General features: G+C 36.8%; 2 protein-coding genes across 3 annotated transcripts; one reads left to right on the forward strand and one right to left on the reverse strand.

The window, feature by feature from the left end:
- The first annotated feature begins 25,577 nt into the window (after positions 1-25,577).
- LOC132044469 (uncharacterized) lies at positions 25,578-26,891 on the forward strand. Its single transcript, XM_059434962.1, has 2 exons — positions 25,578-25,914; positions 26,443-26,891. The coding sequence occupies exons 1-2, from the start codon at positions 25,578-25,580 to the stop codon at positions 26,889-26,891; spliced, it is 786 nt and encodes a 261-aa protein (XP_059290945.1).
- Positions 26,892-40,809: 13,918 nt separating this feature from the next.
- Positions 40,810-42,960, reverse strand: LOC132044468 (homeobox protein knotted-1-like 3). 2 transcript variants are annotated; one of them, XR_009412193.1, is made up of 3 exons: positions 41,882-42,960; positions 41,063-41,745; positions 40,810-40,976 (listed from the first exon to the last, which is right to left on the reverse strand). XR_009412193.1 is itself a non-coding variant. In XM_059434961.1 (3 exons), exons 1-3 carry the CDS (start codon positions 41,986-41,988, stop codon positions 41,154-41,156), a joined length of 333 nt encoding a protein of 110 aa, XP_059290944.1. In that variant the 5' UTR covers positions 41,989-42,960; the 3' UTR covers positions 40,989-41,153. The 2 variants fall into 2 exon arrangements, 1 of the variants encoding a protein (XP_059290944.1); XM_059434961.1 differs by lacking the exon at positions 40,810-40,976 and having other exon boundaries at positions 40,989-41,198; positions 41,614-41,745; positions 41,833-42,960.
- Positions 42,961-53,820: the final 10,860 nt, after the last annotated feature.

Genomic DNA, 53,820 nt, shown 5'->3' on the forward strand with positions numbered 1-53,820 from the left:
TGAATATATATTGTATAGTTATTAATTAGAACCCAAATAATTAAATAGAGGAGAAAGGATCAACAATTTTCACCTCATATAAAAATTTGCTCAAGTATATCAATATTGGACTCATTTTGAAGCTCGTATTTTAAAACAACGTATTATAATTTTTATTTCATCAAAATATCATTTTACAAGGGGTAAATTCTTGATAATAGCTATCTACCCCAAAAAGAAAAAAAAAAAAAAAAAAAAAAGGGGAAAGAAAGAAAACTTTGCATTTGCATTCCTCTTTCCACGCCACACATCTCCCCTGATTTCTTTTTCCCTTTTTCTTTAATAGGCTCCACATGCTTCTTCCTTTTTTGACTGCATTTCACTCAGGCTCCCTTCCATTTCTTCTTGTCCCCCCACGCCTCACGCTCCTCTCCACTCATCTTTGTCTCCCACGCTCCCTTCCTCCTTTCATAAACCCGAATCGAAACCCTATAAAAAAGGCTGGTCTTGAATCGTTTTGGGGGGGGGGGGGGGGGGGATTTTGGAGAAGTGAGGAGGATTTTTTTTCAGTATTTTTTGAGGGACACAACTAGCTTCCACACTTGATTTTTCCTTTTTCCGGTGAACTTTAGCCGCGACCAACAGTTACTCTATTTTCATTTTTTTTCGTTTTGAAACTTTAGTTACTTTAATCGGGTTCGAGTTCGTTCGAGTTTGAGTATATATTCGAGACCCCGACGTCCCAGTTCATTGTACCCACAAAAGGTCAGTGTCGATATCCCTTTTGGATGCCATCGATATGCGATTTAATGCTTGTTTTTGTCAACATGTGAAAATATCAGCTTACTAATCATGTTTCGGCTTTAAGAGGTTATGTTTTAAAAGCTTTATTTTATTAGTGAATTTAGGTTTATTAAATGATTGATTATTTGATCCTCTTTGTTTTGAATGCTGTGCAAATCTCATTGATGCTTTTATACGTTTAAAAAAAAAATAGTACGTAAAATCTGATCCTTTCCATTTCTCCTTTATGTTGAGATCATATTGCTTGTGTTTAAAATAATCGTGTTTTAAGTTGTTGTTGCCTTCAGTCATGTCATAATATATTAATATGCTTTGGTTCACTATCCTAACATGATAAATTAAGTTGTTGAGGTTGTATTTAAAATGGTCTCTGAGAGATTTTATGGCCAAACCATGATGCCAGATTTTTTTTACTATGTTTTACTTCCATTTTAATGTCTATATCAATAGGTCCTGTTTTGATTTCTTGCATATCATCATATCGCACTCTTGGGCTGTATATCTTTTTTCATCGATGAAAAGCATGGTTGTGCATTTTATTTTGCTATTTAAAAAATGATTGAGCTTATACATTGTCTTTTAACAAAACTGGTAGTGAAACATGCGTAATTTTAGCAGTAGTGTTATTTATTTTCTCGAAGACTGTCTACAATAAATTTGGCATACCAGTGTTTGACCTTTAATTTGGTGATGAATCCTCGTGTTTGCCTTGAGGTGAATTGCTTCTAATTTTCTTTATTTCCCCTTTCTTGGCATGTACACATCGGAGTAAGTGGAGTTCCAATTCGGGACTCACTCACCGAAAAGTCTCAACATGAGATTCGGCACCATCACTACACCCGGGCATGGAGTCAACATATTCCATTTTCTTGGATCACATTCGGACTAGCAAAAGCCCATTTTACTCCCCTATTTTATTTCGTGCATTTAATTTGTAATTGCCCGACTAACACTTTACTTGTTTATTTGCTTAGATTAGATTGAACCTTAGCAAATTGGTGGAGTTTAGTTTGATAATGAACAGTTAATTTAAGGAAGACTAATAATTAATTGCGTAAAGTTTCCGTTTTCTTCCTTTTCATATTAAAGATTATTTACAGTATCTATAATATTTATCTATTTAGAATAATGGAACTTCAAAATAGCATGACTATATGTTTTAAGTTAAAAGAATCAAGATTTGCTCTTACTATCTTAAAACACTTGAAATACACCTTTTGTTAAAACATTAACTCGCAATAACTTTACAAAATACAAATTTTAGCTGGCTAGTTGGCATAACCCATTTTTTCTAAATACATAAATATTACACAGCCCGTTTATTTTAGTTTATTTATAACCAAACTCTTTATGCAATTATTACTTTCCTACAAGCTTTACTTTAAATAACATTCTACTTTATTTATAACTTTTAGCAATACTTTCAAGATATTTTTTTAAATATTTAAAATACTATATTTACACTTAGCCTAACTAATATTAAATCTGTCAAGTTAACCATTATTAATGGAACTTAGAGGATGCCTAATACCTTCCCTCTAGGTTAATTGAACCCTTTACCTAGAATTTTAAGTCTCGCAGACCTTTAAACACAATTAACTTTAAACATGACTTTAATAAACTTTAGGTGTCCTAATTCACCCTAAATAATTAGGTGGCGACTCCTTAACATAAACAAAAAATAGGAATCACCAATATGTCGTACCTACTTTAGGGTCAAAGCAGGTGTGACAAAGGATCGAATAATAAGTATCCGCTTCCGAGGATTGACGATTTATTTGATCAGCTGCGAGGCGCCAAATATTTCTCGAAAATAGACTTGAGATCGGGGTATCATCAGGTTAGGGTGAAAGAGGAAGACATTCCGAAGACGGCATTCCGGACTAGATATCGGCGCTATAAGTTCCGTGTTATGTCGTTCAGGCTAACTAATGCTCCAGCTGTGTTCATGGACTTGATGAATCGCGTATTCAGGACCTTCCTAGATCTGTTCGTGATTGTTTTTATAGATGATATTCTGGTTTATTCGCCGTCAGAGGCGAAACATGCCGAACATTTACGAGCAGTGCTTAGAGTCCTTCGAGACAGAGAGTTGTATGCCAAATTCTCCAAGTGTGAGTTCTAGTTGAACTCTATGGCTTTTCTTGGCCACATTATTTCAGATGAAGGCATTAGAGTGGATACTCAAAAGATTGAAGTTGTGAAGAATTGGCCAAGGCCCACGACACCAACGGAGATACGTAGTTTCGGGTCCGCCGGTTATTATAGTGGTTCGTGCAGGGGTTTTCTTCTTTCGCCCCATTGACCAAGTTGACTCGTAAATCATTCAAGTTCCAAATGACGATGTACGTGAGCGGAGTTTTCAGATATCAAGGACAAGTTGACCTCAAACACTTTGACTCTTCCATGAATAGATGGCTATGTGATATATTGTGATGCTTTGGGTATTGGTTTGGGATGTGTATTGATGCAAAGACGATAAGGTTGTTGCTTATGCGTCTAGGCAGTTGAAGAAGCACGAAAAGAATTATCCAACCCATGATCTTGAGTTAGCCGCGGTGATCCATGCTTTGAAATTGTGGAGACATTATTTATACGGTGTCCATGTTGATATCTCTACTGATCACAAGAGCCTCCAGTATGCCTTCAAGTAGAAGGATTTGAATTTACGTCAGAGGCGGTGGCTAGAGTTGTTGAAGATTATGATGTTGATATTCTGTAGCATCCTGGAAAAGCTAATGTAGTAGCCGATGCTCTTAGTCATAAATCCATGCGCCTGAATGTATGCACTCAAGAAAAGAGATATAGTACGTGAAGTTCGCCGATTAGCTAATTAGAGTTCGGTTGATAGACTCAGGTGATACAAGAGGGAGTCACAATTCAGGATACAGCGATGTCATCCTTGGTAGCCGAGATAAAGGAACGTCAGTATGAAGATCCTATTCTACCCCATTATCGGGATACAGTTCCTCAAAAAGAAAAGACACCTTTCATGATTACAGGAGATGGAGTGCTCAGGTTCGAGGTAGATTATGCGTTCCTAACGTTGCAAGCCTTCGTCAGCAAGTTATGGGGGAAGCCCATTATTCTCGCTATTTTATCCATCCGGGCACAACAAAGATGTATCATGATCTCAAAGAAGTTTATTGGTGGGATGGTATGAAAAGAGATGTAACGGAGTTTGTCGCTCAGTGTTCGAATTGTCAGCAAGTTAAAATAGAGCATCAAAAGCCTGGAGGTTTATTACAGGCTATAGAGATCCCGACATGGAAATGGAGGTAATTAATATGGATTTCATTATAGGATTACCCCGTACTCAGCGGAAGTATGATTCAATATGGGTCATAGTTTTCAATATGGGTCATAGTTGATAGGCTTACAAAGTCGCCTCATTTCCTACCCGTCGTAACTACTTATTCAAATTTCGAAGATTATACGAAGCTCTATCTTAGAGAGATTGTACGACGTCATGGGGTCCCTACAGCCATTATCTCAGATAGAGGGGGCACAGTTCACAGCTAATTTCTAGAATTCTTTTCAAGATGGATTGGGGACTCAAGTGAGTCTTAGTACTGCTTTTCATCCGCAGATAGATGGGCAAGCGGAGCGTACTATAAAGACCCTTGAAGATATGCTGAGAGCTTGTGTACTTGATTTTCAAGGTAGCTAGGATGACCATTTGCCCCTTATTGAATTTGCTAACAATAACAGTTACCATTCCAAAGATTCAAATGGCTCCTTATGAGGCTTTGTATGGATGAAGATGTAGATCCCCTATAGGGTGGTTTGATGTTGGAGAAAATCGCTTAGTTGGCTCCGTATGTGCTACAAAAGACGCTGACAAAGTGAAAGTACTTCAGGAAAGATTGCTAGCGGCTCAGAGTCAACAGAAATCCTATGCAGACAATCGACGACGCAAGTTGGAATTTGAAGTAGGCGATTGGGTTTTCCTGAAAATTTCACCTATGAAGGGAGTGATGAGATTTGGCAAGAAAGGTAAGTCACTACTACAAAAAGGTCTTTTAGCGGCAATTAAAATGCTCTTTAGCAGCAATAATAATTGCCGCAAAAACCTTTACCGGCAATTACTTATTGGCCGGCGTTGCTGGCGTCGCTAAAGGTTTTAGCGACCATTACACCGAATGCCGGTAAAGACCTCGCTATTGCCGCTTAAAAGTACATAAGCTTTAGCGTATTTATTTATCGGGCAATTAAAATGGCTACTAAAGCTCCCCCATAATATCCTAGGTAAGATATTTCATCGTTTTATAATTGCCGGTAAAACCTATTCAATTGCCATTAAAGAAAGTGTTTTTAACAAATTGATGTAATGACCGTTAAATTTATCTATGATTTTGCCTTTATCCATGCATTAGTAGCTTTCCTTATGGTCGGTAAAGATCTTATTGTTAGTGGAAGGACACTTTTAAATGATTTTTCTTATTGCCGCTAGAAATTAAGAAGATTCTTCCAACAATATCTAATGCCGTCAACATTAAAATTAATAATAAGATTCATCTTCAATAAATTAATACACTTCATTGAATCCTCAACAAACAAAAATAACTATTAATACAAAATTTCAAAGTGCCAACAATGTAACAAACAAACAATTTCAATCTAATAACTATTGTCATTGGGCGTTATACAATAAACAATGCATTAAAGTTTCTCCAAATTTTGATTATATTGAAGTCTTTCATATGCCAAATTGCTCAACATCGTAGTATATGACCTGAAATTATAAAATAAAAATAAATATCAACATCAAGGATATAATCTTATTAAGTTATAACATACCATCCGTACAAATCCAAAGATATAAAAATAGAAAGAAAATTGCATCGGTCAAGATGAAACCATCTCGGTTATATGATCAAGATAAACAAGATTATCCCCATTCAATCACCAAAACAATTATGCAATTGCACAACCGATAAGTAATCAACTTCAAATATTAGGAGACTTGAATCCTATAAATTATTTTCTACTACAACTTTTGCATGAAAAACAGGACAAAGTATCTTCGAAATCAATTAAACTCCACAAGAAAATATTACTAAAGATCAGTGATCATCAAATTTTAGTCTTTTTCATGACGCAGTCCAAAATTGAAGCATAACCATTGAAAAGTTATTAGGTGACTTGATGAAAGTCTAGAAAGTTATACTCTTCTGTGCAAGATCAATGGGAAAGTCATTACCGAAGAGCCAAAATTTCAAGAAAAAGTTAATAAAGCTAGCACCTTCAATTCTTCGAAGAAGTCTCTTTTATTTTCTTCTTTCACCCTCACAATGTGTGTTAACACTGAGAACACAAGTCTGCAACAAGGAGAAGGAAAAAAATATAACATATTTAGGAAAAAAAGGGGAAAGGAAAGCAAAATATTTATAAACAATATGATTAAGAAGAAAGGAGTACAATCCAACTCTATGACACACTAGTAGAACGATGGCTTCAAAGAGAGGAATACCTAGATCTGAGCAGCTTAAACTCTTCATCTTTAGTCATTTCTTCGGTGCAAATTCAAATGAATGATCTGCTACCGAACTAGTAAAATATGGAATGTCACTTTGTGTGATTATGTGTTTCGACACGTAAACAATGTAGGTGCTTTCTTTTACACTCTTCTCATTTTCTTGAGTTCCTCCCGTAAAAGACATAGGAAAAAGCACATGAGAAAGTGATTCGAAATGGGAGGGAAAAGGATTACAATACAATGTAAATGATATTATACTTTACGTAAAGGAGAAAAAATGCAGAGAAAGAAATGAAATGTCAAGTGTGGAATAAAAATAATGCATATTCAAACTAGAATAGTTACACAGGTACGACTCTTCAAATTTGAATAGATATACATATTCAAGAAGTCTTTTTAGTGCTTTGATATATGCTATTGTGAAATGAAACATTCAAACTAGAACAGTTATATCAACACTCTGATACATGACTCACTAATTCTTACTATTTGAAAAAAGATACTTGAGAAAACTGAAAATTCATAATATATTTCAAAGCTCCAATGATTTAGCCCGGTAGTCTAATATCAAACTATTGTCTTTAGAAGTTATTCGCAGCGCTCATTAACATATTACCTCCCCGAAAAGTAAGCCAATTGATCGATAGTCATTGTGGAGGATTTGTTGATAAATTTCAAGGTGATGCACATGAGATTTTTAATCCAAAACTGAATTGGAAAAAGAGGAGTTACTTAGATACAATTAGGTCGAACCAAGTCTTCTTAATAGTAGTTCGAGACAACCCGATAAAGTTTCAAAGTCCGGTTTGTATTGGCTAATGTCTCAAATGTGGTGTGAAAAAGGACGAGGTACAACTTCTAAAGTTGTTGATTTGGCAATTGTTTAGCACCCTGTTGGTACTCAGATTGCTAATTTCAGCAGTGAACAAGTTGTTTGAGAAAGTGAAAATGGTGGAAATTGTGAGCAAATTGGTGCAAAGAATAGTGTGCCTTCTAGTTCCTAGTCAGTCGGGTGTTATTTCACATAAAACTAAGTAGATTAAGGGTGCAAAACAGGAGAAGGAGATTGGACACGATATAGTGCAAAGAATTGGAGAATAGCAACACAAGTCTTTGCACAGCCTTTCACATAAAAATAATATTTTATCCTTAATAAACTGTTCATAGTCTATAAATTTTTTCCCTTAACAATGGTGTCATATCAGTTCCAAATGTAATTAAGACAAATGAAAATCTCTTTTGTTGTGTTGCTCCCTAACGCACACGCAAGTATACGCGGTCGTACAAGTAATATAGGATTTTTAAGTCCAGATATCGTACCCACAGGGACTTATGATTAACTGTTTACTAAATTAAACTAATGCTAATTATCTAAACAAGAAGTGAAATCTCAAGATTATATTTGTAAACTAATTAAAAATAAAAGAAAACAAAGAATGAACTTCAACTAAGAAAGAGCAAATTTTTATCGGAGAAGAGATAGATCTAGGGCTATGACCACTAACAATCCAGTTGAGTCTTCAAATCGTTCTACCTATGGGTTACTAGTTGACGGGTTAATTATAACTTTATGATATTCTCTCGAACTACTCACAAGCCTGTAGATGCTACTATAACGCCTATATCTCTATGGTCGTCAGAGATAACAAGAACGCATTTATTTCTCCGTATTCAACTAAGTAGGGCTAAAGGGTATATCTCTATCCTCAGTAGCGAAATGATTAAATCGAACAAACTCTATTTATTCTTATTACGTGCGTGAATTCCCTTTCTCAAGTCCAATTCCCCACTACGATAGTGTTCAATTCGTGATCAAGTAATCAAACAATTAAGACCAAGAATAAATAAATAACCCAAAGATAAAAATCAATAGATAGAAACGATAATCAAACGTCAACTTTCATGTTTATGTCAAAGCCCTAGAACTAAAGAGTTTAGCTCCACATAGACATGGAGGAAAAACAACAAATCATCCGAATAAAAATATCAAAATAAGTATTACAGAGAAGAGAAGATAAAACCCTGTAACTATGGCCTCCACGGCGGCTCCAAGCTCTCTCTAGGTCCAAAGTTATGAACTAAGGGTTTCAAGTATCCAAAATTGTTTTAAAACCCTGTCTTATGCATTATTTATAGGTGTAGGAAAAAGCCCAAATAAAATAACTGAGTCCAAAACGAATTGGGAGAATTTTAGTCCCAAAATATTTCAGTGTGTCGGAAGAAAATAAGCTACCAAATTGATCATGGTAACCCATGCGTCATCGAACATAGTTCTTTTCGTTAACATTTTATTCCAAAGGCAGCAATTGAAATTTACAATTCTTCCAAAGATTGAAGTAATGATGACGTCCGCCACTTGTCTCATCTTTACTTTTTTTTTTTCTTTCTTTTCTCTTTCATGTTTTATAGTACAATTTTTCTCCAAATCTCTTCATCTTCGCACTGTTTTATTTTTACAAAATAAAATATAATATTAAGCACAATTCAATATAATCAATACTCAAAAGACAATTAAAAGTACTAAAATGTGAGGCAACAATGGCTAAATATATGCAATTTATGGCCGAACATCACCACCCCACACTTAGACTCTTGCTCGGCCTCGAGTAAGCATTAAAACCACTCTCAATAAATCAAGCTTATGAATACCACCACTTTGGTTGATACTAATAATTAGGCCCTATAACAACTCAAACCATCAAATATACACTTCCTGATCATCATGCAAGATATACAAGTCAACAACAAACATCAAACTTCTAACCTCCTAACCTCATAGACGGACTCTAACTCATCAAACTTGAGCTCGCTCACCCACTCTGTCAAAGAAGCTAACAACATCACCTATCTATCATGAAACAAGTGCCCTCACAGGAAGAAATAGTCCGCGCACTCAAATCAAAGAATCGAATGTAATTTAAGAACTTAGCATCAACGCACAACTCTCGCACTCACAAAGAAATTCACATATATGCACAGAGAACCATAGGCTTGCCCATTATGTATATCTCTACTAATTTAGTGTGCTCGAATAGAATCAAATAGGACTTTAACATGTTGTAATGTTGGCTATGGGACGGGTAGGGAAACTATATAATAGTAACTTACACTTCCCTAAGCACTTTGCACTTTTAGACTTCATCACCCATTATTTCATCTTTTCACTTTATTTTTCAGCCCTCTCTTCATCAGTTATTTCACAAGTATTTCTCATCATATCAAGAATGTTTCAATCATTTTTCAGCAATTTTTTTGTCATTTGTTTTTTTTTCATGTCACATTCTTTCAAAGAGGGCCTTTTCATCACTTTGCATCTATCATTGGTCACCATTTTTTTTTTCACTTGACCATCCCTTTTCTTCAGATTTCATAATTATAACACAGTCTAAGCTACAGTGCTCAACGAAGCAAGGTGCAAAAACTAGGGATTCAAACAAATGGATCAAGGCAAAATACGGCTAACAAATGAAAGGCTACAGGCTCAAAGGGCTAACTAGTGACACAATTTCTGAAAAGGCTAAAATTCACAAGACATATCAAAGAAAGCCTATTATCATCTTCTAGACAGAGCAACACTTTTTATTTCGCTTCAATAACATGCAGGGCAAGTTCTAGACTAAGATGCAAAACATGGAATGTATACAAGAAATCCTCACCACACGCGGCACAAGTACCAATCAAGATGGATCAATTCTATTCTAAGACAGATAGGATCATGACGAACTACACAATAAGAATAAGCTATATACGAGTCGAACCATGAGTTAGGTGTCGAAAGTCTGCTATCTTTTTTTTTTTTTCCATTACTCAAGCACTTACAGGAAAGTATTACTCAAGCTCAGGCCTAAATATGCTAGTATCAAACAAGCCACAAGGTCTTTCTTCTCTCTCCTTTACTACTCCTAAAAAAAACTAATCCTAAAAATAAAAAAATTACCCGGTTCAAAGGCCCCCCTCGGGAAAGAACCGAGGCCATAAGAAAACCCAAGGGGTGGATGATGAATGCCACTAATGAGGGACTTAAGAAGTTACTAAAGAAAATCAAAGAAAATAAAAAATCTTTTTCGAATTTTTCCTTCTTTTTTTTTTCGACACTAAGACTCAAAACTAATAATAATAATAATAATAATAATAATAATAATAATAATAATAATAATAATAATAATAATAATAATAATAATAATAAATCCTAAGGCATATTAAATCATCATCCTCAGCCTTACTAGGGACGTATTTCCCACCCCACACTTAAAATCATGCAATGCCCTCAGTGCATATAGATGGAAAAATTAAAAACTAGTAAAGCAAGAAATACTCCCTGGGGCCCTCTAGGCCCTAGCTAGCAACATGCTCTCATCATTAAGGGTCGGCACGACCCTACACTTAAGCTTAAACATGCTCCTCGTTTTCAACTTTGGGTACTCGTTACTTCCCTAATACGCAAAACAAAAAACAAAACAAAACGTGACACTATAAAAATAAAAATCTATAATTATTACACATTGGGTTGCCTCCCAATAAGCGCCTTAGTTAACGTCGCGGCACGTCGTGAATCAACTTCACCACTTTTCCCTCCACTTCGAGGATATGAATTGCGCCCCTAATTTTGCATCAAATTTTCTGCTCCTCTCCTGGGGCGGCGGTGTGAAAATAAAAGAACCAAGCAATAGGTGTCGCATCTTGCCCTTCTTGGCCCTTAAGTGAGGAATGTCATTTTGTCTCTTTGGTGCGGCAAATTTCAAGATGTAAGGCTCTTGTTCCTCATCTATACACATCTTCACCGGCGTGGAGGGCTCGATTTTCATGTCGCCAAACAAACACAATGTAGAAAAATGTTTAGAATGAGGACCAACACGCCCCAACTCTAAAACTGCATTATTTCTGACATCCTCACTTTTGTACACTTCCTCAACATAGGCATCATCAACAAGGATCTGATCGAATGGTTGGAATTCCTCTATTTGCTCCCAAAGTTGGCCGATCCACAACAATTGGTGGTTGGCCATCGAAGACACCTCAACCTTTTTATATATTTGAGCACATAAGTCATAGATGTCGAGCCAAATTGGTCTATCTCTTGTCCGAGCTTTGTTCTTTCTTCCATGAAGTATGTTATGTCACTTGTAATTTCATCAAGATAATCCCCCATACATCTAATCGGTGAGCTCGAACCAATAGCCAAGTATCACTCACAACATCCACTTTGTGAAAATCACTTGAGAGACTAGAACAACACTTAGGACACTCTTTCCATCGACCACCACAACGGTTACAAAAGTTCAGATCATAGAATTTAGAAGGGTCACACATCACATCCCGTATACGCAAATTTTAGAACAATTTTCCCATAAGTGTCCTCCACAAAGTGCACAAAAATCATTAAAACATGAATACCCAACATTCGATAAATTTTCGTTCAAAGATGCCATGTCAAGAAGAATACTAGAATATTAAACAACAACAACAACAACAACAAAAAAAAAACTTGAATAGACAAAATGAAAAGTCTAATCTAGATAAACAATTAATTTCTAAGTCCCCGGCAACGGCGCCAAAAACTTGTTGATCCCTAACGCACACGCAAGTATACGCGATCGTACAAGTAATATAGAATTTTTAAGTCCAGATATCGTACCCACAGGGACTTATGATTAACTGTTTACTAAATTAAACTAATGCTAATTATCTAAACAAGAAGTGAAATCTCAAGATTATATTTGTAAATTAATTAAAAATAAAAGAAAACAAATAATGAACTTCAACTAAGAGAGAGCAAATTTTTATCGGAGAAGAGATAGATCTAGGGCTATGACCACTAACAATCCAGTTGAGTCTTCAAATCGTTCTACCTATGGGTTACTAGTTGACGGATTAATTATAACTTTATGATATTCTCTCGAACTACTCACAAGCCTGTAGATGCTACTATAACGCCTATATCTTTATGGTCGTCAGAGGTAACAAGAACGCATTTATTTCTCCGTATTCAACTAAGTAGGGCTAAAGGGTATATCTCTATCCTCAGTAGCGAAATGATTAAATCGAACAAACTTTATTTATTCTTATTACGTGCGTGAATTCCCTTTCTCAAGTCCAATTCCCGCACTACAGATAGTGTTCAATTAGTGATCAAGTAATCAAACAATTAAGACCAAGAATAAATAAATAACCCATATATATAAAATCAATAGATAGAAACGATAATCAAACGTCAACTTTCATGTTTATGTCAAAGCCCTAGAACTAAAGAGTTTAGCTCCACATAGACATGGAGGAAAAACAACAAATCATCCGAATAAAAATATCAAAATAAGTGTTACAGAGAAGAGAAGATAAAACCCTGTAACTATAGCCTCCACGGCGGCTCCAAGTTCTCTCTAGGTCCAAAGTTATGAACTAAGGGTTTCAAGTATCCAAAATTGTTTTAAAACCCTGTCTTATGCATTATTTATAGGTGTAGGAAAAAGCCCAAATAAAATAGTTAGTCCAAAACGAATTGGGAGAATTTTAGTCCCAAAATATTCCGGTGTGTCGGAAGAAAATAAGCTACCAAATTGATTGCGGTAACCCGTGCGTCATCGAACATAGTTCTTTTGCCACGTTAACATTTTATTCCAAAGGCAGCAATTGAAATTTACAATTCTTCCAAAGATTGAAGTAATGATGATGGCCACCACTTGTCTCATCTTTACTTTTTTTTTTCTTTCTTTTCTCTTTCATGTTTTATAGTACAATTTTTCTCCAAATCTCTTCATCTTCGCACTATTTTATTTCTACAAAATAAAATATAATATTAAGCACAATTCAATATAATCAATACTCAAAAGACAATTAAAAGTACTAAAATGTGAGGCAACAATGGCTAAATATATGCAATTTATGGCCGAACATCATGTTGCTTATCAATATTTCAAACATTGTTTAGCTTTACCAGTTATCGTTTAACAAATTCATAAACATCTACTTCATATAGAGACGATATTACTAGTTATAGCATAAAAAATGGTACTCCCTCCGTTTCAATTTGTTTGTCTTACTTTCCTTTTAGTTTGTTTAAAAAAGAATGCCTCTTTCCTTTTTCGGCAACTCTTTAATTTCAATTTTCCACATGGCATGTTTAGGACCGTAAGATTAAAATGCATTTTGGTAAATTCTACATATCTTTAGTTTTTAGACCACAAGATTAAAAAGACTTCTTTACTTTCTTAACTCCGTGCTAAGTCAAAAACAAATTAAAACGGAGGAGGAATTCTTCTTTCACACATTCAAGAAACTAAGACATCCTTTATAGAAAGCAATATTATTGGCATTTATCTGATCGTAAATATGATTCTTTAGCACAATTTGTCAATTTCTAGTTTCTCTTGTACTCTTGAATTTGCAGTAGGTGAAGACAAAGAAAAAAGAAATTATTTTCACAGTAGTTACATAACAAAAAATTTAAAAAGATCCAAGAAGCATTCATTCTTGAAATTAGCAGTCCTAGTTACAATGATTCTAATGAGTAGGAAAAAAGTAAAAGATTCTAAGCTAACATAGATCGGGTCTAAATTACAGGATCAATCAAGAACTAGAATTGGATGAGCATTTTGGAACCATATCTTGAAGTCTTCTTCTAGATTCCATAGACGGACGTTCGCTTTCCAAGCCGAAATTAAAAGTTGTTCGAGTCTCGTTATCGGCATTTTCTACGGACACAAGCACTCATGGGCTATATAGCTATATTTATACTTCCTTTTGAAGACTATATGGTGTATTTATTTAGAACTAATATAATTTAAAATCTGAATCTTCTAGAATGCCACAAGTTTGATTAATTGAGGGACTATAACTAGAGTAGAATGTTTTTAAAAATTGATATCATTACACAAATGAAACTTAATAATTCATCATTATTACACTCACTCCCAAAAACTAAATCCCCTTGGAAAAATTTTGGAACGCATTCAGAAGTTTGTGTATTATAATTTGCCTTTTTATTGTAACTTCTATAAGCCCAAGGTCATGACAAAAGAGAATGTTGATTATTATTGGTAATGAGTGCGACGAAAAACCAAAAAAGGTATTGAAAGTTGGCACCGATATTGAAAAGTATCAAGGTGATGTGAGGAGCTATTAGATGCAAAGTCGATGGTAATGAAATCACAAAATTTGGTAAAAGTGGTGCAAGATCGAGCTTGTTGTGGATCATCAAGCTAATAATTTGGTAGTAAAATCCTCAATGACAACTAGATAGTGTGACAAGCTGAGAAAAGTGGCACTTTGGCGATTAGAGATGTTTCAATCTGATTGTGCTGTAGTTTTAGCTACTAGTACTAATACAAATTGTGTTCAGGCTAGGAAATAATTAATTTTATCTGCTCCTAACGACTTAGCTTTGTCAAAGAATAAATCTGCAAAGCAACTAAAGGAAGGAAAAATGGCTGATAATGAGCAACTTGAGGCTACAGGTCGAGAGACAAGCTGAATAGTTTGTTGCAACTTAGACTAACGCTCTAGTTCTATCCAAAAGGAATTTTTTGCAACAACTAACTGTTGAAAACAGATGTAATGTAGGGGATGGTAATGCACGTGAGTTGGTGGTCCAAGATAGTGAAAATTATGGGCATCGTATAGGTAATTTAAAGGCTTTGGTCGATGCAGCGCGTTGATTATGAACAACAATTGAGGAGTATATTTGCTGGGCAGGGTATTGATGAACAAGGGCGTGTTATAGCTCTAAAACCGCTTTGGGTACAGATTTGACAACTTTTGAGACGTCGATCACGGTCAATTAAAAAAATGCACATATTCTTTACGATGGACGGTGCAAACTACAGTCAAACATCAAGGATGCAGCTTAATAATGTGGAGAAGGATCAACATTTTTCTGGTGAAAACAATGTTACTTCAACCAAGAAACTTTGACAATCGTTGTGGTTATAGATCAATGAGGTGAATAGTCTAAGGATGCACAACATGGACAAGACTTAATGAGCTAAATGAGAATGAAATTGTACATGATATTTAACTTAGATCAGTAAGCCTGGAACAAAAAAAAATTATTTCTTTAATTAATTTAGAAATTCTCCATTATATGCAAGTACCGTAACTCCTACTCTAAAAAACTAACCAACATTGCATCAAATTTTATTATGAAATTCGCCTTCAACTAATTATGGTAGAACTTTGACAAGCCAATTATATTGTCTAGTGCTTCCTACGAGGCATAATCACCCAACAAACCCTAGATCAAAAGTGCCATGATATCTACATTAGATATGAAAGTCTGCAAGTGATATCTAACAAAATTATGCGAAGGGAAGAGAAAAAAAGAGAATGCACAGTACCTGCAATGTTTCGAGGAAGAGAAGAGAGATGAATCTGCAAAAACCAAAAGCAGAAGAAAGGGGAGGGGGGGGGGGGGAAGGAGTACAATGAAAAATCAAAATTAAACTAAAATGGAAAGAGAGAGAGTACAGATTTTATCGATGATGGTGAAAGAGACCATACTAGGGCACCAACGATGCTGAGGAGAGAGGCCTACCCTATTCGATATCACATCGTGAATGTGGGCGATAAAGGAATATGTTGCGGCGAAATTAATTGGAGGGAGAAAAAAATATTTCATGAAAGTTGAATTTTTATTAACTTATACCGACTAATACTTTGGACTACTGTAAAGGAAGCATTCTTTCCTAGCCAATCTTCAATGGCCGGTAATACTTGCGTCTTATTCATACTATAGTGACAAATGCTTTATTGCCACTAAATAATTGCTGCTAAAATACCTTTTTGTAGTAGTGAGTTGAGCCCTCGGTACATCGGACCATACAGAATTATTCGTACAGTGGGTAAGGTGGCATATGAGTTAGAGCTACCTTCTGCGTTGGAGTCTGTGCATCCGATTTTTCATGTGTCGATGCTTTATAAGTGCATCGGGGATCCTTTCAGAATTATACCTGTAGATGATGTTCAAGTCACCGAGCAACTATCCTACGAAGAAGTTCCTATTGTTATTCTAGATAGGCAAGTACGGAGACTCAGAACCAAAGACGTAGCTTCAGTTAAAGTCTTATAAAGAAATAATAACAGAGAGGAAATGACATGGGAAGTGGAAGAAGACATGAATTTCAAGTACCCACATTTATTTCCACATCCAGAGGAGACTCAGGCAGAGACACCATTTTCCCCAGGTATGTAATGCTTTCCTTGATGTTTTCTTGGTCGTGTGTGGCCATGGGTGTTGTTGTAGCCCTGTGAGGCGATATATTTTGGGTTGTTATAATAGGATGGTAGTTCCATATTACAGGAGAAACTCTGGAGAAATTTTTGTAGAATCCCCAAGAGTCTTAACATTCGAGGACGAATGTTCCTAAGGGAGAGAGAATGTTACATCTCGGAGATTTCGAATTCGTTGCATTATGAGTAGACCAACGCGAGCTTAAGATGAACATGAGGTCCTTACGAGATAAAGGAGAGTATTGGATAACCTTAAGTGCGTACCATGAGATTTTGAAGTCATACGAATCGGTGGAACTAAGTTCGTCAAAGAAAGTGAAACGCAAGTTATGTTGAGAAGGTTTCGTAACAATTGAGCTAATATTTATTTTGTAATGTATTAAGGAGGAGCTATAGGGCCTCTTAGATGGTTAATGAAGTGTTATATAAGTTTCAATAAGGTTCCATAAGGATTGAGAGTTGAACGAATCGACGCGAGAAAGTTTCAGAAAATGTTGGGTTGTACGACCACTTATACTTATACGGCCCGTATAATGGTCCGTATAACCCTTTCCATAGAAGGGTAATTCCATGGTGGGATTATACAGTCCATTTATACGGACCGTATAAGTTATACGGGCCGTATAATTGGTCGGGCCAGCTTTTTATTTTTTGTATAAATAAACGACCCTTGTTCTATTTTCTCATTTCCCACATCTCCCCAACTCCTAAAAATTCTAGAACCTTCTGTCAAGCATATTCCACTCAAACCCAAGAGAGATCATAGATCAAATAGCAAGAATCAAGAGATTCAAGTGTTGGAAGGCTTACTAGGGTTTGTAGAACTCAAGATTTTCTTCGGTATTGAAGTTGGGGTTTCACTCAAGTGGATAATTTGATTCAAAGCTTGCTCTTGTGTGATAAAGCTTAGTTTTCATGTCTACTTCATGTTGTTAAGCATGCTTAGTTATTGAACAACTTGGGTGAAGGGAGAAAGTAGAAGATGAAGTTCAAATGTAGAATTCATGATATTTTGAGTAGTAACTTACCTTGGGTTATCATTGTTAGAATGTTACGATTATAATCTCGTTAATAAGGGTAATAACGATGACAAAAAAGTGTTGTGTACATTTATGTAAAGGGTTGGTGTGAAGTTGTTGATATAAGTTGAATGTGAGAATGCATTTTGAGACTTAATGAAATATGACTACTTGGTTATGATATTGTAGATGTTATTATAGTTGTTTAGGAGTTGTTTTGCAATATGGTGGAAGTCGATGAAATAGAGGAAATGCTGCCCAATTTTCGCTAGCTCATGAATTATTCTAGTTTGAAGTTAAGAGTGTCTTTAAGACTTAACCTTAGTATGATCCTTTTAAATGTAGATCTTGTGATCGTGGGAGGAGAACGTTAAACGATTAAGGAGACGTTAAGATATGTTAAGGCTATTCCTTCTTCATTTTTGCATGATCCTATGTTATGAGCCAACAAGCGATTAAATGAGCTTCCATATTACTCTACTCTTAGAAGCACTAGAAGTATTTCAGTCTTTGATGTCCCTATACCCCTTATGATTGTTCCTTATGTTCATGGGTCTTGAGATTACTTATGTTGATGATGTCAGCTCAAAAGTTGTCCATCGGAGGTAATATGACCTTATGTCACTCCAAGAGTTCTATTTATACATTTCAGTTATGCATTGCATTCATATATGCATATTGACCCACGACCGGAAGGCGTTATATACGCGTATATTATATGTACATGGGGTATGGGAAAATAGATAGGTGTTATATACGCATTACCACATGATCAGCTGGTACACCTTGATGATGATATATGGGTCGGGCCGTACGTTCCTCGGCATTATTATATGATATATGGATCGGGTTGTACGTTCCTCGGCACTATTATATGGGATATGGATCGGGTTGAATGTTCCTCAGCACTATGACCTATATTTATATACATGAGCATGATTATCATTGAGATCATGCAGATTATGCCCCCACAGAGGCATTGTCAATTATCTGGGATACTTGTTCATACAAATCTATGCGGACGATCGCTTAGCTTTGAGTTCCAGATTCCGCTCATGATTCTTATGTTTGTACTTATGTTACTCTAATGCCTTACATACTCAGTATATTGTCCGTACTGACTCCCCTATTATTTGGGGGACTGCGTTCATGCCCGCAGGTACAGGTAGACAAACGGGCGTCCCGCTCAGTAGGACCTTTATTCAGCTGTAGTTGATGCGCTCCATTTGATCCGGAGCTACAGTCTATTTTGGTATGCCATTCTTTTTGAAATGTTTATGTATATGGGTATGATGGGGCCCTGTCCCGTCCTTTCTACCGTTTTCTATTCCACTAGAGGTTTGTAGACAAGTGTATGTGTATGTCAGATGATGTAGCCTTGTCGGCTCCTATTCTTTTGTGTACAGTATATGTAGCGGCCCAGTTGGCTTGCACTGTTCTTTCAGCTTGTTTGTATGTAAATGTACAGAGTTCATGACGCCACCCCTTCACGAGGCAGTATGAGATTAGTTTAAGCACTTATGGGCCCTTGATGTTCAATATGGTTCAGATATGAGTATAGGGGTGTTTGGTCACTAGAGGTCAGACACTCGTCACGACTCATCGGTTTGGGTCGTGACAATATGATGTGTCATTCATTTGTCAATGGCATTGCTGAGTTGCATCATTGGCATAGAGAAAAGGCACGACTTTGATAACATGAAGTATGAGGTAATATGGTTAGGGTTTTGCTATCCCCCAAATCTTATACTAGATTTCTTACCGATACTTGCACGCCTTAGAAATTATTGGCATTGAAAGAACGTATTGGATAAATTACCTACCTGAAAATCTTATATAGTAGATTTATATTATTCAAAATAATAACAAGACTACATGTCAGATATATTACGTGTGGAGATCTCCATAGCACATTACAGTGTCGTTTTAATTTTCCATTGATCAAAAACTTAAAGTTGGTGTTTGTTGATGAGTTTGTTCATATTGCTTGAGTGAGTTTTAATGCTGATTTGTTATATTACTTGCATATTATTTTTCCATCAAAACCTCATGTAGCTCTTTCTATTTTTCATTAAGTATGGTGTTGTGAATTAATGTTTAGATTATTAATATTAGATTAAAAGGGTTGTGAAGTCTTGATTTTTTTTTCTACTAATAGAGATTTCAGTTTTCAAATGAGAAATTGTATTAATCTACTAATTACATTTCCGAAACTTCAGATTAAGAAGTGCAAATAAAAAAAAATAAAAAAAAGTGCATATTCAAATTATGAAGGACGTAAGAGTACTGAATGAGGACATATACGGGGTCATTTATTAAATAAATCGAGATAAAGAGTGCATGGACAACAAAAAAAATTGACTAATCAAACATGAAAAAGTTGAAAAATATTTTCCTCCGTACCAATCACACCCAAAGTAGTATTCAATCACAGTTCTTTTTATATACCTATAGAAAATGTTCTTTGACAGATGATAGTACATGATGCTCAAAATTGTGCTCTTGAAGGAGAAACGAATGTGAATCCAAAAGTCTTTAGGTAAGACTAAAGAGGTATAAATCTTCTTTATTACCGTTCTTCGAATTTTCAGTCAAATGTTATGATATTCGTAAAATTTATCTATGCTAGATTACTACATGTTTGCTAATGGGAAGAAGCAAGAAGAGGCCTACTCCTTTCAGGCAAGGCAAGACAAAATTCATGTCAATTTTGTAATAGCAAATTCCACCAATGAAAATATTAATCTCTTTTTTTTAATAGCAAATTCCACCAATGATGGGGGTTAAGGTACTATCCCAACCTTTGTGTTATAAAAAAATTCAAGTAAATGGAGGAGGATATAGACCTTTGCTTTCATAGCCAAATGAAGAATGAGAAATTTCATTCTTGTATAGAAAGTATTGCAATTATAATAGCAGGGGATATCAGCCGACCAACTGTGATAATTGGAACAAGAAATACTAGGAGGGATATTGCACAGAATGAAAAGACCTGTACAAATTCTATTTATGTTTAAGCATTTCACTTTGTAGATCCTTTCTTCTCATTTTTTAAAGATGTGATTGACACTGATAAGGTTATACATTTTTTAAAGATAAGATTGACTCTGATGAGGACTAAAATGAAGATTAAACCATGGTGTAAAGGTTTTTATAATCTTAGATGGTGAAAGTATATTGTATACTTTCTTATACTTAATGAGAAAATTGTCTATATGCAAACGACAAGCTTTTTATCTGCTTCTTCCAGTAAATTTTTGGCATCAATGTTAAATTAAGACAATAAAAATTTTGAGTGACTAAGGTTTACAATGAATTGTCAGCATGGATATCTTTAGAAAATTTGTAATGTTATTAGGCATTAAATTAAAACTGATAAGCTTAAATGATTGTGTCCAACATTATCTAATCCAGCTATTGTTACATTATAGTAGGTGGGAAGGTTTACTGTTACTTAGTTACTATATGGTGAAAATAGGGTGAACTAGTCATTTTGCAAGTCGGACTTTGTAAAGTAATTGAAAAGTATTTATTTTTTAAGTTAAGTGAAAAGCTGATCATATGATAATGCAACTATATCAATAATACATGGATAAATGCATTATCGATGAGTAACAAACAAGAGGAAGAAATAAAGATAATCTAAAATTTCAGTTTAAAAGTACCGGAGCATAATACTTAAGTATTTGAATTTAATATTACATTATTTAAAGGGTTCCCTTATTTAAAACTATGATGAGAAAAGTAATATTATGGATAACACCACATGACTAAAAGAAGATAATCAATGACATTAGTAATGTAATGTCAAGTTTGCCTTTTAAGCCACCCATCATATTATCATTGCGATTGAGATTATGTAAAGGTATTTGATTGAGTACAGAGTTTACGAATTTATGGTCCAAGATAAGTCCTAGATATTCATGTGACTAAAAATCATCTTATTAAGGGTAAAATGAAAAGTTAAAATTATATTGTTACTAAATATAGATATGTGTGATTCTTTTTGGGAATGATTAAAAAGAAAAAATAGTTACATAAATTGAGAGAGAGGGAGTACTTTTTAAAGAAAGATATTATATTGTGTTGATTATCTCATTAATCCCACTGTACGTAGGGAATATCAAAATATACTTCGTTGTAGGTTTTGTTGCTCGCGCTAGCTACAATTAAAAAAAACAATAAAGGCACAACTGCTTTCTCGCACATAACGTCCCTGCTTCTTGCTTTCGAGTGATCCTTTTTCCTTCTTGATGTGTTCTTACTATAGCCCAACTTAGAAACTGCAAATGAGCTTTTGGGTGATCTTCAATCGTTTTAGTTTTCAATACTTTTACTTTAGTTTGAGTAGATTTTATATGTTAGATAATGGTAATCCCAGTTTGTGTAATTATGTATTTATAAAGTTCGTTGTTGGACCTTGTGATATTTTGGTTATGAAATAGTTAATTAATGATTAATTGTATTTCTAACATGCTTAAATTAGTTGTAGGTGAGCATCATTTGGGACAAAAGTTAGATTTTTGTGTAACTATTATGTGCATGTGAAGAAATTAGATAATGGGAAACTATTAGCTTAAAGCATATCAATATAAGACTCTGAAAAACAGAACATATTAAAAATAAGGCACCATCCCAAAATGTTTAAGGATAAGACGTTATTAAGACTTCTTTGAATGAATATGCAAGGAAAATATTTGAATTTTCTTCTACATTCAAATTTAAATAAGATGTTATATTAAAAAATTCAAAGCAAGTCTTCATTTGTATATGGGATTAATATTAACATATAAAGCATTAAAAAAAAAAAGTTTACTGAAATAAAAGATATCAATTGTCAAGTAGCTTTTTTACAATGATTGAAAGAATTTCAGCATTATGTATAGCTCATAGATGAGTGTAACTATTAAGGTAGTCTTTGATGATAAAATTTTATCCGCACTCGGAGTTTAAACCAAATTATACTAATTTATTATGATTAAGTTATAAATTAAGGAAAAATTGTATAATCAATTCATGTTTTGATAAGCATATATATGAAGATGTGTGTTATGTATTTATTGACTTGGTATAAATGCTTGGGCGGATAAATTTTTACCATAGTTTAATTTCATAATTTTTGTTCTACAATACATTGTATAGGAAGCAAAATTACTACAAACTTTGTTAACATAATTTATTTTAATATGCTCAGATAAACAAGATAATAATTTTACATAATTAATTTCCTTTAATATTAACCGCGCATCGCGCGGGTATGAACACTAGTGACTAAAATACCTAAAAAGCTAGCCATAAAATGAAGAAGAAGAAGAAGGAGGAGGAAGAGGAGGATAAACTCAAAAAAAATAAAAAGGAAAACTAGTCCCTGTGTGCACACCAAATCCAAATTGGAAAGGGAATAATCTTGGCGGCCCCTTAATTCCCTACAAGAACCCTAGAGTCCATACAAGCCAAGTCAAAAAATAAAATTAAAAAAAAAAAAAAAAAAAAGGAAAAAATTAATCATCAAGGGAGGAAGATGATAATCCAAGAAGTAGATAATGGAAGAAGCAATAATACTAGTTGTGGATGATGATTTAAAAGGAAGAATATGTGGTAGAGAAGGAGTAAAAGATAGGAAAGATAATAAAAGAGATTTCACATAGTTATGATCCAACAAGACTATGCACTTAATAGATCCAACAAAGCTTTTTTTTTTTTTTTTTTGAATAAGGTAACATTTTTATTTCATCCAAAAGTGTCAGCACATCAACTGCTGCTCAAGGTACTTTACAAGTAAAACCACAATCTGTGGCCTGAGGTAAAAGTCAAATTACAATTTACATATTGCCTAGAAAACCTACCAAATCTCGTATCTCCCTCACTCTATCTTGTTTACACAAAAAATACAAGAGACTAAGACATTTTGTTTTAACTATCTGAATAGAATTTTCTTTGTCATCAAATTGTCTTAAGTTTCTCTCCTTCCATACTATCCACCAAATACAAGCTGGAATGGAATGGCTTGCCACCAGTCTTTTTGTGCATTTCTTCTTCCAATTGCTTTCCAATTGCATAAGAGTTCTAAAGTTGATCTTGTTAATACCCAATTCACCCCAAGTATACAAAAGAACATGTGCCACGGATGTGCAGTCGTCTCACAATGAAGGAATAAATGCTCATTTGTTTCTGCATTTTTCCCACAAAATAGACATTTTGAGCATATCTGTAGACCTCTTCTTTGTAAGGCCTCTTGTGTAAGACAAGCCCTCTTCAAAACTAACCAAACAAAAGCAGAAACCTTATATGGAATTTTGACTTTCCAGATAAATTTCTAGGGCCAAATCAGTGATGGGTTCACAACCTTGTTTTTCTCCCAGTGATGGGCCAAACAAAAGCTATGCACTTAATTTTGATAATGGGGAAAGTAGAATTACTCATTATCATAATCAACATTATGCTTATTTCGATTCTCCTTTTGCAGTTCCACATGCATCATCAAACCATTCTCTAGTCTAGTCTCATGATGGACGTACTACTGCTTTCACTTACCACATATATAATATAGTATTAAGTAGGAAATTTTAGATTTTTTTTTATCTCAGGTTGGATATGTAGCCTTGTGACCAGGGGCGGACCCACCCTATGCCCAGGGGTGTCCGACACCCCTTCGTCAAATTTTATATATATATATATCTGAAAAGACGGAATACGTATATAAATTAAATAAATGACACTGCTTAAACAAACAGAAGCTCTTGGTCCGCTGGTTTGGTGCGTCGCCTGTTCAGTGGTCTCCCCGTGTTCGAGCCCCAGCAAGTGCACTACTGCATCTTTTTTTCAGGTTTTTTATATTGTACTTAAAAAAGAAAAAAAAAAAACTGTTGCTAGCAGGATTCGAGCCTGCAATTCCTTGTCCAATTAGGAGAAAATAAACCAGGCCGACTAGGATTCAACTTAGATAAAGTAGTCGACATTAAATACTTGTCCAATGAGGAACTGGACACAATACTACACCTTAGAGCCAAACCCTGACGTCAAAAAGTAAGTGATTTTCTAATCTTCAACGTGCTAGCTGCTGTGTTTGCAATTTTTCTTATCTAAGTTTACTTTTTTCTTCCTCCCCTCTCAAATTAAATTCAATGGAGAGATATTTTTCTAAAGTATCTTCCAATCTTCCAAAATCAAGTTCAACATCTCAAAATCCTTCTAACTTAAGAGAAGGCAGCGCCAATGAATTGCAACGAGGCCGACAAAGTGAAAAAGTTGATTTAAATTCCTTGGAATTTGATCCTGGGGAAAGATTAGCAATTCAAAAATATCATCCAAATGATCGTGATGCGATAAGAAGAGTGTATCTTCAAAACGGTCCTTTCCGACCTCGAAATCACATGTTTCCTCAAACAAATTTTTATGGTTATTTTCGTCGTTTTAATTCTCAATGGTTTGATGAGTTTGATTGGCTGGAGTATAGTGTAACAAAAGATGCAGCACTCTGCTTCTATTGTTATTTGTTTCAAGATGAATGCATTAATCAAGGGGGAGGAGATGTATTTTCAACCATAGGGTTTACAAGTTGGAATAAGAAGCGCAGTCTTAATGAGCATGTAGGTAAACCAAATAGTGTTCATAATCAATCAAGACAGAATTGTGAAGATTTTTTGAGACAAAAACAATCTATTCAAAATGTATTTACTAAACCAACTGATCAACAAAAGTTAGACTATCGTACTCGTTTGGAAGCTGCAATTAATGTGATAAGATATCTTTTGAAGCAAGGATTGTCATTCCGGGGCCATCGTGAAGATATATCATCTTTTAATAGAGGTAATTATATTGAACTTCTTACATGGTATGCAAAACTATGTGATAATATTGGCGGTGCATTTAAAAAAGCTCCAAAGAATAATCAATTGACTTCTCCACACATTCAGAAGGATATTATCAGTGCATGTAAGATTGAAACAATAAAGTGTATAATTGAGGATTTAAATAATGATCACTTTTCCATCTTAGTTGATGAATCTCGCGATGTGTCATGTAAGGAACAAATGGCTATTGTTTTGTGATACGCTGATAGAAGGGGAAGTGTGATGGAGCGATTTATTGGTATTGTTCTTGTCCGTGATACTACTGCTTTGTCTCTAAAGAAGGGAATTGTTGGTTTACTTTCTCAACATTCTTTAAGTTCATCTTATATACGTGGACAATGTTATGATAGAGCAAGCAATATGCAAGGTGATATAAATGGGTTGAAAATCTTGATGCAACAAGAAAGTAAAGGTGCTCATTCTATTCATTGTTTTGCTCATCAACTTCAATTAACTCTTGTTGCGATTTCTAGAAAATGTGATGAAGTGCAAGAACTTTTATTGTTAGTTTCTGATATATTAAATATGGTGGGAGCTTCTTTAAAGCGTAGAGATGAACGTGAAATGACGAGAAGAAATTAAAGAGGCATTACGTAAAGGTGAGCTTGAAACTGGTAAGGGTTTGAATCAAGAATTAGGTCTTGCTAGAGCGGGTGATACTCGATGGGGATCTCATTACAAATCCTTTAAAATTTTATTCTTATGTTTGGTCCTATCATTGATGTACTTGATGCTATTCTTGTTATGCCATTTGAAGAAAAATGTAGGGCAAAAGGATATCTTAGAGCATGTTTAGCATTTGAGGTTGTCTTCATATGCATTTCATGAATGTTTTAAAAATGATCTGAATGCACCTTTTCAAAAGAAAAAGAAGGTGTTACAAGACATTGCAAATCTTAGAAATCAATTGTTTAGCATTTGATGAGGTATATTTTGTATTTTATAAAATTTGATGACTGATTTATCCTTGAAGGTCACGTCGGAGAGTTCTCATACTATTTTACATCACTTTGATTGAGGTGACAAAATAATCGCTTTGATGAAATGACATTGATTTAGCTTCTTGGAGTTTCTTGCTTGAACCCAGTTGACTCTTTTTCTCATTTTGACATTGAAAAGATATTGAGATTGGCTGAGTTATATCCTGATGATTTTGATAAATACTCTATGGTGGACCTTCGTTTTCAGCTTGAGAATTACATTGTTGATGTTCAAGATCATGATAAAAGGTTTTCCAATCTTAAGGGGCTTGTTAATCTTTCCAAGATACTCGTAGAGACGAAGAAGCATGGAACTTATCCTCTTGTGTTTCGACTTGTGAAATTTGCTTTACTTTTGCCAGTTGCTACTATTACAGTTGAGAGAGCTTTCTCGTCGATGAAGTTGATTAAGACAGATTTACGGAACAGAATGGATGATGAGCTTTTGAGTGGTTGTTTGGTGCCTTCTATAGAAAAAGAAGTATTTAGTACTATCTCTAATGAGGCTATTATGAATACATTTCAAAAGATGAAAACTCGTCGAGGAGAGTTGTAATAGTTTACATGAATTATGTTTTATTCATAATTCGAATAGCAGTTTTATTAATATAACATTTTTATATCATTTATTCTTTTTTTTCTAATATCGACACCGCTTACAAAAAAATCCTGCGTGCGCCACTGCTTGTGACCCACTTGGCTGCATAAATTCAATTGTAACTATATACATAATTAATGAGCATTAATGCTAGGGCTCATGAGCCGACAGATTAATTAAGTTTATCTCATCCGTTGTTCTTGTGGCCAGTGGCGGAGCCAAGATTTCCTCCGAGGGGGTTCAAAATATAAAAAAGTAAACATACGAAGAAGCCTAAGGGGATTCAATATCTACTATATATACATAAAAAATAATTTTAACCTTGTAAAAACAGTGTTTTTTTCCGCCGAGGGGGTTCGGATGAATACCCTCGGCTCTATGTGGCTCCGCCACTGCTTGTAGCATATGAATTGCTCGAAATATTCCCCTGAAACAAACTTTGTTAATTCTATAACTCAGATGATGGGTGATTAAGGTGATGACGTTTATCTTCTTTATACTCCCTCGGATAAAAAAAAAGAGTCCACTTAGCCATTTGCACGCTCTTTAAGAAAATACTAACTCCTAGATAAAAATAGGTAATTTGACTAAACTACTCCTAATTAAATAGGCATTGAGATTTGATAATATATAACACTTAATAGGGGAAAATCTGAAAAAACAATGTTAATTCTTTCTTGATTTGATAAGTGGACATTTTTTTTTTACCCAAAAAGAAAAAAAAAGGCTAAGTGGACTCTTTTTTCTATCCGGAGGGAGTATTAAATGGGCAGATTGTATGCCAGCCTTCTTTTTGACTGAAGGTAATTGGCATTTGCATTTGCTCGAGAAACACTTTCCTAGTAATATGGCCCTTCCTTTTAGTGTTCACCGAGTAGGAAGTAAAAAAGCTGACAAAATAATCTCTACCATAGAGATTTTTTAAAACCCATTGAAACAGACATGAGGGAACATTCTTTCATCTTTCTTTTTTTTTTTCTGGTAAAGAGACATGAGGGAACATTCTAATGTTGAAAAAAAATCAAAAGGGAATTTCGACAACCTTTCATCTGCCCGTCGAGTAGGTTTGGAACTAATTGACATCGATTTATGAGTGCTTTTTCTTAATCGTTCAGAAACGATCCTTTTTTATCTACTTTCTATACAATTAAGGCTCGTTTGGTATGAGGGATAAGGATAAATAATCCCAAAATCATATTTGAGATGAGTTTGTCCCACGTTTGGTGGGGAAAAAATCATGGTATAACTAATCTCGGGATTAGTTATCCGGGAATTGTAGTGTTATTTTATCCCTGTGGAAGGGTGGAACAACTAACCCTAGGATAAGTTATCCTAAGATAACTTGATTCCAACCAAACGACCCCTTAGAGTATAGGGGGACTTTAATGGGGATATTATTAAGCTCAATCTAAGGAAATTGAAGGAAGTCCTAGTACCAACACTCAGATTGAAGCAATGGCAATTCTACAGGCTTTAAACTATATAGTGACTTTCCAAGTGGACAGGATTCTTATAGAAACAGACTCTCTATTGCTTAAAAATGTTGTGGAAAGGATATGGTAAGCACCCTGACAGATTATCAGTATAGTAGAAGAGATATGGGAATTTATGAGAGGAAAGACTTATTATATCCCTATTTTCAGAGAAGGAAACAAACTAGCTGATTATCTAGCTAACTTAGTGTCACGACCCAACCCCGTAGGTCGTGACTAGTGCCCGAGCTGGGCACCCATATGCACCTGCTAACCATAATCAGCGTACAAACAGATTATACCTATACAAAAGTCGGACGTCGGATCATGGCGGCATAACCGTATCTTATACACACAAAAAGTGAAACATCGCCCCATAGTCGTCACAAATGCATATATACATATCGCTCGTCATTTGTCACCTTTGTCCCGATGATATCACACATAAGCCGGTAGGGCTATCACAATATAGGGGGGACGTCCAGATCACAAATCACACAGACACAACTGAACAGTGACTACCCACAACCCACACATATGTCTACAGACCTCTAAGAGCAATAACAGAATCATATGACGGGACAGGGCCCCGCCGTACCCATGAACAGACATATACATATGCATCCGGAAGAGTCCGTACCAAAACATAGGCTCCGGAACAAGAGCGCTCCAATAGCCGAGTGGAAATCCTAAGTGGCGGATCACCAAAAGCGAGTATCTGTACCGCGGGTACGAAACGTGCTTCGAAGAAAGTGGTCACATTTAAATATGTACCGAGTATGTAAAGCATGAAATATAGTAAACAGGATCATAATCGGAACAAAAGTACAGAAAATAAGTGCAAAATCCAGGATACCAGAATACTTACTTTTAAAAACACAAATCATGCAAGGGCTCAGGAAATATGATCGCCACCCGTCAATGGCGCCATAACACAACATAACACCAGAAGATCTCAAATCTCCGTAACTCGGCATATCACATAACACATCATAATGCCATAACACATCATAACACCAAATATACACGGAACCCGGCCCTCTAGTGAGGGGCTCGGCGAACCGGACACATCATACTCCGGAATATAACATAGTGCGCACGATAACATAACCGGTCCGGGACTCAGCGAAGGATGTAATAACAGAATGCACGAGCAGAGTCGTGAGTAACCATATGCAATTTAAAACCTTTTAAAAAACTCCATAGAATAGTCAAAACGAACTATCATTTAAAACCAAGAGAATAGTCAAATCAAGTTTTCGCCGAATGTCACTCGGGAACATATCAAATAGAACTTTAGTAATCATAGATACGTATCAAAACCATATGAAATAGCTTATGGAAATCAAGGACATAATCGTCATTACGACTCGATGGGTAAGTAAGTAATCGACGCTCGAGGTTAAGACGATAGTCATGCTAAGTTCTTTCAAAAGTCGTTATAACTACACAAAGGAAAGTCGCGGGACCCACGGACGAGCGTCAACCCAATCCGAGCCCGCCTATGGAAGATATAGTCATTGTATGTTACAAAACCTTCTACGAGCATATCGAGGCGATCCGGTTCTGTCTACGAAAGTTACGGGCCTTTTTCGACATAGAACCCTTTAGGAACAAAACTTTTTATGCAAACTTTGAAATCCAATCATACCAAAGACATAAGGACCATTATTCTATTACGTTACGAATACCAACATTAAGAAGTGAATAAGAATCGTAGACATGCTCGGATCGCAAGAATAGAGTTACCCCGAGGCTCGTATCATAACCTACTTACAACTAAGACATGCCAAAAGAAGGAAAGGTTAGGCTTTACATACCTCGTCCGCGTCCTAAGCTAATCCAACCTTAAGTCTCGGCTTCCCAAGATCTACAACAACGTCGTTAGACACCAAACATTAGTCATAAGCACTTAGAAATCCAATTCTAAGCTAGCACTTCATTTACAGAAATTTGGGCAGCATTTCCCCTGTAAATTCAACAACCCCGAGAATTCAACTCGGCCAAATCTTCAACAACAATACCAACAACCATACTAACAACATCAATAAGTAATTCAAAACGTATTCTAACATTAGTAACTCCTTTCTACATAATTCGACGGCATTTCATTTACATTCAAATCACCACATACCATTAAGCCAACTCCAATGCTCATACATTCAAATACCAATCCGAAACCATTCAAACAAAACTCAAGAACATTTCAAACAATCCACACAACATTCAAACGGCCCAACCACTTACAACATTACCCAAACCTTCCAAATTCAATAAGAACAACAACAACACAATTCTTTCTTCCAAATTCATAAACTACACCAACATTCCACACATTAACAACATCATTTTCATAAATTCAAGAAACTATAATAAAATCACATTATCTTCTCCAACAACCTACAAACGATTATAACTTCAATTTGAATCACTAAACCTTCATTTTCATCCTAGAATCCACAACAACAACAACCAAACATGTTAAATAAAATTAATTCTTCACTCCTACACAACACCACATATACACGGCCACACACAACACACACGGCTACAACCTAACACCCATAATTTCATGAATTTCATTCATTTTCACATACTACAACATGCACAAACCATTCATAACATATAAAATGGAAGATTAAACCTTACCTTTTCCACTTAGTTCTTCAACTTGGCTAGGGTTGAGAATTGTAAGAACAAAGGCTTTGCTTGCTCCAACAACTACTTCATGTTAATAAGGACCTTCCAATGAGTTGAAAAGCTAGAAGAAATTATTTTTGGGATCAATTTCCATGGGCACAATTCGGCCAGCCATGGCCGTGTATGCTCCCTTTTTTTTTCTCCATGTTTCTCCAACTTTCTTGAGTTGAAAAAGATGAATAATTGGTCTTGCTCCTCATCTAATGTGTGCACATATAATTCATCCATGTGTGCTATGGCCCACACATGGCTTGGATGAATTAAAACTTACCAAGCCATGGGTGGGAACCACCCACATGCCACACGGCCACATTGGCTATTTTTCATGAAATAAATACTTTCCAATAATTCACTTTTAACTCCAAATTTTCCTTAATATTTCATACCAATAAAATCATAAGCAACTTATGCCTTAAAACAAAATCGAAGGTCAAAAATCTCAACCTCGTATCAAGGAATAGTCTTGTCCTTAACTTTTCATGGTTAGCTCGGATTATCTTAATGTACAAAAATACGGGATATAACATCCTCCCCCCTTTAGAACATTCGTCCTCGAATGTTAAACTGATCCTACAGGGTCTTATAAGCACTTCGGGGGAGTCTCTTTCATAGCTGCCACATACAGTTCATTAATTCATCAACATAGCCAATTAAGGAGTTTAGATTACTTGTAGGCATAGGAAACAAGTAGGGATACGTATTCTTCATCTCTGCCCTGTTATTGCTCCGCCACAATACCTTAACGGAAGCTATGTCTTTAGTACGCGATCTTCTCACCTGACTATCCAGTATGGCTATGGGCTGCTCCTCGTAGGATAACTCCTCTGTCACCTGGATACCATCTATGGGAAATACTCTGGAAGGGTCGCCTACACATTTGCGAAGCATTGATACGTGGAAGACTGGATGCACTGCTCCCAATTTAGATGGTAGATCTAATTCCTAGGTAACCTTGCCTACTTACGGACGATCTGATAAGGTCCAATATACCTCGGACTGAGCTTTTTCTTCCCACCGAATTTCATAACACCCTTGATGACTGACGCTCTCAGAATTACCCAATCACCAATCTGGAACCCTAAACGTCGACGTCGATTATCCGCATACGATTCCTGTCGACTCTGAGCTGCTAATGACCACTCCTGAATAGATTTTACCTCATCAATGACTTGCTACACCCTATCTGGGCTAGTTAACTTAGTTTCGCCAACATCGGACCAGCTAATCGGTGAACTGCACTTCCTGCCACACGAAGCCTCGTACGGCTATCTGGATACTAGAATGGTAGCTATTATTATAAGCGAACTCAACAAGTGGCAAAAGATCATCTCAGCTATATCTAAAATCAAGAACGCAGGCTCGCAACATATCCCTTAGCGTCTGGATAGTATGCTCGGTCTGTCCGTCAGTCGGAGGGTGACATACTGTATCGAGATTCACTTGCGGTTCAATGGTCAGCGTCATTAGTCCTCACATCCTCATCACCATTTACCTTTACATTCCGAGTGCTCACTCAATATGACTTTGTTGCTAGTGGATATAATGGTTATGTCCCTTAAATTATTCCTCCTAGTTCCTTCCCAGGACTACTTCCGTCGGTCCAAAGTATGTATATACGAAATGGTTCTGCACCCTTCGCTATCCTTCACAGTACAACTACACTTATGGCAACTCATAATTCGAGTTCAAACTAAATCCTTGGGCTCCTGCCACAACTATTCCTTTAGCTTCCTGCCACAACTGTTTCTTTAACCTTTATCCCTCAATCTTACAATACAACCCAAAAGCATAGGGCTACGGAAATTCTTACTCCCTTACAATTCTCTCGTAACATAAGTATACGTGTCTTCGATTTCCTTGTATTAGCGATCGTTTCGAACTCTGGCTCCAAGCTAATAAATTTCCCCTTCTGGAGCATAAGAACGCCATAATCCCTTTCAAGTCCAATATGTTCTTCTCCCCTTTAGTAAGGAGGTCCTAATACACCAATAGTTTTTATATATCTATCGTCTTCAGCACTTATTTTTTGAAAGTTAGAAATCTCTTACCATCGTTGCATGGCCTAATCTTTTTTTTTCCTTTACTTCTCATTTCTCTTTTGTTCCATACTACCACACTTTATCCCTCTCACACACCTACCCTCAAATTTTAATCCAAACAAAGGTCGTGATTTGCCCGTCGTCTCTTTTGGAGGCTTTACTCCCTCATATTTCTTACTCTTTCGCTTTTTCCCGACCTTTTGGTCACTTTACCTACCATCTACTCACTTTCTTTCTTTCCCAAATATCCTTATATTAGAACTTTCCAAGCTTAACCTGTAGTGAAAACAGCATCAGCTCGCCTTATAACATTCGTGCCATATTTTTTCACTTGAGCTTCGTTACCCCGTCCGATTATTGCTTTCCAATATACCGCAACGTCGATTGCTGGGATACACATACCCGCTGATATAGCCACGTATGGGATATCATATACATACGTATACATAATTGCTACCATCTTGCTTACAAAATATTTCCAACCGCTATTCAACTTACCCTGTTTCTAAAGCTGTAATGCACCTTATTCCTTTTCACCCGTTCAGTCTGCCTCGTCCTATGTGACCTCTTAAGGTTTCTGCTCACTCCGCATACTCTAACTTCCCTTAGGCTACTCTAGCTTCTTATTTGCTTCCTATGTCTGAATTTATAAGACTTTCAAAACATTTCCCAGGGGGTCACCCATCCTGAAATTTCTCCCACTCCAGCACGCTTAACTTTAGGACTCTGATGAAATGCGGTGCTCTAATGCTAGTATGATCGCGTCCACCTCACCGCATGACCCTTATCACCTAATCCGGAGTAAATTGAAGTCTTAACAGATTTCAAGACATCCTCATAACACATCTCCCGCCGAATCAGAAAGGGTCTCTTACTCCAATCAATAATTATTTAATACTCGTAGTCATCCCAAATTCTCAGCTAGGTGGCACTTATATTCCAACGATAAGTGTCCAAAGTTCTCTTTTGATGAAATTATATTGCACCACTGGTTCCTTAAGCCTACCGTCTTTATCGCTCAGAGATTCCATTATTTTCGAGGTGAAGTCGTGAGCACGCAATACCCCTATATGCTTTATGCCTTTTTACCCTTACTGTGTGCCCAACATAGGCTTCTAACTTACTCAAAACACACCAAGTTCGTCTCCATATTAGTCTTATCTTATCACCATGTCATCATACTACACCTTTAAATTCATAACTATGTATTCCCTTTTCGTTCCATATTCGTACTCATTTAATTACGTCTATCTTGGGTGCTTCCTTTAGTATCCCCTTACCATATTTCCCTAGTCTATGTCCATCCCTCTTTTCTGCGCACAAGGACTTTTATGATACCTCTATGTCCTTCGGAAAATACTACCCCTACATAATCCCTTTCTCGTTTTCAAATCATATTCTGTTCATCCCTATTTGTTCTTATCATACCAGTCATTTCCTAGCACTCATTCTACCTCGTCGCTCATCTTTCTATAGGTTGGTCTTTCACAGTTCCGTCACTGATATTACTCATGTTCTTGGCTATACATGTCATAATCTGTTACTGCACTGTTATCTCGTCCGCTTTTCTTTCCATCTCCTTTTTTTTTATTATTCATAGCTCACCTTTATACTTTAGTCACATAGATCACGTCATATCTTTTAGTCACTTCCTCGCTAGGCTTTGCTCATTTTCATAACAATCCTTATTATATTCACATAATATCCTGTTCGTAATCAATCTTATCCTTAATATCTCGCAAGTTGTCTTATCAATACATTCATATCCGTCACAATTCTTTTTCCTCTGTACTCTTGTCTCAATCATACTACTATTTCTTCTAACCATAAACTCGTCATAATTTATCCCTGCTTATCAATTCAGTTGGTACCTTAACATAACACTCTATCACGATTTGCCAACTCCTTCTAAATCCTCTCTTAATATCACAAGCCCTTTCCAAATTCTTTTTACCATATCGATATCGACCTCCTAATTACTATTACCAACAATTCGGTAGTTAACTCGTTTCTCGAGGTCAGCCGTATTTGCAACTTAGTCAAATTCTATCCTTACTATTGACACGACCTTTCAAGGCATATCACAAACCCATATCTCATTCTCTTTTTATTTCTTAGAAAATTTCGGCAGAGTTTCCTCTATATTTCTTACTATCTCAAAACCTGCACGCAGGAAATACCAACAATGCCTCACAACATATATATATATATATATATATATATATATATATATATATATATATATATATATATATATATATATATATCATATCATATCGCAGCCTCACAGGGCTCCCAATGTTAACAACAGTATGAAAATGATGGACTTACCTCGCGTGTCCAACTCGAACTGCACCTGTTACCTTTTCCTGTCCACTTTTTTTTTCCAATTTTTAACTTTACATTTCAATCGTACCCCAATACCTTACTCGATATATATCTTCCGTGCCTTTGCTTACCTGCGTGCTTTGTAACTTCGAATATCGTCACTCACTTTCTTCTGTCGATGTCGTCCTTCTGCTGAAATCAAAAGTTAGTACGAGGAATCTCATTTCCTATGACTTGGCTCTATCGCACGATCTAAGACAGAAAAAGGGTCACTGATTCCTAAATGCCCCGTGACCTCTCCTTTTATAAGTGTGGCCGGCTTCACACCATACACAAGACTCGCGGACACGGTCCGTAGACAATCCGAGGACGAATCGCTACGATACCACCATCACGACCCAACCCCGTAGGTCGTGACTAGTGCCCACGCTGGGCACCCATATGCACCTGCTAACCATAATCAGCGTACAAACAGATTATACCTATACAAAAGTCAGACGTCAGATCATAGCTGGCATAACCAGATCTTATACACACAGAAAAGTGAAACGTCGCCCCATAGCTGTCACAAATGCATATATACATATATAGTCGTCACACGTCGATGATATCACACATAAGCCGGTAGGGCTATCACAATATAAGGGGACGTCCGTATCACAAATCACACGTACACAAACCGAATAAAGTGACTACCCACAACCCACACATATGTCTACGTACCTCTAAGAGCAATAACGAATCATATGACGGGACGGCCCCGCCGTACCCATGAATAGTATATATACATATACGCACGGAAGAGTCCGTACCAAAACATAGGCTCCGGGAACAAGGAGCGCTCCAGAATAGCCGAGTGGAAATCCTAAGCCGGCGGATCACCAAAGCGAGTATACGTACCGCGGGCATGAAACGCGGCCCGAAGAAAAGGGGTCGGTGCGAAATATGTACTGAGTATGCAAAGCATGAAATATAGTAAACAGGATCATAATCGGAACAGAAGTACAGAAAATAAGTGCAAAATCCAGAATACCAAAATACTTACTTTTAAAAACACAAATCATGCAAGGGGCTCAGGAAATATGGTCGCCCACCCGTCAATGGCGCCATAACACAGCATAACACCAGAAGATTTCAAATCTCCGTAACCTGACATATCACATAACACATCATAACGCCATAACACATCATAACACCAAATATACACGGAATCCGGCCCTCTAGTGAGGGGCTCGAACCGGACACATCATACTCCGGAATATAACATAGTGCGCACGATAACATAACCGGTCCGGGACTCAGCGAAGGATGTAATAACAGAATGCACGAGCAGAGTCGTGAGTAACCATATGCAATTTAAAACCTTTTCAAAAACTCCATAGAATAGTCAAAACGAACTATCATTTAAAACCAAGAGAATAGTCAAATCAAGTTTTCCCCGAATGTCACTCGGGAACATATCAAATAGAACTTTAGTAATCATAGATACGTATCAAAACCATATGAAATAGCTTATGGAAATCAAGGAAATAATCTTCATTACAGACTCGATGGGTAAGTAAGTAATCGACGCTCGAGGGTTAAGACGATAGTCATGCTAAGTTCTTTCAAAAGTCGTTATAACTACACAAAGGAAAGTCGCGGGACCCACGGACGAGCGTCAACCCAATCCGAGCCCGCCTATGGAAGATATAGTCATTGTATGTTACAAAACCTTCTACGAGCATATCGAGGCGATCCGATTCTGTCTACGAAAGTTACGGCCCTTTTTCGACATAGAACCCTTTAGGAACAAAACTTTTTATGCAAACTTTGAAATCCAATCATACCAAAGACATAAGGACCATTATTCTATTACGTTACGAATACCAACATTAAGAAGTGAATAAGAATCGTAGACATGCTCGGATCGCAAGAATAGAGTTACCCCGAGGCTCGTATCATAACCTACTTACCACTAAGACATGCCAAAAGAAGGAAAGGTTAGGCTTTACATACCTCGTCCGCGTCCTAAGCTAATCCAACCTTAAGTCTCGGCTTCCCAAGATCTACAACAACGTTGTTAGACACCAAACATTAGTCATAAGCACTTAGAAATCCAATTCTAAGCTAGCACTTCATTTACAGAAATTTGGGCAGATTTCCCCTGTAAATTCAACAACCCCGAGAATTCAACTCGGCCAAATCTTCAACAACAATACCAACAACCATACTAACAACATCAATAAGTAATTCAAAACGTATTCTAACATTAGTAACTCCTTTCTACATAATTCGACAACATTCCATTTACATTCAAATCACCACATGCCATTAAGCCAACTCCAATGCTCATACATTCAAATACCAATCCGAAACCATTCAAACAAAACTCAAGAACATTTCAAACAATCCACACAACATTCCAACGGCCCAACCACTTACAACATTACCCGAAACCTTCCAAATTCAATAAGAACAACAACAACACAATTCTTTCTTCCAAATTCATAAACTACACCAACATTCCACACATTAACAACATCATTTTCATAAATTCAAGAAACTATAATAAAATCACATTATCTTCTCCAACAACCTACAAACGATTATAACTTCAATTTGAATCACTAAACCTTCATTTTCATCCTAGAATCCACAACAACAACAACCAAACATGCTAAATAAAATTAATTCTTCACTCCTACACAACACCACATATACACGGCCACACACAACACACACGGCTACAACCTAACACCCATAATTTCATGAATTTCATTCATTTCCACATACTACAACATGCACAAACCATTCATAACATATAAAATGGAAGATTAAACCTTACCTTTTCCACTTAGTTCTTCAACTTGGCTAGGGTTGAGAATTGCAAGAACAAAGGCTTTGCTTGCTCCAACAACTACTTCATGTTAATAAGGACCTTCCAATGAGTTGAAAAGCTAGAAGAAATTATTTTTTTGTGATCAATTTCCATGGGCACAATTCGGCCAGCCATGGCCGTGTATGCTCCCTTTTTTTTCTCCATGTTTCTCCAACTTTCTTGAGTTGAAAAAGATGAATAATTGGTCTTGCTCCTCATCTAATGTGTGCACATATAATTCATCCATGTGTGCTATGTCCCACACATGGCTTGGATGAATTAAAACTTTCCAAGCCATGGGTGGGAACCACCCACATGCCACACGGCCACATTGGCTGTTTTTCATGAAATAAATACTTTCCAATAATTCACTTTTAACCCCAAATTTTCCTTAATATTCCATACCAATAAAATCATAAGCAACTTATGCCTTAAAACAAAATCGAAGGTCAAAAATCTCAACCTCGTATCCCGGAATAGTCTTGTCCTTAACTTTTCATGGTTAGCTCGGATTATCCCAATGTACAAAAATACGGGATATAACACTTAGCACTAGAGATGATGGAACAGTTTCAGCTAACAACTTTCAAGAACTCAGTATTCAAGGTAGAAGGATAGTGGATAGTGACAAATTGGAGGAACCATACTTATGAATTAGACCATGCAGAAGAAGAGGATGACATGAGGGATAGGATACACGGGAAGTCCTCATGTTCAAATCCTCCGGAGGAGAACAGTGAGGAATTTTTCAACTAACAGTATGCTCTTTTTTGCAGGTACACACAAGTAGGATATTCACAAGAAGAACACACAGAGAGGATATGCAGAAGCATTTTGAAAAACAAGAATATCAAAGTAATTTTTTTTACATGAATCACACATTCAGTACACATCATAGCTATCATAATAGGAAAACAAGTAACATGTGTCTTGAGTTTACTTTGAATCAATTGAGGGTTGGATTTGGTGCGGTATTAGTGTAAACTGATGCTCAATCGTCTATTGTCCAACTTTCAATTGAAAACAAAGTCAATTCAAAACGTAGGGAGTTCAATATGGAGTGTACTAGGATTATCAGGTCATCATATGAATAGAAACAGGAAAATCCAACAACTACAAGCAACAAAACTCGAGAGAGCACTTCTAGCAGACCAACAGCAACAGGTATAAACAAAAGCAAGAAGGAAGAGAGCAGAACTTACCAGTTTGAAAACTGGACGGGTGGAATCTAGAAGCAGCTCAGGCAACGTCAGTATAGAGGGGTGAAACTAACTGAAAAAATCATCATACAGCTCCGCAACAAGAAGTGGAACCGACAACAACAGAGGTTGACACAGAAACAAGAAAATCGAATCAATAGCAGCAAAATGGAGCTCAAAAGTCACAAAATAATGTTGAACTTTACAATAAATATTGGAATACTAACCGATCTCAGGCGATTCAACAACAAGCAAAAACCAATTGGGATCCTAGACATGGAGGCGCAAAAGACGGAAATGCTACATAGGGTTTCCAAATTGGGAATTTGTTGTTTCTATTTCGTTATCTATTTTTTCCTACTTTGTTTTTGTTTTTTTGCCTGGGTTTGGACTTGGACCCATATTGGGCCTGAACATTTGCTTTTATTCATGAAAAAATAAAATGCCCAATGGGCGACCTTAATTTATTATTATTTTAAAAAAAAAAGTGTATAAGGGGGATTAGATCAATGCTTTAGATCAGAGTTAAGAAAAAATGGGACATTCTCTATTCGTTTTTACATTTAAACCTACTAATTTTGAAATCTAGACTTGTGTGATTATTTGTTAGTAATATTAAAGAAAATGGCAAACATTATTGAAAATCCAGAACTTAATCTATTTAGGTTCATAAGTCACCAATTTATTACTTGTTTTACTGCTTTCCATAAACTTGTCAAAACGGTTCAGCGCAAATATCATCCTGAACCTAAGCGAGTTCCGTCAAAGATAAACATCCATGCACAATATTTGTGTCCTCAATAGGAGTAATATATAACAATACAACAATGTTCTCTTCTTTTTTTCCACATTGTGAACTATAGCGCTAAAAATACCTACACATTATATATTCTATCATTCTTACATGGCTACAACAAAAGTAATTGATGAAACCGAGATAACTCAAACTGTACACTCCCATATCGATCTAACCCCCATACAAAGATGTGGCAATATCTGTAAGCTTCATGATTCACTGACGTTTTCCGCCCATTCAAGTCCACACAAAATTGATATAGATGATTCATGCAGTCAATCAAAACTAATTTGTGATTAAACTATTGTTGACTGATGTATACCATATTAGTCACCGTCCCCTCTGATTATACGAAAATCACTAGCCTTTCCTCAATACATTATCATATCGATCTTTAATATACAGCTTTTCTTTTTGGGGTAAGACAAAGACCTTCGTGATGTTCTAGTTCTCCTCAGCTTAAAAATAGCTTTACACTGTTGCTTTAACTGAATGAGTCCATATTTCTATCTATTACGTATATAGTGTTGTATCATCAACAGCACATATGCTTATTGAGCTGGACACACGAACAAAAATTATCCAAGGAAGCTTTGCGTGCTAATAACTTGACTATACCTTCCCTTGAATGATAATATTTCAGATTCACCTGGATTAGTTTTGAACTAAGTTAGCTAAAATCATTTACAATTTATTAAGGAAAAAATAACAACATTTATGCTGAACTTACATTACCTCTTGTGTTTGCTCTTCAAAGCTGTAGAAGAGGAAGGATTACTGTGCCAGTTCCTTTTTCTTTGGTTGATGAACCAATTATTTATCTACTTTAGCTGAAGGCCTGTCTCTTGTACCAGCTTAGCCTTGTCTTCCTCTTGCATAAGTACAAATTAACCACAAAAGAAAATCCAGTGTCACTATTTAGTACAGTAGGAGCACAATTTCAATAAGCAGAAAAAAGTTATGCCTATATCTAGACGAATTTTTCAAACTTCTAGCTAACGCCAAGTTAACTTTTGGATCTACCAAGTGAAAGCCACTAGATGCATTACATGTTACTGGTCATAGATGACGATTCATTTGAATTATTAGCACAAAATTTATCTTAAAAGAAAACACCACGCGCAAAAGAATGTGTTTCCGGGTTCATCACCTGAACCAATTAAAGCTTCAGTTTGGGTGAATTATACTTTTCTTGTGATCATTTCTGTACTCACAAGAGTGCTAACGTACAACTGATGCTATTTAATTAGTCTGCAGGTCACGAAAATTGAGAATTAAAAGCTTACAGTGGGGTATGGCCACTTTGAATGTGATTGCCACCAAGCTTTCAAGACGGAGGTAGTATCGCCAGGGAGTTTTCCTGCCCTTCTCTTTCGAAGAATTTCCTCCCTTATATCCACAAGTTTTTCCTTGTAACCCTATTTATGATGAGTTGAACAGAGTTAGATTAAGTCAATAGAGGCCATCAAAATATATATAGCTCATGAATAACTAGTTATCTTAACTTGTTTCAACTCGTGCTTTAACTCCTGCCTCACACGCTCCATCAATGACCTCTCACTCTCTGTTGGGAGACCAAAGCCCATGCTATCATGACCATCTAAACTTCCATCAAACAAATTGGCATCACTCTCCACCTGCTCATCTTCATCATCGGACATTGTTGCGCCTGTACCCTTTCCTGGAGAAGCTCCTGTGTAAGCAAACAACACTATTAACTTAATTAGTAAATGGCTAAATGTTACTATATAGTTTACAGTGTATCAAGGTAACTTAACCAGGTCAGCCAGAAAAATCTAGGGTAAAAGATACAAAGAAGAGATAACTGTGATAAGGTTAACAGGAAGTAATTTCAAGCTTTCAACATCCCCAAAAGATTCACAAAGATCTCTAGATCTTCTATTAGGTAGTACAAAGTAAAAATAAAACAAGAAAGAAACATGTGAAAAGTTAAAATTTATTAGATATCACACATAAGTTCTTAGATTAAGAATTGTTTGTGATCTTTGAGGAAAAAATAAGTGCATTTTACCATACTGATGAGGGGAGTACACGCATTACCAAGGTCATATTTTCTGCCATTCAATCAGTTTTTATCAGCGTCAAGGCTCAATGATGTATCAAACCAACTTGGAGGAAAATTCAATGTCCTTCAAAGAGATACAAGTCCAATTTAATATTGACAGTCTGTACTTCTCATTTTTCTTCCTCAATTGTATGACTGGCATGAGAAAACTAACATAAAGTGGTTCCATAAATAATCCTATTTGAAGCTTAAAACATCACTGAGAGAAGACTCAAAGATCTCAATAGTTTACATCAACGTGATGATCATTTGTTACTGTGTTTTCATGCTTCGGATTTCCAAGACCAACCACAGATGTTAGAACTGCCTAGTTTGATACTTCTAGCAGAATCGCCACATATATGTTTTAGAACTTACCCAACTTAATGTAAAAAGAGTGGCCAAAGTTTCTGTCACTGAAAATCAAAGGTTAAAAATTTGAACAAAATGACATGAAACTATATCCTACAGTTGTTCGGTTCTAGAAGGGCACGCTAAAAAATTGATAACAGATCTAGAATGTCAAGTCCAAAGAATGAAGTAGGTTCACATACTGCTTTTCCTTCCCCCACCCCCCCCCCCCCTCCCCACCCCCAAAACAAAAAAAAAACCCTTCTCAATGTCTAACCGAGGTACAAAATGAGATGGAATTTCCCTGTTGTATAATGTTTGCAAAATTAATGGTCTGATAGGATTTGTTTCCTTTTATTTTGGATTGCTGCTGACATCTCTTATTCCATGTTTCCAACATCATCTAGATCTAGCTCTTCCAAGTAAATTGAATAGAACAAGTGAATTATGAATATTAGGCAAATCATTACACAAAAGTCTCTCCATCTCTCCCTTGGACTCATGTATGCGACTTTGTGCCGGTAAAAAAGACCTAGCCTAAAGCAAGAGAATAAATAACAACATCGAGGTTATATGAGAGAGATAAGATAATGAAGTCTGAACTGAGATTGTGTGAAATTTTCATTGGAACAGTATTGAATCCAATAAGCAGGATAAGAATAGAATTCGATTTAGGTTGGATTATAGAGGAACCGAATCCATTAGATGTCGTTGTTATTTCTTGGATTGGGTTGGTCATATATGCAATATCATTTTCACAGTCCAAACACATTTTCAGAAAATATTAAATCAGTAACAGAAAATCACAAATGTCATATATAAATAATAAGCATGAAAATGTCTTAAAATGAATAATGGATTACCAGTTAAGCTTTGCAACGACTACTCGATTTCCCAGCAAGCCATTAATGCTTCCATTGCATGAACAAGAACATGTTGTTGTAGTTGTTTTTTAAAAGAACAAAGCAATAGAACGTAATGTGTCTACAAAACAAAATGAGAGTAAAAATAAGCTCTAACATAAAGCTATTTTTAAATTTATTCTGTGAATAAGAGATATTGCCCTAAGAGCAAGATGCAGCTAGTATAAACATCAAGGGACTATTCGTTTGAAAGTTATTATTTTATTTCTTTTTATTTTTAAACCATTTGAAGAAACACACAAGTTCTAGCTACTCAGGCTGCATTCTTATAAAAATGTGTCACTTGGCAAAAAAAGATTACAAATTTCATTTTGTTAATTAACTCTGCTCTGGCTATATGCTGTTTTCCACATTTGACTAAGTTATAGAAACCTGGGATATGCTGATTTCTCACAGACCCTAAACCTAAAAAACTACTTTTCTTAATAAGCAACCGAACAGTATCTGGACTTACCACAACCTAGAATTTTTAACATTGAATGATATGACCCCACCTAGCTCAAGGCCATTCACTAGGAGTCAAGCAAGGGAGCTCCAAGAGATGCAAGCCATGTTCATGAAGAAAGGAGCCTTGGAATTGCTTGGAGAGAAGATTGCCAAAGCTTACAATGTTTGGAAAATAGCTTGGGAAGGCCTAGAAGACCAAGAGATGACCTCCTCTCAAAGTGGCTAGATGTTAAAGAGGTATAGTTTTGCAAACTGTGGGCGTTGGATGCAAATCTTGGCCAAGAATACAATTCTAGGCCAAAGATTCAAATTGGAGGCCACATTTGCAAGTTATGACTGTTGGATGAATGAAAACCCATGTTTGGAGTTAATTTTGCAAAGTGCCACTTTTGGGCCTTTGGTGTAAAGCCCTAGACTATAAATAGAAGACTTATCTTATTTTCATTTTTTGGCTTGAATTTTGAAGAACTTGGAGTGTAATAGATTGTTAGGTTATCTTAATATAATTTGTTTGGTTGCATAATTCTAAGTGTGATTCTTAGTTGCAAAGTGAATTGCTTATCTTCCATTGGAATCATTTGAGTTGCTCATGGAATCATTTGAGTTGCTCATTTGTGGTCTTCCAACTTGGGTAATTCTTGAATTCCAAATTGCTAATGTTCATGTTACACCCCGTATCTTCGAAGAAGCACTTATCAAATTTGAAACATAAGTACGTTGAGTTATGGTTAAGTAAAACCACTTTGGAATATAAAGAGTAAGCATTATTAAGTATATTTAATGAGTGAAGGATGTATATAAAGTATACCAGAAGATTTTATAAGGAGCTGAGTGGAAGAAATGGAGTAGTACGACTTTGGAGAAAGGATGGGTAAAGTTTCGTGTGAAAATTTTGGTCCAACTTGAGGGAAGAATATCTCTTAGCATATGAAGTATTTTAAGATGTTTCAAAAGCCTAAAATGAAGTTCGTCGAGTCTAGTTTCTAACGAAACAAACTGTTCATCGATAGGACATCGGAGTAGAGAATTATGGACGTTACAAGTTCGGCTGACAAAGCAGAAAAGCGTGCTACAGTAAACTGCTACAGTAATGCTACAGTGACCCCGACCTCAATTTGAATCTTATAAAAGGGGGAAAACCCCATTTTTTTCACAAAAATCAGATTGGGAGCTCAGCACCATAAAGGGCAATTTTGTCATAAAAAAAGTTGAGCGTTTGAGTGATTTTCAAGTGGCGAAGCGTTAATCAAGGCCCGGATAACGCAGGGTTGTGATTCTAGTATTGTTGTGCGGTGGATTTTAGCGTGGATTCAAGTGGATATCGGAGATATTGTTGTTTTAACAAAAATAAGGTATGAATCTCTTTCTATTTACGTTAATACCGATTTATTCTCGGAGACAAAGTCGTTAAATAATTGTATAGTAAGTTGGTTAGTTATGGAAGTTGGAAAACAGCGTGTGGGCTGTTTTATGGCACATGTTAGTGTTGGAAGTGATGTTGTTAATGTTGGTATTGGTGTTGTTGTTGGTTGCTGAATTACGATTTTGGGCTAGGCATATAAACAGAGGACATGCTGCCGAAATTTTGGCAGATTCTAGAAAGATTTATTCGAAGGCTTAGGATAAGTATATAACAATGGACCTAATTATAGCATGAAAAGTCTTATATGTAGATTTCAAGACCGGAAATAGGTGGAAGAGCCGAGACGTGAATTTTCTGGTATGTTAAGGCTAGTCTCTTTCTTCTAAAGGCATGATTCCTTTCTTATGAATCCAATAGATGTTTTCATGATCCCTTTTTGTGAACCCATACATGTTTCCTAAAAAGTTCTTATTCTCAAAAGCTAGGGATTTGTGATACTTAGAGTTCTTATGATGCTAAAGATAAGCATGTTTTATGATGATGATGATTCTATTTCTACAAATTCCTATGTTATAATTCCTTACATGTTTTCATAACCTCCTTACTTCCACAAGTCAGAAGTTCATGATTCAAAGGCACCTTTCCGACCACAAATGTTTTCCAAAATGTCCGTATTTTCCTAATAATCCATAAATGCTTTGACAACAAAGGAAATGTTTTCACAATATTGATGTCAAAAATGAGAATATTTCTATGACGATTATGATAATGATGATTTCATGTTTAAAAGTCCCAAGCTTATGATTTCAATATGAATATGAGAATGTTGAGCTATTTCTTGATTTTCTTAATTTTATTCATTGTTGATGAATTTATCTCATAATGCTTGTTCCTCCGAGATGAGACATAGACGATGATGATTATTCCATAATACAATCGGAGGTTACCGACCTTACGTCACTCTGATAGAGTTACAGTTTTTACTTGAGCTCCTATGCATGCTTCATGTTAGGTATATGATGATGATTACACCGTGCCTAGATGGTAGGCAAAGACCGCTAAGTCGGGTGGCTTATACACCGTGTTTAAATGGCACGGCGACCACTAGTGGGCGGCGTGAGATGGTTACCCCGGACGCGGGCTAATGATTATGCTTATATATATATATATATATATATATATATATATATATATATATATATGTTTTCTTTAAAGTTAAGCATGCATGGTATCTGCCTTAAGAGGTAATCATATGTACAGGTTATTTCCTTACCTCATGTTATGCTCTATATTTCTCATTATGTTATTTTTCATGTTCGGTATCTCTTTCTATATTATTATTCATGCCTTACATACTCGGTACATTACTCGTACTGACATCCTTTTTATACTCGGTACATTACTCGTACTGACATCCTTTCTTGTGGACGCTGCGTTCATGCCCGCAGGTTCAGATAGCCTGCCGAGTGAGCCAGACCAGTAGGACCTCTTTCTAGTTCCAGCCAGCAAGCTTTATTTTGACCGGAGCTCTATCCCCTTTGGTATGCCTTTTGACATGTACATATATGGGTATGGCAGGGCCTTATCCTATCCGTTTTGTAGTCTATATTCCATAGAGGTCTGTGGACAGTGTATATATAGTGGGGGTCGTCATGTGCTTTCAGTTGTCCCTTAATTTTGTGAACAGTATATACGGTGACCAAGTTGGTCTATGTTGTCATCCTCTGCTAGTATGCTTACATATGCATATCCATATGCATGTTTTGTGGAATTCTAAGATAAGATCTATCGTATAAATGCTATCGTAAACGGTATCAGTGGAATATCAGTCAAAGTGGGCCACCAAGTTGTTTAGTATGGAGTGGAAATGAGTTTAGAGGTGCTCGATCAGTAGTGGTCGGGTGCTCGTCGCGGCTCATCAATTTGGGTCATGACAGAACTGACCACAAAATTCTAAAAGCCTCTATAGAAATGCAACTGTAACACGATCGTGACAAGGCCCCAGTCTACCCATACTGCATATACAAAAAACTCTAACCGTAGTTACTCTGAATGATATGGAGCTTACCACGCTGGCTGGTACTCAGCAAATCCCAGTGGTGCAATCCTCCTGATAACCTTTTTGAACCTGCGGGCATGAACACAGCGTTCCCAGGCAAAGAGACGTTAGTACGAAATAATATACCGCGTATGTAAGGCAGAAATGAAACATAACAATAACATGCTGTAAATAAGAGGGATAAGAATCAACCTATAACCTCTGACTTACCGCTGAGAGCCATAACATGTTAATTACTACAATCAAGTAGGTATATCTATATATATCTATCTTCTATGCTACTGTACTGACTACCTCATCATCATGACGCTGACTGCCTACTGATTAGTGGTAACTGCCTACTTGGCTGTAGCTCGGTGGTAACCGCCTAACTGCCTAGCCGGCCGTAGCTCGACGGTGAATGTATAACTGCCCATCCAGCCATTGCTCAGTGGTAAATATGTGTCTACCTATTCGTCTATAATCCGGTGGTAATGGCGCCTTTCCATCCGGCTATAACCCGGTGGTATGTATATGTCTGCCTATCTGGCTTATCCCGGTGGTAACTGAAGGTACATTGTTGCCCAACCGACCATAGCTCGGTGGTAACTAAAGTACTCTAATCAAGCCTGTGTACATACTATGTATATCTGCATACTACCTCATATCCTGCTCTTACGAAACTACATAAGGATTAGGGAACTCTCTTCAAATCTTTTAAACTTCCTCCGGAGTGACGTAAGGTCATTACACCTTCGATTACGTTATGAATATCATCCTTATTACCATAAGTTGTACACGACTTAGAATTTGATATATAACATACGTGAACGATAGCACAAGGACATAAATAGCCTAGATGTCTCTGCTTACTAAGAACGGAATCTTCGTGGAATAACATTCGTCTATATCTAGATTCATCATAAAACATGCCAAAAGAAGGAAAGGATTAGCCTTAACATACCTTAATCTCCTCAAGCTACAATACTTCCCAACACAAAGACATAATGGAGTTTAATCTGCATAAGCACAATAAGGCATATGGTTAATACCAGTCAAAGACTTAGGCGAATTTTCATGCTAGCAACTCATTTACATAAATCTGGGCAGCATCTACCCTATAACCTTAACTTCCTCCAAATTCATATATCAACAACAACAACCAAAAAAATCCAGCAAATATTGACGTCAATAATAAGATACCTGCTACATCTCGGAGATTCCAAATTTTTTGCATTGTGAGTAGACTAATGCGAGCTTATGGTGAATATGAAGTCCTTACAGGATTAAGGAAAGTATTAGATAGCTTAAAGTGTGTACCATAAGATGTTGAAGTCATATGAATATGTGAAATTAAGTTCGTTGAAGGAAGTGAATTGTAAGTCATGTTCGGAAAGGTTTTCGCTATAATTGAGCTAATATTAATTTGGTAATGTATTGAGGATCTACTATAGGGCCTATTGTATGGTCAATGAAGTGTCATATAAGTTCCAAGAAGGTTCCTCAGGGATTGAAGGTCAAACGAATCAACGAAAATAACTTTGGAAAAAGGTGAGTTATACGACCACTTATACGGACTGTATAACTTTATACGATCCGTATAAGGGTCCGTATAACAGTTACAGTGAAGGGTCATCACTGATGATATTATACAATCACTTATACGGACCGTATAAAGTTACACGGACCGTATAAGTGTCCGTATAAATCTCGTCGGATAGCTATATTTTGATGTTATAAATAGATGACCCAAGTTCTATTTTTCATTTCCCTACTTCTCCACAACTCTTGAGAGCTCTAGAATATTCCACACACCATATCAACACAAATCCAAGAGAAATCAAAGATCAAGAGGCAAGAATCAAGGTATCCATGTAATGGAAGACTTACTAGGGTTAGTAGACTTCATGAATTTCTTGGGTATTGAGGCTAGGGTTTTCATACAAGTTGATAAATTGCTCCAAAGCTCATTCTTATGAGATAAAAGGTTAGTTTTCATGCTTATTTTATGTTATTAAGAATGCTTAGTTGTTGAATAACTTGGGTGAGAGAAGAAAGCAGAAAATAAGGTCCAAATGTGGATTTCATGATGTTTGTGGGTAGTAAACCAACTTGAGTTATGATTATTAGTATGCTATGGATATAATCTTGCTATGAAGGGTATTAATGAGTATGAGGAAGTGTTGTATAAAATTGTGCAAAGGGTGGATGTGAAGTTATTGATGTAAGTTGAATATCAGAATGAACTTTGAGACTTAATTGAATATAACTACGTGAATATGATATGGTGGATGTTATTATGGTTGTTTGGGAGTTGTTTTCCGATATGGTGGAAGTTGATGAAATAGGGGAAATGCTGCCCAATTTTTATTAGTTCATAAGTTACTCTAGTTTGAATTCAAGAGTGTCCTTAAGACTTAACCATGGTATGAATCCTTTTAAATGTAGATTTCTCAAGCCTTGGCGGTGAACGCTAGATAGTTGAGAAGACAGAGGTATGTGAGGCTAACCCTTCTTTCTTAAGGCATAATCCCATCGTTGTATACCTTCATGTGAATTTCATAATGTCTTCCAAGATGACTTCATTCCTAGAATCACCAAGGCTTACGATTCTTAATATTCTCACGATATTATTGTTGTCATCCTATGATAGTTGATCTTCTAAGGAAGGGTATAACGAAAATGACGATGACGATGATGATGTTGATGATACTTATGTACTCCTATGTATATACATATAAATATCTAGGTATGACTATTAAGAATACTGAACTTACATGGCCGGGTATGATATCTGTCGCGCACGCACCACTGCAGTTGGGTACGAATAACCCTGAGCCTTGGTAGGGCCAGGTATGTATAACACCGAGCCTTGTTATGGTTGGGTACGTAAGACACCGAACCTCTATGGTCGGGTATGATACCACTATATGTATAAATGTATGAAATGGAAGGTTCCCATTAGAAAAAGGGTAAGTAAATATGATGAACGTCGCTAGAGGTATAAATGGCTATATCATCCTATGACTATTCTTTCTTATGTTATTGTTCATACTTCTATTATGTTACTGATTATGCCTTACATACTCAGTACATTATCCGTACTGACGTCCTTTTGTTTGTGAACGCTGCGTCATGCCCGCAGGTGGATAGAGAGATAGACTTGATCCTTTGGCTGCCTATCCAGTGGTTGGTTAGAGGAGCTATATTTGATCCGGAGTCGTAGCTGTTGGTACTACTCTTTTGTGTATATATATATATGGGCATGGCGGGGCCCTGTCCCGTCCTTACGATGATGTTTCATACTCTTCTTAGAGGTTCGTAGACAGTCATGTCTAGTAGATGGTTTTTGCCTTGTCGGCTCATATTTTTGGTCTATTATTTTGTTAGCCTCATCGGCTTGTGCATATGTATATGGGGGTAGTTGTTGATGTTGGTATATAAAAAGTGTTTTAGCCGTTGGAAATGTTATTATTGAGGCATAGAGTTTGTTAATAAGCCATGTGGCTCACCTAGATATGAATATGAAGGTGCGAAGAGAGGTGCCCAGGTGGGTTAGCTCCGGGTGCCCGTCATCGCCTTCCGGTTGGGTCGTGAGAAATGTGATATCAGAGCAGTTCCATCCTAGGATGTGTCTACGAGCCGTGTCTTGTAGAGTCTTGTTTATGGGTGTGTTGTGCGCCACACTTATAAACAGGATGCTGCGGGCATTTTAGGAATGAATGACCATATTTCTTCATAAGATCGTGCGATAGAGCCATGATATAATGATTTCTTTTCCTTTAACTGTGTGTTATATATTTCAGAAATGCCTGTAACAAGAAAAGCTACGGCAGCCTAAAAGGGCAAGACAGTGGCAGAAAAGCGGGTTGAAAGAGTACCACCAATGGTTATAGAGGAAGGTGAGTCCCAAAATGAGGTTCAATCTCAGTCCTCTCACTAGTTGCCTATTTCTGAGGAGCATGAGGGAGTCTCAACCCAGCTCCAGCACCCCCAGCTCCTCCACCAGAGGTTTCGGGCCTAGAGATGAAATAGGCCATTTAATTGTTGACTCAATTGGTTGCCGCTCAGGCCTAGTGGCAAGGTATGGGTCATGGTGATAGGGCGGTTAGTGCAAGTGATTTTATTAGCTTGAACCCTCTGGAATTCTTTGGGTCAAAGCTAGATGAGGACCCTCAAAACTTTATTGATGGAATGTTGAGGACAGTTCGGTTAATGCATGCTTCCGACGTTGAATCGGTGGAGTTAGCATCGTATAGATTTGCGGGATGTTGCGGTTCACTGGTATACGATTTGGTTGTCTTCTAGGGGAGTCAATGCACCTCCCCCGGTATGGCAAGAATTTGTTGATACTTTCCTTCGACATTACTTGTCCCTAGAAGTTCGGCCGACTAGAGCCGACAAGGTCTTGAATCTTAGGCAAAGAAGTATGAGTGCCTTAGAGTATAGTCTCCGCTTCAATTCCTTGGCTAGGTATGCTCCGGCTATAGTAGCGGATATGGGTGGTCGAGTGCACCGATTTGTGAGGCGCTTAGGGCCACATTTGATGGATAAGTGCTTAACTGCTCCCCTTCAGGACAATATGGATATTTCTCGCATTCATGCCCATGCCTAGAATTTGGAGGAAAGCCAACAACCGTAAAGGGGCGAGCGTGAATTTGACAGAGGTTATAACAAGAGGGCTAAATCTTCGGGTCCGACTAGTGAGTTTAGAGGAGGGCAAAGACAACAATCTTCTAGTCATTTAGGCCATTCTATGACTAGTGCGCCTCCATGGTTTACGGGCCAGATATTTGATAGACCTACTCACTCCAGGCCGAGTCAGAGTTTTAGAGCTTCAGGTTCTCACTACAAAGGTCACTCGGGTCAGGCAAGGCCACCCATGCCACTATGTTCTCAATGCGGGAAGCAACATTGGGTCCAGTGTCAATTAGGTTCGAATGTTTGCTACACATACGGTCGGCCAGGCCATATCATGCATGACTGCCCCTTGATTGGTGGTAGGGTGGGGTACGGCCTTCGTGGGTCGGGCCGGGTCTTCATCATCTATACGCCCTACGGGCAAGGTTCACATACGCCGATCAGCCGTGGTAGAGGTAGAGGAGGAGCTCCCAGTTCTAGTGGTCCCCAACATCGTATTTATGGATTGGCTGGGCGACAGGATCTCGAGTCCTCCCCTGATGTCGTCACAGGTATATTATCGGTATTTTCTCATGATGTATATGCTTTGATAGATTCGGGTTCCACATTTTCCTATGTTACTCCTTATATTGCTGGTCGATTTGGGTTGAAATCGAAGTCACTTAAACCTTTTGAAGTATCTACACCCGTTGGTGAACCGGTAATAGCTAGCCGAGTATATAGAAATTGTATTGTTGTGATTTATGATCATCGTACTATGGCTAATTTACATGAATTAAAAATGATGGACTTTGATGTTATTATAGGCATGGATTGGTTGGTTTCTTGCTATGCCAATGTCGATTGTAGAATGAAAATTGTTCGCTTCCAGTTTTCGGGAGAACCAGTTTTGGAATGGAAAGGAAATACAGCGTCTCCGAGAGGTAGGTTTATTTCCTATATCAAGGCTAGGAAAATGAGTGCTAAAGGTTGGATTTATCATTTAGTCCGGGTTCAAGATATGGAAGCCGAATCGCCAACTCTTCAGTCTGTCCCCGTAGTGAATGCATTTCCGGATGTATTCCCGGATGAGCTTCCAGGCCTTCCCTCAGAGCGGGAGATTGATCTTGCTATTGATGTGCTACCAGATACTAAACCCATATCTATTCCTCCTAATAGAATGGCTCCCGCAGAGTTGAAAGAGCAATTACAGGACTTGCTTGAGAAAGGCTTTATAAGGCCTAGTTCATCCTCGTGGGGAGCACCCATGTTGTTTGTGAGGAAGAACGGTGGCTCCTTACGAATGTGCATTGACTATCAGCAATTGAATATGTCACGACCCAACCCCGTAGGCCGTGACTAGTGCCCGAGTTGGGCACCCAAACGCATTTATCGAACCCGAATCACACACACCTGGCTTATGCACATATGAATATCAAACGCCTCTCAAACACAACCATACACATACATAGAAGCCGCGAGGCTATCAATGGCACAACGGCCCAAAATATGTACATGCGAGCGCGACAAACACACGGCGAATAGGTTCGCCCAAAACATATAACATACGAACACATCCGTACGGAGTAGGCACATAACCCACATATACATCTACATGTGCCTCTAAACAAACCAACAATCATACGACGGGACAGGCCCCGCCGTACCCCGAACACACACATATAT

The sequence above is a fragment of the Lycium ferocissimum genome, unplaced genomic scaffold (assembly GCF_029784015.1).
Source record: "Lycium ferocissimum isolate CSIRO_LF1 unplaced genomic scaffold, AGI_CSIRO_Lferr_CH_V1 ctg4612, whole genome shotgun sequence".
Taxonomy (NCBI): Eukaryota; Viridiplantae; Streptophyta; class Magnoliopsida; order Solanales; family Solanaceae; genus Lycium; species Lycium ferocissimum.

Bases quoted from the DNA above. Each gene is read 5' to 3' on its own strand.
- LOC132044468 (XM_059434961.1), bottom strand. From the start codon at position 41,988: ATGTCCGATGATGAAGATGAGCAGGTGGAGAGTGATGCCAATTTGTTT. The intron at 41,746-41,832 runs GTTAAGATAACT...CATCATAAATAG, and splicing joins TAAAGCACGAGTTGAAACAA to GGTTACAAGGAAAAACTTGT. The intron at 41,199-41,613 runs GTAAGCTTTTAA...TACTTATGCAAG, and splicing joins CAAAGTGGCCATACCCCACT to AGGAAGACAAGGCTAAGCTG.
- LOC132044469 (XM_059434962.1), top strand. From the start codon at position 25,578: ATGGAGCGATTTATTGGTATTGTTCTTGTCCGTGATACTACTGCTTTG. The intron at 25,915-26,442 runs GTGAAATGACGA...GCTTGAACCCAG, and splicing joins TTTAAAGCGTAGAGATGAAC to TTGACTCTTTTTCTCATTTT.